The 72089-nt window shown below is 48.0% G+C and overlaps 1 protein-coding gene across 1 annotated transcript; it reads right to left on the bottom strand.

The window, feature by feature from the left end:
• Positions 1-20682: 20682 nt before the first annotated feature.
• Positions 20683-44514, bottom strand: INCENP (inner centromere protein; the record flags this gene model as incomplete). The annotated part of the gene is made up of 18 exons (XM_079707483.1): positions 20683-21212; positions 22680-22830; positions 24079-24186; positions 24370-24448; positions 26077-26207; positions 27477-27599; positions 27981-28101; positions 28172-28281; positions 34552-34563; positions 35039-35173; positions 35243-35360; positions 35811-35862; positions 36932-37049; positions 37127-37184; positions 38031-38082; positions 42242-43029; positions 43848-43961; positions 44375-44514. 18 exons carry the CDS (start codon positions 44512-44514, stop codon positions 20998-21000), a joined length of 2625 nt encoding a protein of 874 aa, XP_079563609.1. The 3' UTR covers positions 20683-20997.
• Positions 44515-72089: the final 27575 nt, after the last annotated feature.

Consider the following 72089-nt stretch of genomic DNA (forward strand, 5'->3'; position numbering starts at 1 on the left):
CCCCTCTATTACCTCCACCCTCAATAGTCAACTTTTAGACTCTACTCCGTTGTGTCTCATAATTTCATGAGCCTTTGTCGCCCTCAGTTTCTCATCTTCTGCTCCGTGGGTGTGAAATCTGAAAAGATAGTCATTAAATACACCTGGCACGGTCATGCAGCATCCTCTTTCTTCAAGAAGAGAAGAGCTGGTCAGTTATTTTGAACACGTACAAATCCCAGTGAAACTTTCATTTCCTTTTAGTCACTTCGACCATTGCATCCAGGAGTGGAACTTAAAGGCGCCTCCTAGTGACGTGTGGTAGAACTGCAAGTGTTCCGGGAGATCCCAGATTCTACGTGAAATAGTGCCACCTGGAGGTTGGAACCTTGCAGTTGCAGAACTAATGAGTCTGATTTGATTCTATTAATTTACCATTGAGCACATAAACTATGTTTGCACAAGGCAACAGAGAAAGGGAGAAAAATATCAAGCTTGCTGTTCTCAAGATGTGCAGCTTGAAAGGAGTTAAAGCAAACAGAACGAGGTGACATTGTTAACATTGGATACGTTTTAGTAAAATAAATGAGGTTTAAACCAACACTAAGCCATTTGTTTGGTCGGGGATGACAGGGTCTTTAATAAAATGATCTCCCTCTCGGCCAGGCAAATGCATTTGGAATGGAAGAGAATGTTCCATCAGTGGTTTGCTGAGGTTCAAATATGTTGGTAAGTAGAAGTGGTTTCTTTATTCCCCTGAAATCAGCCAAGTCCCAGCCTTGGGCTTGAGGCCAAATCTCGAGACTCTCAGGGCACATCTTGGGGAGATGGCAGGTTGCCTTAGAGCAGAGCTTCTCAAAATACGGTTGCCCATACCACCAACATCAGCATCACTTGGGAACTTGTTTGAAATGCAACTTCTTGGACCTCACCTCAGATCTACTGATGAGAACCCCAGGGGTGAGCCCAACAATCTGTTTCATCAAGACCTCTAGGTGATTCTGATGCAAATTACATTCGAGAACCACAGCCTTGGAGCATTTCACATATGTTGGCCAACAGAACTGAATTCATTGTTTCCTGGAATATTGGTCCCTAGAATAATTTTAGACAACACACACTTATGTAAAAACTAAAGAGAGCTCCATGACCAGACCATGGAGCGTTCTTCGACTTGGAATGCACATCGCCCAGATGTCTCATGCTCTCTCCCTCACCTCCTTCATTTGGGCTGAAATGTTACCTCTTCAGTGAGATTTTTCCTGTACATCCTATTTTTTTATTGAAGTATAGCTGAATTACAATATTATATTAGTTTCAGGTGCTGTCCATCCTAATTAAAACCACACCACCACCCTACCTCCTGTCTTATTTTTCTCTATGGTATTTACCTCCTCCTAATATACTTTAAATTTTTACTCTGTATTTGGCTTATTATTTTGCTCCCCTCAATAAAATATAAGCTTCTTAAAGGCAGGGATTTTGGTCTGTTTTCTTCAGTGATGTATCTCCAGTGGCTGGCATGAAACGCGTATTTGACAAGAGGTCTATGTGTGAATGGCCGTGACTGCAGGGAGGACCCAGCCTAAAGACAACTGATGAAGGAAACGGGCTCTTGGGCAAGGCCAGGTCAGAGATGATGAAGAAGTGGCAACGGAACTGAAGAGAAGATGGATTCCAGAGTCCAGGCTCAAGAAAAGAATCATCAGCAAAGAAAAGGGAGCTCCAGTGTGATTTGATTTGCATTACACTTTATGGTTACCCTCCTGGATACTAGATTTACTGTGAAATGTGACGGGAAAACCCAGAAGCACCGGGGGCTGGAAGCATATAAATGATTCCCTTCAGTGAGGGAGGAAAGCTTTCCCTATGAGGGGACCCAACATCCCCACTGACCCTGAGGCTCACAGAAATATCACTCCCAGGGACTTCCCTGGCAGTTCAGTGGTTAAGACTCCTTGCTCCCAATGCAGGGGGCCCCAGTTCGATCCCTGGTCAGGGCACTAGATCCCACATGTCGCGACTAAGAGTTCGAATGCCGCATGCCGCAAGTAAGAGTTCGTGTGCTGCAATGAAGATCCTGCATGCCACAACTAAGACCAGGCATAGCCAAATAAATAAATAAATATTAAAAAAAAAAAAGAAATATCACTCCCAGAAGGACTTGTGTTGCACTGGGGATCGAGATTTCTACACGGCTTATGATAAAGGAAGGAGACTGTAATTATGGCATTTCACTTAACAGCCAACATGAGTGGAGAAGAGATGGATCTGGTGGAGGAGGATGTCAAGGGGATGAAACAGGTCCTTCTGTTCAGGAGTCCTGTATACGAGTTTGCACATAAATGACTACACTCAAGGGAGCAGACAGACAAGCGTTTAGGGATATGGGCACAGAGAGGTAAGGAGGACTGGAAAGGCTGCTCAGCTTCTGTGGAACAGGTAGGGGCTGCAGGAGAGGACCAGACGGTGTCCGCGTCCCTTCCAGCAGTCACAGAGAGGCTCCACGTCGTTCACGAGGCTCAGTCCAGTGGGGTTAGCTGCTTTGGGCAGGATGCTCAGGCTTAGGAACAGAGCAGAGTGTCCCAGACTGAGCTCACATAATGTATCAGCTGAATCTGAATTGGGGAGAGAGAAACGTGTAAGTCACGATGATGAGGAGAGAAGATGGTGCTCTGTCCTGGATCCCAGGCCTGATGTGATCCAGCCCCAGGGAATTTTCCAACATTACATAATTAATATTCAGTGCTTCCCACATGTATTAGTTTCCTATTGCTCTTGTAATAGAGTGCCACAAACTAAGCAGCTTAACAACATGAAATTATTATCTTACAGTTCTGGAGGTCAGAAGTCTGAAATCAGTTTCACTGGGTTAAAATCAAGGGTCAGCAGGCATCTCTTCCTGCCAGAGGCTCTAGGGGAGAATTTATTTCCTTGCCTTTTCCAGGTTCTAGAAGTCACTTACGTTCCTGGGCTCTTGGTCCCTTTCTCCAGCTTCATAGCCAGCGACATAATCCCTTCCCTCCTCTCTGACCTCTGCTTCTGTCCTTGCATCTCTCTCTGACCATGATGCTCCTGTCTCCCTCTTATAAGGTCCCTTGTGATCCATTGGGTACCTGGATAATCCAGGAAAATCTCCCATCCCAAGACCCTTAACCTAATCACATCTACGCAGTCCCTTTCCTGTGTAAGGTAACATAGTCGCAGGTTCCAGGGATTAGACTGGGACATCTTCGGGGGACCATTATTCGGCCTATTATGTCACATGACAAACTCCATTTGAATGTGAGGACTTAAACTGCAATTCCTTGACCCACTGAACAAGTTCAGTTACCGTGTTCTACACCTCTTGTTCACATAGTAGGTAGAAACAGATGAATTAGTGATGATTAGACAACAGATCTCTATTGAGAGCCTGGTACAACCTCAGAGGAAAAATCTGTGACTTTTCTGAGACACACAGGGGAGTCTCAGAAGTTATGAGTTAGGATGTTATAACAGTAGGCCAGCTACCAACTGGCTCAGACACACACACACACACACACACACACACACACACGTTGAATCGGGTTGGATAACATTGACTGAGTTCTCACCTGAATCCTCACCTAAGACCCCAGTTTCCCTGTCCCTCAACCCCACGCCTAGACTGACTCCCTAAAATATGAGGGGAAACAGCTCCATCTGATTCCCCGTCCCTCCCAACCTTCTCTATTTAAAGGGCAAGAAAACAGAACGTACCAGGTGGCCCCTAAATCTCTCATTTTCCGAGAACAGTTCAGCCAGAGCAGGTCACCCCTCATGGTCTCGTCAGGCAAGAAAGGACTGAACATTTCAACATCATGTTGGATGAGACCAGAGCCAATAAGCTGGCGAAGAGCAGAGACAGCCAGGTCTTGTCCTCTGTGAGCCCTTGGGCTTGGCCACCACGGTGGAAGCTTGATCAAGAACTTAATTCTTGGGACTTCCCTGGTGGTGCAGTGGTTAAGAGTCTGCCTGCCAATGCAGGGGACAGGAGTTCGATCCCTGGTCCAGGAAGATCACACATGCCGCAGAACAACTAAGCCCCTGTGCCACAACTACAGAGACTGTGCTCTAGGGCCCACGTGCGGCAACTACTGAGCCCACGTGCGGCAACCACTGAAGCCCGTGCTCTGCAACTATTGAAGCCCACACGCCTAGAACCCATGCTGCACAACAAGAGAAGCCACCACAATGAGAAACCTGCGCACCGCAACAAAGAGTATCTCCCGCTCACTGCAACTAGACAATGTCTGCACACAGCAACGAAGACCCAACACAGCCAAAAAAAAAAGAACCTAATTCTTAGGTTTCCACGGGATGTGCCGCATCACACAGAAATCAGCCCTGCAGGGCAGCCGCTGGCCCAGGGGTCCGTCAGCAGAGGTGCCCTGGCTGACCCCTGCCACCTCCCAAGGATCCACAGGGCTCTGAAATCAGGCCCAGGAAGGCGAGTTCTCACTTGCATTTATTTCCCACCGTTTTCTGTTTTCTGGGGCAGTGGTAGGTATAATTGCTGGTGCCTTAGATTCCAGGTTGCAACTAACTTTTAAGAAACTACTACTTGTAGCAAAAGTAAACAAATGGGACCTAATTAAACTTAAAAGCTTTTGCACAGCAAAGGAAACCATTGACAAAACAAAAAGACAACCTACTGAATGGGAGAAAATATTTGCAAATGATATGACCAATAAGGGGTTAATATCCAACATATATAAACAGCTCATACAACTCAATATCAAAAAAACGAACGACCTGATTTAGAAGTGGGGAGAGGGATACATTAGGAGTTTGGGATTAACAAGTACACACTACTATGTATAAAATAGATAACCAACAAGGACCTACTGTATAGCACAGGGCCCTCTACTCAATATTCTGTAATAAACTGTATGGGAAAAGAAGCTGAAAAAGAATGGATATATGTATATGTATAACTGAATCACTTTGCTGTACACCTGAAACTAACACAACATTGCAAATCAACTATAATAAAAAATAAAAAGATTTTTTAAATGGGCAGAAGAACTGAATAGACATTTTTCCAAAGAGGAAATGCAGATGGCCAACAGGCACATGAAAAGATGCTCAACATCGTTAATTATCAGGGAAATGTAAATCAAAACCATAATGAGATATCACCTCACACCTGTCAGAATGGCTATCATCAAAAAGAACACAAATAACAAGTGCTGGAGAGGATGTGGAGAAGAGGGAACCCTTGTACACTACTGGTGGGAATGTAAATTGGTGCAGTAACTGTAGAGAACAGTATGGAGGTTTCTCAAAAAACTAAAAATAGAACTACCATATGATCCAGCAATTCCACTCCTGGGTATATATCCTAAAAAAACAAAAACACTAATTTGAAAAGATACATGCACCTCAATGTTCATAACAACATTATTTATAATTGCCATGATGTGGAGGCAACTTAAGTGTCTAACAACAGATAAATGGATAAAGAAGATATGGAATATATATACAATGGAATATTACTCAGCCATAAAAAAGAATGAAATCTTGCCATTTGAAGCAACATACATGGACTTGGAGGGCATTATGCTAAGCGAAATAAGACAAAGACAAATACTATATGATATCACGTATATGTGGAATCTAAAAAATACAAAAAACTAGTGAATACAACAAACACTAAATCACTTTGCTGTACATCTGAAACTAACACAACATTGCAAATCAACTATACTTCTAATATAAAATAAAAAATTTTTAAATGGGCAGAAGAACTGAATAGACATTTTTCCAAAGAGGAAATGCAGATGGCCAACAGGCACATGAAAAGATGCTCACAGATATAGAGAACAAACTAGTGTTTACTAGTGGAGAGAGGAAAGGGAGGAGGGGCAATATAGGACTAAGGGATGAAGAGATACAAGCTATTATGTATAAAATGTGCTACAAGAATATATTGTACAACACAGAGGATATAGGCAATATTTTCTAATAAGTATAAGAGGAGTATAACCTTTAAAAATTGTGAATCATTATATTGTACACCTGTAACTTATATAACATTGTACATCAACTATACTTCAATAAAAAAATAACTACTACTTGTCACATATGGGTGAAGTATCAAAGAAGAATATCTACAATTACCTGGCAATGCTATTATAATACTCCTCCCCGTTCTAGCTAAATATCTATGTGAGTACAGATGTTCTCCATATACTGCGATCCAAACAACATACTGTAACAGACTGACTGTAGAAGCAGCGACCAGCCTCCAGCTGTCTGTAATCAAGTCAGAAATTTAAAATATTTGCAAAAATATAAAGCCGCGCCACACTTCTCACTATTTATTGTTTGGGAAGATATATTATTTTTCATGAAAATGTTTTTATGTTAACATGTAATGGATTGACTTTTGCTTTTTTAATGAATTAATAAGTAAATATTTTAATTTCTAATGTAAAGATTGATAACTATAACCCACACAAAACTCTTTGGGGCTCGCAATAATTTTTAAGAATATAAAGAGTGTCCTGAGACCTAAAGTGTGAAAGCTACTGAGTTAGAATCTGACACCTCACCCTAAGGTCCTCGATTTGCCAATGGACAAAGGGAAGCCCAGAGTGACATGAGGCCACACGTGCTGCCCATAATCTTGAGAATCCTGACACCAGTCCTGGGATCTTCACATCAGGGTTGCACAAGATGGTTCAGAGCTATGTGACTCACCAGTGCTGTTGGCCCAGACCCAAGACCCTCTCCAGAAAGATCCACTTCCTGATACATTGGCTCCTGCCCATCCATCTTCATTTTCCCTGCCTCTGCCACCCCAGTTCCCCACATCCAAAAGAGCTGATAGCAACCCCTTCCCAATTGTAAGCTCAATCCATCTCATGTCCTGGGCTCAGCTCCCTCAAGGCAGGAATTTGACCTGAAGCTCCCATCCTCATCATCAGTTCAGACTTATCTGGTGCTGTCATGGATGTTGATCACCTGGTGCCTCCTGGTCCCCATCCCTCAATGACTAGAGCTCTGTGCATGTTGGGCACAGGTTGGTCAGTGTTCCCAGCATCCTCAGGAGGTCTTTTTGCCTTAAGGACCTCTGGTTGATTCACAACACACAGCCCCATGTCAGGGGCTCACCTGTGCTCCTCGAATTCTGTGCCCTCCACAGGTTGGCAGCATTTCAAAGAAGGGGCTGCAGCCTGATGTCATCCCTCCCTTCCCAAGCCTCATCTGTCCCCAAGCCTCATCTGTCCTCAAGTCTGTGTTCCCACTGTGGGCAGGCTGAGGCATCCCCCATCTACATCAGGCTTCTGAGTGTCTCTCTGCTGAGAGTGACATGAGGGGCTGTTTGGATTCAGTTTCCTCCAGGTTGAAGGAAGAAGAATGAGAGTTTCTGGAAAGTGGATGGGGGTTGTTACCTTCAGCAGGTCGACAGGCCTGAGATGCTGGCACAGCCAGTATCCTCAGCAGTGCAGAAGATTGTACCACCGTCAGCTTCAGACTTTAACGAAAATAAAACCTCCATTCTGAAAGGTTTCCTACTGCTCCGAGTACAAGAGCTTGGTGTTTACTTTCTGAAATAACCTTAATATCTCTCAAGGGGACTGTGTGATATTTAAGGGCCTTTCTTCATACCTGATCTACCAGTCAGGATACCTGATTATACACAAGAGAAGTCATCTCTAGCTAATGTAGACAAAAAGATGAACTGGGGAATTCCCTGGCGGTCCAGCGGTTAGGACCCTGTGCTTTCACTGCTGAGGGCGTGGGTTCAGTCCCTGGTTGGGGAACTAAGATCCCACAAGCCATATGGCACGGCCAAAAAAATAATTAATTAATTAAAGAAAAGATGAATTGGAAGGATAGACAAGTGTTTAAGACATTATGATGATACAAATAATTGCTAAGTGAAAATATTCTCAACATCATTAGTCATCAGGGAAATGCAAATCAAAACCACAACAAGATACAACTTCACAAACACCAGGATAAGAATAATCAAAAAGATGGAAAATATCAGGTGTTCGTGAGGATATGGAGAAATGGACCTTCATACATTGCTGGTGGGAATGTAAAATGATGCTGTCAATTCTTCAAAAGGTTAAACATAGAGTTACCATATGACTCAGCAATTCCACTTCTAGGTGTTTATCCAAGAGAATTAAAAACGTATGTCCACACTAAAACCTGTACAGGAATGTCCATAGCAGCGTTACTCATAATAGCCCCAAACTGGAAACAACCCAATTGTCCACCAACTGATGAATAGATTAAAAATATGGTATGTCCATACAATGGAATATTGATACAGGCTATCACATGGATGAATCTTGAAAACATTACATAGGTGAAAGAAGTTGGACACAAGAGGCCACATATTGTGTGATTGCACCCATGTCCAGAATAGGCAAATTCATAGAGACAGAAAGCAAATTAGTGGTTGCCAGAGCTTGAGGGGAGAGGGAAATGGAGAGTGACTGCTTAATGGGTATGAGGTTTCTTTTTGGGGTAATGAAAATGTTTTGAAACTAGAGAGTGGCGATGGTTGCACAACATTGTTAATAAATGTACTAAAAGCTGCTGAATTGCACAATTTTAATGGGTTAATTGTGGAGTGTGTGATTTGTATCTTCCCCCAAATAAGCTGTTTAAAAAGAAAGAAAACGGGAACTCATGAAGAGGAGGGAGGACGAGGTTTAACATGCCAGAACAAGCGAGGCCAGGCAGAACTGGGGTCTAGCACAGGAACCATCTTCTTAAGATGTGCCTCTGGGGCTGGCACCATCCGATGCTGGTGGCCGCACCAGTGCAGTCTGTGGGCACTGGATTTCCATGTTCACCCCGGCTGCCATGATTAATCATGATTGCTCTGGAACATTCTTGTCTTTCCCTCAAAATTGAAAGTCTTGGATATGAACACGTCTTTGGTCAACCTGGGCCGCCTGCTGCACGTCCAAGCTCTCTGTGCCGGAGAGCTGGAAATGTGACCCTGTCCCCTCTCAGCCTCTACAGTGTGAGGTGGGGTCCTGCTTCCCACCTGCCTTCAGATTCCCATCAAATAGGAAGGGTCCAGGGCTTCCCTGGTGGCGCAGTGGTTGAGAGTCTGCCTGCCGATGCAGGGGACACGGGTTCGTGCCCCGGTCCGGGAAGATCCCACATGCCACGGAGCGGCTGGGCCCGTGAGCCATGGCCGCTGAGCCTGCGCATCCGGAACCTGTGCTCCGCAGCGGGAGAGGCCACAGCAGTGAGAGGCCCGGGTACCACACACACACACAAAAAATAGGAAGGGTCCAGATGCTGAGCAGTCAAAAAGGGACAATGGTCCATGACACATGGACAGCTCTTCTGAGAACCTGGAGATGCTCCAGTCCCAGCAAGCCCAAGCCCTGGCTCCTCAGATTGAGACAGGCTGGGACCTGGGATCCTTTGCTGCAGCGTTTGCACCTGGATAAACGTCTCCTCAAGCAACAAAATACAAAGAAACTATAAGGGACTAAAACTGCATGCAGTTGGGGCAAATTATGGACAACAAGATACAAAAAGGCCAAAAACCCAAATGCCACTTCTGAAGAACCCGGGAGCAAAAGCAGGGGGTTGGGAGAAAAGCAGGGTACTGCTCATGTCCCCTGCACACAACGCCACCAAAGGGGTGGGCAGGCCACCTAAGCCACCCCTCCGGCCCGACCCCTGGACACACCCCTACCCTCACCCCATAGAAGGAACCAGCTCGCCCCCCTTGGGAAGCAAGCGGGCAAACAAGGGAACCTGTTACTTGTTCCCGTTCCCCCCCTGCTGCAGCAAGAGCCCCAGTAAAGCCTTGCCTGAATTTCTTGTCTGGCCTCTTATCAATTTCTATTGATTAAGGAGGCCAAGAACACCGGTCGGTAACAAGATCATCACAGTTACAGATCCATGAGCATTTAACCAGCAAAAGCCTCCATGCTGAGCTCTGTACAAAGCGGGTGACTTGGGATTTCAATGAATTCTCCTGGTGGGGCCTCTATTCTTATCCCCATTCTACAGATAAATCCCGCAGAGGTTGCCTGGGGGGCGAAGAATTATTCCTTACCCTTCACCTAAAGAAGTTTAGCAGCTGTCCCTCCGATTCGCTGCAGGGGTTGGAGCCCCTGTGTATACACGTGCTGCTTCCACCCCCACCTCCCTGATGAACTCCTGTGCATCCTTCAAGCTGCACTCAAGTAGCCTCCCAAAGCCTGCTTTGACCTACTTAAGCAGGTTGAGGTGGAGGTAGGACACAGAGGGTAGGGCTGTCCAGCCCCAACTTTGTACCTCACTGAAGCCTGCACAGGAAGGAGTGCCCTCCAAACTCCCCTTCCCCTGGCACCCTGGACTGGCCTCCATGTCCTCCCATCCCCGACGCGTGCCCACGCCACCAGCAGGAGCCCCGGGATTGCTGTGGCAGGTGGGAGCAGGTGCCGGGATATAAGCAGTGGACGCCACAGACTCTCCGTTCTGGCCTTTAAACACTGTCCACTGCCGGCCCAGCCACGGAGGTGACCTTGGTTTTTCTGATCCTCACACTGGGACTCTTCACCCTGCTGAGTGTCCTCCAGGTCAGATGTCTCCTGCCACTAAAACATGGGTCACATTGACCTTCTAGGCTCCATTTGACCTCTGGAACAAATTCTGGGGCATCACCAAGGGACCTTCCTTTATTACACAAAAGAAATCCCCATATGGATTTGGAAAGAGATGGGAGACCAAATAGTAACCATGTGCCTGGGCTATGGGGACAGAGACATGAACTGGGATGTGACTACATTGTCTACTCCCTGTGTGATTTTTGTCCCTAAGCCTGTTTGCTACTCTGTAAAATGGGCATGACTGCCCTGCAGGGCTTTGAGAGAGTGTGGATAATGCAAGTAAAGTGCTCATCATAATTCCAGGCACATACTAAGCTTTTAGTACATGGAGTCCCTAAGGACAACGTTCTGGATGATTTTTGTCATGCTTTATAATTAAAATATGTTTGCCTCTATGTACATCGGTGGTTCCCTAACTAGAATCCCCTCGGGAACTTTTAAAGCTCCTATGCTCCAGCGGTACTCCATACTAATGACATCAGAATGCCTGGGGTGCCACTGGGCAGCAGAGTTTGGGAACCTCTAGCACACAGCATCTGGCACGGTGCTCCCATAAGGTTGGCAGGACAGTGTGCTCACAGCAACATAGCAGATGAAGAACCCGGGGTCAAAGAGGGAAATGTCATCTTGCAGGTTGACGACCAGGCTGAGGCAGGACGGGCCCTCTGACCACTGGAATCTCCACACGCAGTAGACACATGTCTGCGTGGATGAGCTCTGCTCTGAGCCTCGGATCTGCATTAGGCTTCCCCACCTGACCACGCTCTCCCAGCGCAGCCCCTTTCCTCCCAGCCAGACTCCCACACAGGAGGGAGGAGTGACCACCAGCTTCCGGATGTCACAGGCCCAGGGGCCAATGGCCATCAGGAAAATATCTGTGACTTCTGTCTAGAAGGCTTGGAAACCACACAAAATCCTCAGCTGCCTCAGTACAGGGATATGGTCCTAGGGAAGTAGACTTGCCTCACAAAGCACTGTCTCGTTAATGATTTTTTATTATAAAGGTTTTTTGCTGTAACAGCTTTTTGCTACATTGCCACTTTTTGAAAAACTATTTTTTAAATAAATTATTTGTTTATTTTTGGCTGTGTTGAGTCTTCATTGCTGCCCGCAGGCTTTCTCTAGTTGTGGCGAGCAGGGGCTACTCTTCCTTGCAGTGTGCAGACTTCTCATTGCAGTGGCACGGTCTCTAGGCGCGGGGGCTTCAGTAATTGTGGCATGGGGGCTCAATCCCATGAGGCACGTGGGATCTTCCTGGACCAGGGCTCGAACCCGTGTCCCCTGCACTGGCAGGCGGATTCTTAACCACTGCACCACCAGGGAAGCCCCACAGCACTATTTACAATAGCCAGGACATGGAAGCAACCTAAATGTCCATGAGCAGAGGAACGGATAAAGAAGATGTGGTACATATATACAATAGAATATCACTCAGCCATAAAAAGGAACGAAATTGGGTCATTTGTAGAGACATGGATGGACCTAGAGACTGTCATACAGAGTGAAGTAAGTCAGAAAGAGAAAAACAAGTATTGTATATTAACGCATATATGTGGAATCTGAAAAAATTGGCAGAGACGATCTTATTTACAAAGCAGAAATAGAGACACAGAGAACAAATGTATGGATACCAAAGGGGAAAGGGAGGTGCGTGGGATGAACTGGGAGATTGGGATTGACATATATACACTATTGATACTATGTATAAAATAGATAACTAATAAGAACCTACTGTATAGCACAGGGAACTCTACTCAGTGTTCTGTGGTGACCTAAATGAGAAGGAAATCCGAAAAAGAGGGGATATATATATACATATAGCTGATTCACTTTGCTGTACAGTAGAAACTAACACAATATTGTAAAGCAACTATACTCCAGTGGGTGGACATGTACACACTGCTATATTTAAAATGGATAACCAACGAGGACCTACTGTATAGCACAGGGAACTCAACTCAATGTTATGTGGCAGCCTGGATGGGAGGGGAGTTTGGGGGGAGAATGGATACATGCATATGTATGGCTGAGACCCTTTGCTGTGCACCTGAAACTACCACAACGTTGCTAATCAGCCATACTCCAATATAAAATAAAAAGTAAAAACAAAAAAAAATCCACCCCGGGAAGTCTTCATTTCCCCACACTCCCAGGCTATGTCATCTGCCAGCCCTGTGGGTGATACCAGATACCATGCCCTGCTGCCAGCGGGCGTCAGGAAGTCTGGGTGAGCCACAGCAGCCTGGGGCCAGGGCCCAATACTGCTGGGCGAGGACTGGGCGGTCGGCAGCGGCATCAGAAAAGTCTGGGTGCCAACTAGAGGCAATGCGGGGGCCTCCCCTTACCTTCCTTCCTCATGTCTGGACAGCGGTGCAGCAGAGCTGACCTAGAGCAACACTTTCTGAGTCAGAAATTCCGACCTAACTGCACACCCTACGTGACCTTGGGTAATGACTTTGAGTCTCACTTTCCATAAGCTTAAAATGAAGATGAAAATAACACCATCACCACCCCCTCCCCTGGCACAGAGAGCTGGTGTGATTGAGAAGCACAGCAAAGGCGCCTCGCACACAGTAGGCGATTTGTAATTGACAGTTATTATCCCTATTTCCAACTAGTTCCCCGGGGAGCAGTTATCTGGGGCTGGATACAAACCCCACATCCTTGACCCTGACACAGTAAGAGTTTACTGCCATGTTGTGTTATCTGCCTGAGTCAGTCTTCTTGATCTGTTTCAGCAAAACACAAGACACAACTGCCAAAGAGCCAGCGGCACCTGGTCCTGAGGACGGCAGCGCAAGAGACGATGCTCTTCCCATTGCAGCCCCTTGGGCTGGGCCAGAGAGGGGACACGTTCCTGCTCCCAGGAGTGTAACCATCTGCATCTGGACCCTCCCCACTCCTGGTGCTGCCACCTCGTCTTGGCCCCTCTCAGTAAAATCACCGTAACTGCCTTCATGGTGAGGGTCCTCCCTGCTGGGGTCTCCTGCAGAGGTGGATGCTGCAGAGGCAGACCCAGCAAGGGCTGGGTGCTGGGGGTGGAAGAGGGTGGCATGGCAGCCAGGGGTAAGGGGCACCGGGGTAAGAGGGACAGGTTTGGGGGCCACAAAAGATGTCCATCCAGGAAGCGTGATGGTCACCTAGATCAAACCAGGGCTTCTCAAGTGGGTATTGTCAGGTCCTTTTCAGCCCTGAAGGGATCTCTGATGCAACGCTGACCACACAGAACTACCGGCTCTGCCCTGAGCTTATATTTGCCCTGCATCGTCTCAAATCTCTGTCTCTCTCTCTCTTCCATTGTGTCTGCTCTCAAACAATTTAGTCCAGTGGGATCACAAACATTCTAATAACATGATGACCAAGATACCTGGGGCAGGAATCTTCTAGGCTGGTGTCTTTCCCGCCATTCCTGCAGTGCTGACTGCACCCTCCCAAGCCCTTCCTGCTGCTCCCAGCACCCCCATGAGGTTTCTGAGTACAAGCAATCCCTTACAGGAGGTGATCCTGTACTTGTTTTGTTACAGAATCCAGGGGCCCCTACTTCTGTTATTCTCAAATCACAATTCAAAGACACAAATATACCCCTAAAATTCTTCTGCTCTGATTCTGTGGGATGGATCCCCATCCCCACCAATCCCTCCAGGCCAGAGGCAGGGCTGGAAGGGACAACAGAGACCCAAAGAAATGTTACAGCTCTCATGGGTTATTTTTTATTTTTTTTGCGGTATGCGGGCCTCTCACTGTTGTGGCCTCTCCTGTTGCGGAGCACAGGCTCCGGACGCACAGGCTCAGCGGCCATGGCTCACAGGCCCAGCCGCTCCGTGGCATGTGGGATCTTCCCGAACTGGGGCACAAACCCACGTCCCCTGCATCAGCAGGCGGACCCTCAACCACTGTGCCACCAGGGAAGCCCTCTCATGGGTTATTATCTCCTCTCCCTTGACATGTAACCCTAGACTCGTTATCTTGAAATTAATCTGATATGATCAGCTTTCCTATATCTTAATAGCAGAGGAATGGGGAATATTTAAAGAGGAAAGTAATGTAGGCAGTTGTGTGTGTGTGTGTGTGTGTGTGTGTGTGTGTGTGTGTCTGTGGGCAAATAAGATTAAAGGCTCGTGGATTTAGGCAATTAAATCTGAATGAAAGTGTTGGACCTTCATGTCCCCTTTTCTAGGCTTAATAAATTGCAATCAAGGCAAGTACCAAACGAAGGTGTGACTGTTTTCAAAGCTCCATTATAAGAAAATGAGTTCACTTCCTCTTTGCAGCATGCAGGACAGATCGCTTTGGTCGAGAAAGTTCAAAGTTATTGGCAGGAGTGGAGCTTTGGTTGGGGTGAGACATGGAACTTATTTTCTGCTTTGCTGGTTGGGGACAACCAAGGTTGCATTCCTCAGTAAGGATACAAAGCAGGTGCCTCAGGCCTTGAGTAACTCACATTCTCTAGTTCTGGCTGCTGCTGCCTCCTCTATACGTATCCACGAGAACCTCAGAATTGAGCTCCAAATGGACAGACAGGACAGTAACCTGAGATCAAGTTTGCAAACCTTTGGAATGCAGGCTATGGCCAGGCCTTCTGATGCCTGCTCTTCCTTCTTTCCTGAAGCTTCTGCAGGAGTGTTTGCATCAGGGAAGCCCAGAGGGAGCAGAGGCTGCTGTGGCTGTTCCCAAGCAGAGCTTACCCAGCGTTCACTGCTGCTCGGCAGACTGAGCTGCAGGGGCACCCGTGGCATCACCATCCTGGATGGAGCCAGAAAGCAGCTGTGCCTTAGTCTACCTGAGGGAGATGGGGAAAGTCTCACAGGGCAGGGAACCACATGGGGCCTGACCAGAGGAAGAGTTTGAGGTAAGATGGAGGGCTACAATGAGGGGTGGGATTGGCATACATGGATGGGTCCTACGGAAGCAAGAGAGAGCCTACATAAACCTGTTCTGTTCGTCTTTACTCTGACTAGGTGTTGAAGACCTTTCCCAGCTCTGTTCCTGGGAATATGGTAGGATAGGCTACTTGTGCCACCCTACTCATGGGGGCAGGGGAATGGTTAGCAGCAGTGACTTCTAAAGGACAAAAAGTTTGAAATTTTGACTTTTTTTTTTTTTTTTTTTTTGCGGTACGCGGGCCTCTCACTGTTGTGGCCTCTCCCCTTGCGGAGCACGGGCTCCGGATGCGCAGGCTCAGCAGCCATGGCTCACGGGCCCAGCCGCTCCGCGGCATGTGGGATCTTCCCGGACCGGGGCACGAACCCGCATCCCCTGCATCGTCAGGCGGACTCTCAACCACTGCGCCACCAGGGAAGCCCTGACTGTTTTTATAGTTCATACTTTTTGTGTCGTGTAAGAAATCTGTGCCAAATACAAAGATAGTGGGATTTTGTCCCATTTTTTTTCTAGTTTTATATTTTTAGCTTTTACATTTAGGCCTATGATCCATCATGAATTAACCTGATAGATGGTATGAGAAGGGTGGGAGATTTTTAAATATATCCAATTGTTCCAAGACAATTTTTTGAAAAACATTATCCTTCCCACACTGAACTGCCTTTCCACCTTTGTCAAAAACCAAGTGATTATACATATGTAGTTCTATTTCTGGACTCTATACAGTCCCATGGATCTATTCCATGGGTCTATTTATCTATCTTTACACTAATACAATACTATCCTGATTACTGCAGCTTTGTGATAGTCTCGAAGTTATGCAGTGTAGCCCCCTCAAATTTGTTCTTATTGACATCTTAAGAACACTGAGTTTCCAATTCATGAACATTGTATTATACATACCCCTTTTAGGTCTTCAATAGTTTCTCTCAGCAATTGTTTTTTTTTTACTATACAGGTCTTTCACATCTTTTGTTAAATTTACTAAGATTTTGATAATTTTGGACATTGTCAATTGCATTGTTTTTTAATTTCAACTTCTGATTGTGCAAGGTAGATGTATAGAAATACAATCGGTTTTCATATATTAATCTTGTACCCTGCATCCATGCTAAACTCACTTATTAATCCTTTTGTAGACACTGTCAGATTTTCTACAAGTCATCTCTGAATATAATTTTAATTCTTTCTTTCTTGTACTTTTTTTTTTTACTGCCCTCTTGCACTGGCTAGAACCTCCAGTAAAATGTTCAGAAGTAGTGACAGTGGACATCCTTGCATTGGACCGGTTAGTAGGAGGAATGCATCCAGACATTCACCATGCTTGCTGAAGATTTTTTGGTAGAAGGGCTTTTTCAAACTGGGGAAATTCCCTTCAAATTCTTATTTGCTTAAAGCTTTTATCATGAATCAGTGTTAAACTGTCCAACTCACTTTCTGTATCTATTAATTTAATCACATGATTTTCCCCCTGTATTAATATGGTGAATTACATTAATTGACTTTCAAATGTTAAACCTACTTTGCAGTGCTGGGATAAACCCTATTTGGTTAAGATATATTACGCTCTTTATATGAGTCATTTGTTGGATTTCATTTGCTAAAACTCAAAGAACCTTGATGTTCATGGCAGGTAATCTTCTAGCTTTCCTTTCTTGCAATGTCTTTTGTCTGGTTTGGGGATCAGAGCAATGTTGGCCACATAGATGTAACAGGAAAATATTTTTTCCTCTTTGATTTCTTGGGAGAGGTTGTGTAGAATTGGTGTTATTTCTTCCTTGAACATTTACCGCTAAAGTGATCTAAGCCTAAAGGGTTCTTTGTGAGATTTTATTTATTTTTAAAATTTATTTTTGTCTGCATTGGGTCTTTGTTGCTGTGCGCGGTCTTTCTCTAGTTGCGGCGAGCAGGGTCTACTCTTCGTTGCAGTGTGAGTGCTCCTCATTGCGGTGGCATCTCTTGTTGCAGAGCACAGGCTCCAGGCACACGGGCTTCAATAGTTGTGGTGCGTGGGCTCAGTAGCTGCGGCACACGGGCTTAGTTGCTCTGCAGCATGTGGGATCTTCCTGGACCTGGGATCGAACCCATGTCCCCTGAGTTGGCAGGTGGATTCTTAACCACTGTACCACCAGGGAAGACCCTTTTTGTGAGATTTTAAACTACAAATTAAACTTCTGTCATAGACAGGGCTGTTTAGATTTTATATTTTTCCTTGAGTGAACTGAGATAATTTTGATCTTCCAAGAAATTTGTGTCCGTGTCATCTAAATTGTCAAATTACCATAAGGTGTTCATAATATTCTCTTTTAGTTGTAGTATCTGTAGAATCTGTAGTGGTGTTTCCTCTCATTCCTGATATAGGTCATTTGTTTACTCTTTTTCTCCTTATCAGTCTCAACAAAGGTTTACATTTTTTTTTGAGCTTCTTAAAGAACCAGCTTTTGGTTTAATAAAATTTTCTCTATCATTTTTCTCTTTCCAATGTCACTGACTTCTGCTCTACCTTTGTTATTTCCCTTCTTCTGCTTATATTTTTGTTTGCTCTTCTTTTTCTAGTTTCTTAAAGTGGAAGCTAGGGTCATTGATTTGACACTGTTTTTCCAACATAGGCATTTTAGTGCTACAAATTTCCCTCTAAGTACTGCTTTAGTTGCATCACAAGATACAAGGTCAATACATCAAAGTATAGAAACTGCATTTCTATATACTAGCAATGAACAAGTAGAAACCAAAATTAGAAGGACAATACCATTTATAACAGCTCCAAGAAAATAAATACTTAGCTTTAAATCTAACAAAACTTATACAGGATCTGCATGATGAAACTACAAAATGCTGATAAAAGAAACCAAAGATGTAAATAAATGAAGAGATATATCATGTTCATGGATTAGTGACTCACTAGCATAAACATGTGAATTCTCCCCAAACTTATATAGATTTAATGTAATTTCAATCAAAATCCCAGCAGTGTTTTTGTATAGATAAGTTGATTCTAAAATTTATACAGAGGGGCAAAATTGATAGAAAAGCCAAAATAATTCTGCAAAGAATAAAGATGGAGAAATCACACTACCAGATTTTTAAGACTTATACAAGCTACAGTAATCTTGACCGTGTGGTATTGGTAAAAGGACAGACCCATAGATCAACAAAAGAGAATACAAAGTCTGGAAATAGACCCATACAAATATGGCTGATTGACTCTTGACAAAGATACAAAAGAAATTCAGTGAAAAAGAATAGTCTTTTAAACAAATGGTTCTAGAACAACTGGACATCCATCTATATGCTCCCCAAAACAAAAAACATAAACCTCACATAAAAAAAAATTAACTCAAAACAGATCATAAGCCTAAATGTAATATAAAAATCTATAAACTATTTAGAAGAAAATATAGGAGAAAATCTTTGAGAACTGGGGCTAGACAAAGATTTCTTAGACATGAAGCCAAAAAAGCACAACCCATAAAAAGGAAAAAAAGTTGATAAATTGAATTTCATCAAAATTAAAATTTTTGCTCTATGAAAAATACTGTTAAGTGAATGAAAAGACAAGTTGCAGACTAGGAGAAAATACTGGAAAGCACGTATCTGACATCAGATTTGTACCCATAATACGTAGAGATTCTAAACACAACAGTAAGAAAATTAACAACTCAATTTAAAAATGAACAAATGAGGGACTTCCCTGGTTGCCCAGTGGTTAAGACTCCGTGCTTCCACTGCAGGGGGCACGGGTTTGATACCTGGTCCCCTGGTTGGGGAACTAAAATCTCACATGCCATGTGGCATGGCAAAAAAATAAACCCACATGCACATGAAGAAAGAAATCATGGCCCAGTAAAAAAGGAACCAAAAACAAAAACAAATGAGTTGAACAAACACTTTGCCAAAGAAGATACACAGATGGCAAGTAAGCACATGAGCAGACGTTCACCATCACCAGCTATTTCGGAAATGCAAATTAAAACCACGATGAGAATTCATTACACGTCTATTAGAATGGCTAAAATAAGAAGCACTGACAATATCAAGTACTAGTGAAGATGCAGTGCACCCTGTAACTACCTTTTTGCTGAATAACAATGTTTTTCTCAAACACACTACATAAATATGGTTTTATAAGAGGTAATATTTTGGCATTGTGGTTTCAGGCAAAGACAGACTCACCAGTTGACTCAACACAACAGTTTCTCATCAGAGAACATATGGAACAAATTTAAATTCGCACCATATTTGAATGAACTGTAAAATGTTTTTCTTTGCATGGTGGAATCTTCTAGATTTCAGCCTGTTGTGTGCATTCACTCTTTACTCATTTTAAAAAGCTCTCTTATATTCAGCCTTTATTTTGTCCTAAAGCAGGGTCAGCAAACATTTTCTGTAAAGGTTCATAGTAAATATTCTCAGCTTTGCAAACCATAAGGCCTCTGTTGTAACTACTTAACTCTGCCCTCAGCAGAGTAGCCAGAGACAACAGGAATTCATTTCTACCAGGCGGGTCCCAATGAAACTTTACAAAAATGGACTGCGACTTGATTTGGCCCATAGGCCCAAATTCACCAACCCTCGTTCCAGGGGCTGGAGTAGGAGATGATGAAGCTGTGGCACATTTAGAACACGGTTGGCAGCGATGAGGCAGGGCCAGCTTCCATGGACACTAAGCATTTAATTAGCAGCTGCCTGAATTTGTTGGAGAAACATCTCAACTACTTGCACGTACTGGTCCCGAGGTAGTTTCAAGAGACGGCCCCTTCCTAACCCAGACCTCCTGCTTCAGCAGCACGTCCACGTTCTTAAGTCCTTTCACCATCCGTGCAGCAAGGGTGGGTGGAGCCTGAGGTGTGGAGGGGCTGAGGGCCTCTCTTAAGCGGCAGAGCTGTGTCAAGAGCCCAATTCCCGACCTCAACTCCAGGTCTTACCCACTGAATGAGCCCCCCTTTACAGGCAGGGCGCTCCCCAGAAAAACAGGAAGTATCATCACCTGCCCCAACATGAAAGTAACTGAAGTGTTTCTCAGGGCTGTCCAGGGCTGGCATCAGAATCACCCACTTCATCGGCATCTCTGGGGGTGGGACCCAGGTGGCCTTGACGCACACCCCAGGAGAAAAAGCAGTTCCTACTCCTCTAGCCCATCCAGCAGCCCGAGACAGGGCCAGGGTCCAGGGCTTTCTGCAGAGAAGCCCAGTCTTCATGATACTCACAGCAGGCATGAAGGAATAGACTTTATTAATCTAGCTCTCAAACACTAGAGGCTAAAATTCAGCTGTACTCTAACAACCTATTTACAGAGTGCTGTCAGCAGACCAGGCAAGGCTGGCCCTGGGTCTTCCCCGAACACCCATCAAGCTCAGCCTCCCAACAGGCCAGAGCTGCTTTCCCCCTGCAGCCCACAGAGGAAGTTTATATACACTTGACCGAACCCTCAGCGACAGGATACCAGGCAGGATGGCACCAGACCAACAGAGACACAGACATATAGACACAGATGAAGGCTGAGACTGCTGAGCAGGCCCGAGGGCCTGGCTCAGTGCTTCTTCAGGCTGTAAGCCAGGCTGCCAGGGACCCTGGTGCCCTGCAGGGGTGGCGAGTTCCAAACGGCAGAGCTGGTGCGCTTATGGTAGCGGGGCTTGCTCTTCTTGAAGATGTCCTCCAAGTCCAGTGGCAGAATGGTTCCGAAGAGCTCCAGAAGGTTCGGGGGGTGGTAGTACTGGTGGATGATGGCCTGGCTAAGCTGGGTGCCTGCAGGAGGACACCAAGGACTGGGTCACTGCCCTGGGGCTCCCCCTGCCCCCCCACAAAGAGCCCTCGGCGCCCTCTCCACCTCAGCATTCCTTCACCTCCTGTCAGATCAGCTCCTCTCAGGGACCCCCTCCCCCCGCCACCAAACACTGATAGCCTCTCGCTGCGCGCTCCTACGGCTGCTCTCCAGCGACTCACGTGAGCCAGGTGCTCGGCTGAGGTCACTGCATGACCCCCTCATCCCCACAGCCACCTCGGAGGCCGGCCCTCTACCCGCCCCGGTTCACAAGGGTGAGATCTGCCCAGAGGCACACAGCTGGAGACTGGCAGAGCCGGAACTTGAAGACATGTCCAGTTCCAGAACCAAGGCATCTGATGCCATGCTCGACTGCCTTGGTTGGCTACTCATCTCATCATCACCACAGCCCCACGATGCCTGGTGCAGGCTGACACTGCCGGTGGCTCAGAGCCCGGCCAGCGAGGCTGAGGAGGACCCCGGGGGGTCGGGAAGCAGAATGTGTGCCCGGCACTTGCCCTGCACCAGGCCTTCCTACGCTAACTCACTTCATCCTCGATAGCCCTTCTCAGTTGGGTGCTCTAAGCACCCCCATTCCACAGATGGGGAAACTGAGTGAGAGTTTAAGTAGGCTGGTAAAGGTCAAGGGCTCCCCGGCCACGCTGACCCCTGCCCGCTGCCACCTCTGGAATGACTGGATGTTAAGGAGACAAAGTCAGATTCCAGTCACTGTGGGGTTCAGATGAGGTGAAACTCACAAAGCAAGCTCTCTTCTGTACAGCGCTGATCCCCTCCAGGGTTCTGGGCCCTTCCTCCAGGGAGTGAGACTGCAGCCCGCCCCAACCCCAGCTCGGCCAACTCTGTCAGGCAGCTGCTGCATGCAGTGGCCCTGCACCCAGGCCTGAGGTGGCACCTTCACACTTACCCACACTCCTGTTTAGAGGCCTGTAAACTCAGCATCCCATCCTGCTGAGCCTCAAGTACCCCCATCCCCATCTCCAACTCCTCCCCCAGCTGGCTGAAACCCCTTGCTCCAGCTCTGTGTGCTGCCGAAACCCTGCTACTCTTAGCTCTATTCCCACCCCCAGGCAGCATATTTGGGTCCCTGTGGCCTGCTGGGTGGGACTCCAAAGGGGCAGCCAGATAGAGTCTGAGGTGGAACACCCAGCACCACGCCTGCCAGCAGCTAGCTGAAATCTAATGTATCTGTTGAGAATGGAAGCGCCCAATGTCGTAGGTCTGGTCCTCAGATGAGCCCGCTGGCCACAGGGCGCCCACCCTTCTCCAGGCACATCCGAAGGCCCAATGCAGACTTGTCGACCAACGACTCAAGCTGCCAGCCTGTGGGTACAACGGGCTCCTGACCCCCGCAGCCACAGGGCCACCCCCTCCAGGGCTTGAAGTCACAAGTGGGGACCCGGCTCTCCTGGGGAGCTCCGGGCCCCGCTCACCTCTGGCCCAGTTGGGGATGGGTTTCCGGGGATGGGCCTCGTCATCCGTGGAGTCATCGCTGTTCAGATCCATCCCGTAGTTATCCGGGTTGATCTTGGGGGGCGCCCTGTGTCCTTGTGGAGTCATTTGATACGAGGTACAAGCTGGGGACTGGAAAAGATGAACAAGGCCTTCAGCTGCCTGCCCTGCAGGCGGGCACCTGCCGCTACTGAGGAGCATGCGGCCCTGGCCACCTCCTCTCACTTCACGTGAAAAAAGAAAAACGTTCAGGGGTCGCTTTTTAATTAAAAAAAAAAAAAATCACACCACATACATGACTCCATGTTTCCCTTTTTCATGTGAAAGTATGTTGTAAACATCCTTCTAGGTTAGTGTGTCAGTGTGTGTCCTGTGACCTGCAGCAGGGCTCTTCACTGGGAACCCCATGATGTGTAATTTAACCATGCGGTTCAGCTAACTTCCAAGTTTTCAACATCTTAAACCGTGTTGCAATGAAAACCTTATATTACATTTTGTTTGTCACAGCATTAATAGCCTAAATGCTTGTCATTAGGGACTGGTTAAAGACCTTCTGGTACCACTAACTGGAACACAGCAGTCAAAAGTAAGAGATTTACAAGCGGTGAAACAGACAGACGTCTAGGATACATTAAATGAAAGGAAAAAAATGAGAAAAAAATCAAACTGCCAAATGGTATGTGTTGTGGACTAAATGTCTGTATTTCCCCCCAAATTCCCATGTTGAATCCTAACCCATGATGTGATGATGTTTGGAGGTGGGGCCTTCGGGAGGTACTCAGGTCATGAGGGCAGAGGCCTCGTGAATGGGATTAGTTCCCTTAGAAAAGAGAGCTCCCTCTCCCCTTTGGCCATGTGAGGACACAGCGAGAAGACGGCCGTCTGTGAACCAGATGAGGGCTCTCATCAGACACTGGATCTGCCAGCGCCTGGACCCTGGACTTCCCAGCAGGTCTGTCGTTTAAGCCACCCAGTCTAGGGTAATTTGTTGTAGCAGCATGAACAGACTAAGACACTATGGATAGTCTGTGCCCATTTAAAACTCTGTATATGTGTCTGTGAGAGCAAGTGTGTGTATAAAATGTATTTATACGTAAAATATAGAGATATACACCTGACTTAGACTTTCCCTCTGGCGGTACCTTTCTTTTGCTTTTGCTTTATATTCTTTTATAAAGTTTAGTTTCTTTTCTTTTACAACAAATTCTACTTTCAGAATAAGGAAGAAGACATATTTCAAAAATAGTAAAAAAACCAACTGGGCCAACTGTATCCTTCCACCTTCTTATGGTCCTAATACACACAACCTGTGCCCCCGGCTACCGGGAAGAGAGTAACGAGAGCCAGGGGGCCCTCTCCACCCTGACGCCCGGGCCGCACCTGCACGTCCACGGTCACGTTCAGGCCTTTGCTGGCCGCCGCGGCCTCCCTGGCTTTCTTCTCCTGCTCCTCCTGCAGCCGCTGCTCAGCCAGGCGCTGCTGTTCTTCCTGGGACCCGGCGGACGGAGGGATGTCACAGACCACGTGTGCGTTCTCCACCCGCCCCCCCCCACCAACGCCACGCAGCGAGGCAGGCAGGGCGGCTCCTGCACCAGGGCCCCTGGACCAGGCCTCCCCAGCCCAAAGCTCAGCACAGACCCCGTGGGAGCCACAGGCCTGGCTCCCTTTTACCTTTTTCTTCTTCTCCTCCAGCTCCCTCTGCAGCCGCTCCTTCTGTAGCCGCAGGGCCTTCTCCCTCTCCTGCAGCTCCCTGAGGACCGAGCAAGAGCCTGTCAGGGCAGGAAGCTGAGGCCCGGCCCCGTTCCATCCTTGCCAGGGAAGCCAGGCCCCTGGCACACGCCGTAGAAGAGGGAATGGCAGGATGGGCACGCCAGCTAAGAGCCAGCAGCTGTGCTCACGCCCAAGGGGCTAGGAGTGCACAGCCGAGGGTGGGGGAGCACTCAGCCTCGAGGCCCACCAAACTGGGCCCCCGCGCCTCCACACCACTTAGATCTCTGTGCCTCAGTCTTCCCTGCTGTACAATGGGGAGCATAACACCTTTCCTCCAGAGCTGCCACGAGAACAAAATGAGGTCATCTGAGCTACCGCCACTCGTCCTGACCCACAGGCCAACACCCGGCCCCAAGCCTAACACGAAGCAGGGAGGGGCCGTTCACGGGCTCAGCGCCACCTCCACTTACTCGCTCATGACCCTGAACAAGTCATGGAACCTCTCTGGACCTGTGTCCCCCTCCAGGAAGTGAAGCAGCTGGTACCCACGCTGCAGGTGTCTTCAGGTGAGGATTAAACAAGGAAACGTGTGGAAAGCGTGTGGCTCGGTACCCGCCCAAGCTGCCAAACGTTACGACCATCGCCACCCCCTGAAGCCCCTGGCGCTACCCGACACACATCCAATTCTAAAGCCACATCGGCTGCCGCCCTCTGTCCCCCTCCCAGACTCCTGTCACTGACTCTGCCCACAGGACCAGGGACCCCTTTGGGCCAAACAACACGATGGCCCAGATGCAGTCAGCCCTTTGGCTGTGACCCACCTCCTTCTCCACTGGGCCTGTAGCCACCCACAAAGACGGACACGGAAGAAAGTGCTGCCTGGTGTTTCCCAGGGGGTGGAAGCAGGAGAGAGGCCAGGCCCGGGCCTGGGTCCACCCAAGGGTCCACACGCACACAGGCATAGGATCCCACGTATCTCCTGGCCAGTGGTGACGGAGGCTTATCCTCCTCGGCATCCCCAGGACCCAGCACAACCTGGCACAGGGACTGGCCTTGGATAAAGCGCTTGTGGAACTAAACGTGGAATTCTTGCCTGTCACAGAGACCACTGCCTCTGCGAGGGCTCATCTGCCACGGTCCCCAGTTGCGGGGAGGTGGGACAGTCGGGAAATGTTGGTGGGGGGCAGCCCGAGTCATCACCAGCCCCAGAGGAGCACGCGCGGTGGGCACGAGCCAGGGATGCCGAAGGCCCTGCAATGAATCACAGCACGTGGTGGCCTGATTCTCCCCCTCAAAGGCCCTCAGTGGCTGCTGAGAAATGCTGGCTCGTCCTGCGGCGCCCCCGCCCCCTTATGTCAGCTGAGAAAAGAACGAACCAAAGGGCTCAGCTCATCCGGTTGGAAGCAGAACAGAGACACAATCCTGAGAGACCCTGCCCGTTACTCCTTGAATCTCCAGCAGCCAACACACCACGTTCGGGTGGTTCGCCTTGTCTGGGGCCAGGAAGAAAGCCTGTCCTTCTTTTCCAAACTCCCGAGTGAAGGCGGGAGCTGCCTCTAGGTGACGGCTACATCTGTCTCTCAGCCACACACGCACACAGGAGGACGGCTGACGTGACGGCAAAGTGCTGCAAGATCACCTGGGGGCCGAGCCTCTGGGACGCCTCACCTCTCGGCCTGGAGCCGCTCCTGCTCGCGCTGCTCCGCCAGCCTCTTAGCCTCGGCCGCCTTCCGCAGCCGCTCCTGCTCCTCCTCCCTCCTCCTCTGCAGCAGCTCCTGGTGGCGCCTCTCCTCCTCCTCCTGTGACCAGAGAGCAAGGTCAGGGTCCGCAGGCCAGCCTGGGCTGGAGAGGCGAGAGCGGGTCTGGGAGGGAGGAATGGGGGGTGGGGGGAGGAGCGGCTGGCCGGAGGGCCTCTCCTTCCCAGCAGCTCCTCTCGCGTCAAGAGCAGCGGGGGATGACTTCCCTCGTGGCACAGTGGTTGAGAGTCCACCTGCCAATGCAGGGGACACGGGTTCGAGCCCTGGTCCAGGAAGATCCCACATGCCGCAGAGCAACTAAAGCCCGTGCGCCACAGCTACTGGGCCTGCGCTCTAGAGCCCGCGAGCCACAACTACTGAGCCCACGCACCACAACTACTGAAGCCTGCACACCTAGACCCCGTGCTCCGCAACAAGAGAAGCCACCGCAATGAGAAGTCCGCGCACCACAATGAAGAATAGCCCCCGCTCGCTGCAACTAGAGAAAGCCCGCACAGCAAGACCCAACGCAGCCAAAAATTAAAAAAAAAAAAAAGAACAGCAGGGGCTGAGCCCAGGGACACCCCGTACGAGGCTCCATCCACAAGGACCACTGCAACCGGCTTGAGGAGCGTCTTGCAACAACTTCTTTTGCTGCAGCAGCAGATTTAGTAGTTAAGGGTACAGACTGGATGGAGCCAAACTCATGAGCTGGGTGACACGAGGCGAGTCACAGAAGCCTTCTGGCCTTGGTTTTACCCTCATTGATAAAATGGGGACAACAGTCACGCCCATGCCTCCTAAGACTGCTGAGTTTATACACATGACGCACTTAGAACAGTGCCTGGCACAATGCAAATACTCCATAAGTTTTAGCCATTAGTCTTATAACCCCCTAATGCCAGATTTGTGTTCCCTAGAGTCATAAGACCGACAGTTCCCAGGAAGAGGTGGGCCCGTAATCTTAGAGGCAGAACGTTTAATCCTCACAACAACCCTATCGAGTAGATACCACTGCTACCTGAAGGAACCAAAGCACAGAGAGGTCAAATAACCCACTCAGGGTCACACAGCTAATAGATGGCAGAACTGAGATTGGAAGTCTGCCTCCAGAGTCCCTGCACTTAACCCTCAAGCTGCTGCCTCTACAGAAAACACACGGCAGGTCACCGTCCCCGTCCCCACCTCCATGGCCTTTGTTAAAAACCTCCTTGTGAGCTCAAGGCAGCAAAACCCACCAAGATCAACCCGACAGAGGTGGGTGTGCCCAGCGGTCCAGGGGCACGGAGGCAGTGCCGTCCTACTCCTGCCGCGCGAGCCCGGCGCGCGTACCTGCTGTAGCCACCTGAGCCTCCGCGCCTCGTCCTCCTGCCTCCTGCGCGCCTCCACCTCCTCCATCTTCTTGGCCGCCGCCTTCTTCTTGGCCTTCTCCTCGGCCAGCCGTTCCTCCTTGGCCTGTGGAGCCCACCCACAGACGCCCATTGGAGCAGCCCCCCGCCACTCAGCCGTACAGGATGGGGCCCAGTACGCTGCGGGGCAGACACTCCATGTCCCTGGGGCCCCGGCTTGCTCCCCACAGCCCAGGGGAGGGGGCACCCGGGAGCCAGTCCTGCCAGGAGCGCAGGGCTGTGCTCGGTCCCGGGCAGCCCTTCCACCCTCCACATGGCTCAGAACAGACCCCACGGCCCATGGGCGGCCAGGAGAGGGACACAGGGCATCAAACCCGTAACTTGCCGACGGGTCCGGTCCTAACCCTCGGGCCACCCAGTGTGACGGGCCTGGGTCCCGCCAGGGCACAGTGCACGGACGCTGCTGCCCACAGCCCGAGGCCTGCACCTTCTCCGTCTTCTCGTCGATCTGCGCAAACTTCTGCTCGATCTGCTTCTTCTTCTCCTCCTTCATCTGCTCCACCCGTTCCCGGGCCTGCAGCACCTTACGGAGGCGCTCCTCACGCTTCCTGCGGGCACAGCGTGGTCACAGGGGCCCAGCAAGGCCGGGGGAGACGGGGGGGCGGGGCGGGCACTTACAGCTTCACCTCCTCCAGCCGCCGCCGCTTGTCCTCCTCCACCTTCTGCCTGCGGAGCTGCTCGGCCTCCTCCTTCCGCCGCAGGTTCTCAAGGCGCTGCCGCTCCTTCGCCTGCGGGGGGTGGCGGTGGGGGAGTGAGGGCAGCCCCGCGCTGGGCCAGGATGACCCCAAAGGCCTCCCAAGGGCCTGAGTCACGAGTGCCCTCACCTGAGCCCTGCCAAGGTGTGGGCGACACAAAAGTCAGGCTCAAGCCTGGATGATTCAGGTTGATCTGCTGAACCAACTAGTACTTTTAAAAAGTTGTTTTTGAGATTATTATGTAGCCACATCACAAGAAGTTTGGAAAATAAAGGAAAAAAATGCCATCCCTAATCTACCTCACCAGCCTATAGTAACCTCTGTTAGCAGAGGTTATAACTATATAAAAAGTTATATTTGAAAAAAGAGTTAAGAACGAGGGACTTCCCTGGTGGTGCAGTGGCTGAGACTCCATCTGTCAATGCAGGGGACACGGGTTCAAGCCCTGGTCCGGGAAGATCCCACACGCCGTGGAGCAACTAAGTCCGTGCGCCACAACTACCGAGCCTGCGTTCTAGAGCCCACGAGCCACAACTACTGACCCCGCATGCCTAAAGCCTGCGCTCGGCAACAAGAGGAGCCGTTGCAATGAGAAGCCCACACACCGCAAGGAAGAGTAGCCCCCGCTCGCCACAACTAGAAAAAGCCCGCGTGCAACAACAAAGACCCAACGCAGCCAAAAGTAATAATAACAACAACAAAAAAAAGAACCAGATGGGAAGGGACAGAAAGGCAGCTTTGAAAGTTATGGTTAATGTTCGATTTAAGGCGGTGGATGGGTACACGTCTTAACTTTTTATTATTATGCTTTATAACTGTTATGAGTGTATACACACACACACACACACACACACACACACACACACACACAGTGTATCGACTCTTTCCTAACAGTTGGAAAAAAAAGAAAATACTGTCAAATGCTAACAGAGGTTACTATACAGGCTGGTGACATAGATTAGGGATGGCATTTTTTCCCCTTCATTTTCCAAACTTCTTGTGATACGGCTACATACCAATTTCAAAAACAACTTTTTAAAAGTCTTAGTTGCTTAAGCAGATCGACGCTGGTACCTTCCTCCTCCACAGGCCCAGAAAGCCCCGGGGGCATGGCCATAGCAGTAGGCAACCAGCAGGACAGGCGGGGCCTCCAAGCCCTCCCTGGCCAAGGACGAGACTGGTGCTTTACCAGTAACGGTCAGGGGATAAGGGTAGAGGCTGCAACTTGGACCAGAGGCCCACCCCTCACCCCAACCTGGCTCCCATTAGACACCACCTCTGGGCTAAGCCACCCATCGGCCTCCCTCTCTCTGTACTAGTTCCTGTCCATTTCTCCTTGGCCACTGACCTTGACTGCAGATTTCCCGCCTAGAAATCTGGCCCCGAGGTAATACCATCCTAAAGATGGAGAGAAGGGCTCCGGTTATGGGTGAGATGGAGTAGACACTCCCATCTGTCTCTCCCACTACATGTGGCTGTATAACCTAACAGAATGCACGGAGCAGTTATTTGAGGCCTCTGCAAGGTAAACAGCCGCAGGCAGACTGGGGAAGGAGACCAACCTTTGAAGCATCACCGAACCAGCAATGAGCTGAATGCTTTTGTTCCCCTCCAGCACTAACTCAGTGAAGCCTGAGACCCCAAAGAGATCACCGAGGTGATGACAGAGCTCCAGGAAGAGCCCTCTGGTTCTGATTCAAAACACTGTGGTTTTTTCCCTCTTTTCTCCCTTCTCTCATGCTCTGGCCCACAAGCAAGCCTGTGGCAACGGGGACAGCAGCAGTTACTGGAACCTGCAGAGTCAAAACTCAAGGAGGAGAACCTTCCATGCCACACTATGGAGCTGTGATCCCAAAACGCTGGGAAACACTGTTGCCTTTCTTTCTGTCTCCCAGCCAGAGGCCCTCCACGTGGTTAGGGGAGCGAGCACACAGCAGAGCAGAGTAACTAAGGCCCCAGCTTCCTGGCTGGGGGACAGAAAGGGGGAGCCCCAGAGAAGAGGAAAGTACTGGATAGATTGAGAAAGTAATACCATAAGGTTTTTATGAACTCCCGGGCGCAGCACCAAACTGGAGATGTTTGGATTTGACCCGAACTATCACACCTGAAACTTTGAGAACTAAACCCACAGGCCACCTGCCAGATCCCAGACGGACCGCTGACTGGCACACCCATGACAGAACCAAAGAGCACTGTAAAGGCTTTGAAATCTGAACGGACATTGGAACCACAGGCCACAGAAAGCAGGTTGGAACCACAGCCAGAACCAGTGGGTTACTGCTAAAGCAAACTATCAACAGTCTCCATAAGATTTAAACAAGACCCAGAGTCTCCTAACATCATATTCAAAATGTGCAGGCTGCAATCCAGAATTACTAAGCATACAAGGACCAGGAAAATCTCAACTCCCACGGGAAAAGGTAATCAAGAGACACCAATGCCAAGATGTCCGGTTGGAATTCTCTGACAAAAATGCTCCAACAAATAATTACAGCGCTCTTAAGACAACTGGAAAAACAGAAAATCTCAGCAAGTAGAAGATCTAAAGAAGAAGCAAATGGCGATTTTGGAACTAAAAATACAGTAACTGAAAAAAAAAAATTCAGTGGACGGATCCAAGAGCAGAATGGAGAAAACATGAAGATAAATCAATAAAATTTATCCAATCTAAACACAGAGAGAAAATATACTGAAGAAAAATTAACAGAGCCTGAGGGAACTGTGAGATGACAACAAAAGTTCTATGAGGATTTATTTCCCTGGTGGCCTAGTGGTTAGGATTCTGGGCTTTCACTGCAGTGGCCTGGGTTTAATCCCTGGTTGGGGAAGATCCCGCAAACCGTGTGGTGTGGCAAAAAAAAAAAAAAAAAAAAAAAGTCTATGAAATGCTGAGAAAAAAAACCAAAACCTTGAAGAAATAATGGCTGAAGATGTCCAGATTTGCTGAAAGATATAAATCTACAGATTCAAGAAGGTCATCAAAACCCAAACAGGATAAACCCAAGGAAACTCATGTCCAGCCACAAAAGAATCAAACTGCTAAAAACTTAATATTAAAACAATGGGAAAAAAATTCTGAAAAGCAGGCACCAGAAGAAGAAAGACACATTATCCATCAGGGAGCAATGATTTGAATGACTGGGGATTTCTCATCAGAAAGTACGGAGGCCAGACGGAAGGAGCACATTTTAAGATTGCTAAAAGGAACAACTGTTAATCCAGAACTCTACCTATATTCAGTGAAAATATCCTTCAGAAATGAAGGGAAATAAACTTTCTCAAATAAAGGAAAACTAAAGAATTTGTTGCCAGCAGACTTCTCAAAGAATTGCTAAAGGAAGTTTTTCAGACAGAAGAGAAATGATACCAGAAGGAAAGGTGAAGCATCAAGAATGAAGAACAACAGAAATGACAAATATCTGGGTAAATATCAACAGACTTCTTTTCCTCTTGAGTTTCTTTAAAATGTTTGACAGTTGAAAGCAAAAATTATTCTGCTGGAGTCATCCATGTATGGAGATAGAATACGTAAGACAAGGATCACACACAGTGGGAAGTCAAGGCATCTATAGGTGGTAAGGTTTCTACATTCCAATTCAACTGATAAGATACCGATGCTAAAGTGACTGTGAAAGTTAAGTATGTAATGCCTCAGAACAACCATTAAAAACCCTCAAAATGATATAGTCCAAATCGCAAGAGACAAATTAAAATGGAATACTAAAAAAGTCAAGGGACCCCAAAAAAGGCAAGAAAGGGGAAACAGAAGAAAAAAACAAAGGTAACAGCCAGCAATAATAAAACAGTAGACATAAATTGAAACATACCACTAAGTATATCAAATAAGACAGTTAGATTTTAAAAAGAAACAAAACCACCCTGACTCAACTATATGCTGTCTACAAAAAACTGACTTCAAATGTAATGACTGAGTTCAGAAGCATTATGCTGAGAGAAGCCAATCTCAACAGGTCACCTGTTGTATGATTACACTCATGTGCCATTCTCAAAAAGACAAAACTATAGTGATGAAGAACACGCAGTAGTGGTGGGGGAGGGAGTTTTGTGGGGTGATGGAACTGCTCTGCACCCCAACTGTGGTAGTGGTTACATAAACCTATGCTTTCACAAAGTATAGATTTCACCGTATGATAATTTTTAACATAAATTTTACTGTAAAATGTTTTATTTATTTATTTATTTTTTGTGGTACGTGGGCCTCTCACTATTGTGGCCTCTCCCGTTGCGGAGCACAGGCTCCCAACGCGCAGGCTCAGCGGCCATGGCTCACGGGCCCAGCCGCTCCGCAGCATGTGGGATCCTCCCGGACCCGGGCACGAGCCCGCGTCCCCTGCATCAGCAGGCGGACTCTCAACCACTGCGCCACCAGGGAAGCCCTAAAATGGTTTTTAATATAAAAATTTTTTTTTAAAGATGGAAAGAGAAATGGAAAGAGAGATGATCATGAGTCATAGAAGCCAAGCTGGGGTAGGAAGCCAGGCTGGAGGAGGATGCTGGCCTTTGGAAGGACCCCTCAAGGAGGGAGCAGGTGGCCTTTTGCTCTCCAACCACACGGACCCAGGGAAACCCAGCAAGAGGCCACACCACCCGCTGGCCTATGAGGAAAGCACCTGGGAAACAAAGGCCACGTGGCACCCAGAGCGCTCACCACCCTCTCTTCCTGCCCCCAGACTCCTGCTCTCAGCAGGGCTCAGCAAAACAGGCTTTTGTCCTGAAGCTTGACTATTAGGATTTCCCAGCCCAGGTCAGAGAATTTATCCTGTTGCACTGTGAATTTTATAGAAGAAAAGAGTTTCTTAGGTCATAGAATCTGTGCTTCCTCTCTGCCCCAACCTTGGAAGGTGGGCTGCTCCCCAGGGGCCACCATCAAGCCCAAAGCAGAGGGTGGGAGGGATCCAAAAGCTTGTGCAGCCCCTTCTACCTCCAGGGGTCTCAAATGAGCAGCCTCTCTGCCATCCATCAAACAACCACTTCATGCCGATCCACGTGCTGGGTGCTTGACACTCGCTACTACTCCCTGGTTTATCCAATCTTCCTGAATGAACCTCTGTCTCCACACTTTGTAGCCAAGGAAATTTAGGCCCAAAGGTTAGGAAACCAGTCCAATGCCACAGCGACCTACCTAGGTAGGTCCCCTGTCCTCCTGAGGACTGTCCCACCCGCACAGATGTCACAAGCAGGAACCTGGGCTCCCCAAAGCAGGAAAGGGCAGCTTCCTGAACCTCTTGGTCATTCCTGCAAGGCCCCAATCAGTCTGGGTGGGGCACAGGTAGTTCCTTGTAGGAGGAAAAAGTCCAAGGCTGGTTCACTGCTGTGGGCCCAGGTGCCTCGTAGGGCCCTGGCACAAAGACAGGTACATAAGGACCACACAGCCTGCTTGCTGGCATGTTGGATGACACGCCATGGCCCTGTCCACCCAGATGGGACCAGTCTTCTTGCAGGAGAGGCCAGTTCAGGACCTGCCTGTCCAGCTGCTGGGCAGCCTCTTGATTTGCCAAGCTCCATGGCAGTGCTGCCGAGGCCCTAAGACCCCTGGCTGGAGGCAGAAGCCCTCCAGGTAGGTGGCCCTTCAAAGCGCCAGTGGACACTAAAGGACTCAGGGGGATGCAACCTTGCAGCTGCTCGGGAGACCCTGGGAGCTGGGACTGTGGGCCGAGCAGGTCCCAGGCCCCCGTGGCTCCTTGCAGGCAGCCGGCGGTCCAGCTCAGCTCTGGGGTATCTGAGAAGAGAACAGCTTCTGTGGCCTTCTTTCTGGAGGATGGCACTGACAGTTCCACCGTTACCCATCAGACCCAGATCTCCTTTCCCCACTGCCCTAACCCTCAAGGCAGCAGCTTAGGTCTGCGATCCTATAAATCTCGGTGGCCTGGGATCAGAGATGCCTTGTCTATTCTCTTTGCAGCCCCAGACCCTGAGGGCAAGCCCGGCACCGGGGAGGTGGGAGGGACGTGGCTGGGGGGGACACTGCAAGATGTGGCCCTGGTGACCCATCACAGGTCACACCCCCTCTGCTTCCTCCTGCCTGGGGACCAGTCGCAGGTCACACCCCCTCTCATCCTCCTGGGCAGGCTCTGCAGAGGGAGGACACCGGCTCCAGAAATGCTGGGCCGGCGGGCCAGCCAGCCAGCAACTCTAGCTCACCCCCCACCTCCCGGCCCCCTTAACGCTCTCACGGGTGATGTTAGTGCCTCTACAAGTGGTGTCAGTTTTGCAGGGACAGGGCTACAGCGGGTAAGTGCTGGGTGGAGCTAGGTTACAAGCACAGGGAAAAGCTTTACTTACAACAAAGCTGCACTGTGGAGGAGAGGAGACAAGGAAAAAGCCAAGAGTTAATGCCAGGTGGAGGGCATCCTGAAGGCACCAGTGAGTCTGCTTGGGGTCTGCGCCCTCTCCCAGAGCCACCACCTCCTCTCACGTCACCCAGCCCTCATCCCCAACAAGTCAGTGTCCACGTGAGTCCCTCACCTTAACTACTCAGGCCGCCGGGAGGGAACGGGGGCGGTGCCTGGGGATGGATGGCCATGGCGGTGGCCAGCCAGGCCAATTCTGCCACTTCCCAGCCCCGGATCCCAGACCCGGGAGGTCACCCTGAGCCGGCCGAGCCTCTAGGCTGCAGTGCAGAGCCCAAGGAGTCAGGACAGTCCCCAGATGTCGAGGTAGCCCAGGGCCACAGAGGCTCAAGCTGGTCCTTGACCAGTGCCAGGTCACACCCGCCTTGGCTCCCAGCAGCCTGGGGACACGCTGCAGCCTTCAGCCAGGCCGCCCTCACCTTGGGGTCCACGCGCAGGGGAGTGTTGCGCTTCATGAAGGATTTCACGCTGCTGCTGTGAGGGGTCGAGGTCGGGGTCATGAGCGTCTGGTTCCTCTGCACGGTGTGCAGGAAGGTCCGGAGGGGCCGCACCACCTGCAGAGGGACCAGGGTCAGAGCTCGGGGGCAGGACAGGGGGCGGAGGGAGGGCAGATGCACACTCACCTTGCTGGCGGGACAGGGCGGGGAAGGGGTCTTGCTCCTGGGGGGCTGCAGCTCCTCATCCTCCAGCTGCTGCTCTTCGTCCAGCTCACTCACAGCCTGCTTGTAGCTGCGCTTCCTCCTGCCGGCGTGCGGGTGCAGCAGCGTCACAGGGCCTGCCCTCGCGCCCCCCCGCAGCGCCCCCCACTATGCCCCAGAAAAGGTCCCCCTTGCGAATGGAACTGGGCCCAGCCCCCGGGACTCCAGACTGAAAGGCACTGCACAGGTGGGGTCTCCCTGACCGACCCCCTGCCGTCCAGTCAGAGGAAGGGGAGTGACCAGTCCAAGGTCACATGGCCAGGAGGACACAGGAGGATGGGGGTCTGGGATCCCGTGGCCCACCCCCAGGCCAGGCTCCTCCCACAGCCTGAAGCCACCTCTGTTAGTAAGTGAGAACGCCAGTCCCCACCCCTGCTGAGAGGACACGGAGGCCCCTGACCACACGCCCACCCTTCCCAAGGGAGGACTCAAGGTTCGTGCCCCTCTGGGCCCCTCAAAACGGTCGCCTGCACACGCCTTCCCGCACGCAAACCTGACACTCTGAGGCGGCTCCTTGGGGCCATCTGCTTGGTCAGTCTTGGCCTCTGTGGAGAGAGCAGTTTCAGGGGGGCGATCGGGAGAGCACGGAGGGGTCAGGGGAAAGCGCCCCCCGGCAGCGGCCGTGGCAGGGGCGAGGCTCACTTCCCGGCAGACCCCAGGGTAGCCAGGAGCAGAAGCATCAGGCTTAGCACCGCCTGGCTGTGACCCCTCTGTGGACACGCAGAGCTGGCATGCTGCCTGCAGCCCGCAGACCCCTCGCCGCCAGGCCTGGCCTCTGGGGTGAGAACAGCAGGACAGTCCCATCGAGGTGGCCCTAACCACATCCCACCCACCTCTAACACTGAGAGCGAGGGACAGAAACCTATGGAAGCTGCAAGCTCTAACAGGCCCCTTGAGTGGCTTCGAAATCCCACTCCTCCCGGCCCTTTCAGCTGGGGCTGGCACGGGGGAGGGGGCCTCCTGAGCAGGGTCAACATGTGGGGTGCGGGTCTGTACGTCTCATTTCGCCGCCAGGAGGAAGCGCCGACCTCTCCCCCGGCTCTCCGACACTCTTTACTCCAAAGAGTCCCGGCAGCCCCCTGGGGCCTACGGGGCTGGCATGGCCATTGCCCTAACCCCGTCCAGCAGCTGGGGGAGCCGTGTTCAAGATCTCACGGCTATGGTGCTCCTCCCACCAGGGAGATGCAGGCCAGGCCCCAGAGCCCACAGCTCCCACGCCGTTTAGCCAGGAGACCCACAGAGGTGAGAAGTGAGCCAGTGACAGAGACAGAACACGAGGCCAGGTGTTCACACCCCAGGACACAGTTCCTCCTGCCCCTGCTGGAGTGAGGCTCCAGGCCTTGACCTGGCACGTTCACAGTTAACGTCCCAATTCAGGTCCCACCCCCAGCTTCCTGCACCAACCAGCCGTGGCCACCCAGTGGCACTCGGCAGCAGCTCCAGCCAAAAGGTGGGAGATGAAACATGCAGACTCGAAGATCGCTGCACCCTGGGTCTCATTTTCCCTCGGCCTATCAGCCCAGAAAACCAGGCTTGCCTCTCCTCCAAGAGAAAGTCAGGCCGAGGCTACCACGGCCTGCATGGCCCTGAGGGTCTGTAGGTCAGGAGACTCACCCCGCCGCCCTTCAGAGGGCGTTCCCTGGCCACCGGCTGCAGGCTGCGAGCCGGGCGTGCTAATGGCGATCTTGGTGGCACTGCAGAGCCGCAAGGCGCTGCCACTGTTCTTGGGGACCTAAGGGAAGAGCCACGGCTTTAGGGGTCTGCACATGGGACTCGCAGGCCCGCCCCTCCCTGGCCTGCCCGTCTCACCTCCGGCTCAGCTGCCTCCTCTGGCTCAGCTTCCTTGCTGGGCTCCTCCGCTGTGGGGCTGGAAGCAGAGCAGGGGGCACTGTGGGACCCGCCCAGCCCAAGCCTCCCCGCAGGAGCCCCTCCCCTACGCCCTGGGGTAGCGACCTAGGAGGGACGGGAGGATGGGAAAACAAGAGCCAGGGGCTCCGTGGTTTAAGTCTGCGGGCTGGGCAGACGAGGGGTGACAACTTCTGAATTTGGCTTCACTTATATTCCATCAGGGCCTTGATTCGGGAGGTCGGCCCTTTCCCAGCTCTGTCTTGACCCTTTTGGCCTGAATGAGCCACGTCTCTTTTGAGGCCCGTTCTCCATTCACCGTGGGGCCGGCAAAGTCAGCGGTCTCCCCACCCCAAGCACTGCCCCTCTGCTCCAGAGCAGGGAGTCGTGGTGGTGGTGGAATAGTTTTAGTGATGGCAGGACGTGGCCTCCAGGAAAAGGAGCGCTGTTTCAAGGCAGTGCTGGGGTGTAAGCCTGGAGCAGGAAGCACCCCACCAACCCCCATGCCACCCACCCCAGTCTGAACTGGCTCCTCATGGCTGCACTGGCTCCTCCACAGGCCTCTGGATTTGATAAAGCAATGGAGCCCAGGCCCCAGGGTAAGGCTTGGAGGGGTCAAGGCCAGGCCAGGACTGACAAGCGATGTTGACAAGCAATTCGGGAAGACCAGACACCCGGGTGGCACTGCCTGGTTAAGACTGGGGCAGGGGCAGGGGGCACTGGTGGGCAGCCCAGGGGCAGTCCCTGTGATGAGGGAAGGCTCGAGCACAGGAAACGCCTCCACCTGTGGGGCTCACCTAGAAAGGCCACCCCCCCGTGTGCCCTGCCCAGCCCTGGGAAGGCCCCCAAGCCCTGGAACTGAACTCACCTCACTTTCTGGGGCACCTCGACATTCAGGAGCCTCTCCAGGTAACTGTGGCCTGACGGGAAAACAAAGGAACAAGAGATGCCCTCAGAATCAGCCAGATGCCCCTCCAAGAGGTCCAGGGAACCAGGCTCTGATGGGGGCTCCACCACTTCTCATCTGCAGCCAGACCCTCTCCACCTGCAGACCCCTCCCTTCACTAGACACAGACCCTCTCGACCCCGTAGACTTCTCCGTCTTCCCTGGGTGCACAACCCTGCCGTCAGCACTCCCTCGACTCCTAACACACTCAACAGATCTGCTGGCTTGACGTCTCCTGCTACCCCCCCAGAGGGTAACATGCCCATCTGAGGGCACGTCTTGGCTCCTTCACTGGGTTGGGAGTATCCTGGGAAGAGGGACGATGTCCAGCTCCGAGCCTCCAACTCCCAGCACAGGCCAACACAAAGCAGCTTATTCATTCAACAAACATACGTCGAGGGTCTATTCCATGCACAGGCCCTGGGGACCCAACGAAGAGCAAACCAGACTGGGCCACGACCTGGTCTAGATAATCATCAGATAATCCTGTAACCGACATGTGACATGTGCCATGACAGAAACGAGCAGAGGACTTGAAAAGCCTATGATGGGAAGCCGAGCTGGTCTGGAGGCTGGGACGTAAAGGATAAGAAGGTAAGAAGGTCGCAGAGGAGGAAGGGGAGGGAGGAGGATGTCCTGGACAGCGGTTCTCAAAGTGTGCTCTGGGGTTCCGGAAGTCGAGTGCCCAAGAGGACCCTTTCAGGGGACCCACGAGGTCCTAACTATTTCCACCATAACACCAAAATGGCATCTTCCCTTTTCATGGTGTTGAGATTTGCCTTGAGAGAGTGAAAGCAATGGAGGTAAAGTACGAAGCCTGGGTACCAAACTGCACCCCACACTCGGGACGGAAACGTCTGGTTTCACTTAAGAATGTCCTTGGTGAAGGAATGAAAACTATTAATTTTATTAAATCTAAACTTAAGTACATGTCTTTCTAATACACTATGTGATAAAGTAGGAAGTATGCAAAAATGCCCTTGGGCTGCATAACCAAGTCTCTGAAAAGCACGGGGCTCTGAGGTCTCAGCTGAACTGGCCCCTTTTTTAACGGAATGCTGTTTTTTTGGGTTTTTTTGCGGTATGCGGGCCTCTCACTGTTGTGGCCTCTCCCGTTGTGGAGCACAGGCTCCGGATGCGCAGGCTCAGCGGCCATGGCTCACGGACCCAGCCGCTCCGCGGCATGTGGGATCTTCCCGGACCGGGGCACGAACCCGTGTCCCCTGCATCGGCAGGCGGACTCTCAACCACTGCGCCACCAGGGAAGCCCACGGAACGCTGTTTTGAAGTCAAAGAACAACTGACAAACTAGGGCTAAGGACATTTTCTTAAAAATGAACAAAGGGAGGCTGTCCATTCAAATAAAACAAACAGTATTTGTGGCCAAGAATAAAAAACTGAGCCCCCCAAAAAAAGCCAAAAATAGAATTTTGGAACTTGTATCCACCACCATGAACTTCATAGCTTCCCAATACCTAAAGATGTTTCTGATGAGACCAGAAAGCAAATGTTCTCCTTTAAAAAAATACATAATGAAGTGTGTCGACATCTGGAAGATGTGCATAACTCCACATATTTGTGAGCATGCACAAATTATCTGGGAAAAAAAAAAAAGAATATGCACCATTATCTGAAAAGGCTTTTAAAGTACTCTTCCCTTTTCCAACTACGTATCTATATAAGGCCAGATTTTCTTCATATACTTGAACCCAAACAACACAATGCAACAGAGTGAATGCAGAGCCCAGCTGTCTTCTTTTAAGCCACACGAATGGGCTCTGCAAAATGCAGAATAACGCCAGTCTCCTCATCACATTTTTGTTTGGAAAACAGTTATTTTTTCTTAAAAAAAAAAAAAAACCAACAAAAATAAACTCAAGTAACCTTAACAGGTAATTGGCTTGTTACTTTTATATTAAAGTATTAAATAATACTTTTAATATCAAAACAGTAAGTAATATTAATATAAAAATAAAATATTAAGAATTTTTTAATCTCTCAAGTTAATTTCTAATACAGTAACTGTCAATAGATAGCACCCTCATAATCAAAAGCTCTTTGGGGTCCTCAATAATTCTGAAGTCTGGAAGCAGGGGCTGAGGCCAAAAGTTGAGAGGTGCCAGTCTAGGCAGAAGGAACAGCATCTGCAAAGGCCATGAGGCAGGAAAGAGCAGGCTTTGCTGGGCACAGAAGAAGCCTGGCTCGGCTGGAGCATCTGGGCCACAGGTGCGTGGCCAGAGGTTAAGGCTGAGGGAGCCGAGGCCGGAAGCAGGGACCTTCCTGGGGTGAGGCAGGCAGGCCTGGAGGTGTGGGAGGGAGCAGAACAGGGCCAGCTCCCACCTGAGGGGTCTGTAGCCAGGAGACAGCTCATATCCCCTGCCTCCCATCCCAGCTCGGGGTTCGCTGATGAGGGGGCAGGAGGGTGAGAAGACGCCCACGTGACCGCACAGCTATTCCACCAGCGCAAAGACTGCTCTGGAATGGTAAGTGCCACCTGCATGTATTTCAGGCTTCAGAACAGATCTGGGGGCAGGGAGAAGGCCTAGAGGGGGGTCGAGGGGCACCACACTGGCTCCAGAGGCTCCCCCGAGGCCCCAGGCCTGTTATGGGCGTTACTGGCAGTCCTCTCTCCCCGGCTCACCTCCCCGCTCCTCTGCTGCAGGTGCTTCCTTCCCCTCCCACGGTAACAAGTTACACTCAAATCCTGATATCAAGGGCTGCTTCTGGGGTAACCCAAACTAAAATCCAACCTCTGAGTTGCCCGCCCAGCCAAGCCCCAGGGCCTCGGCATCAGGAAGGCCTCCAGGAAGCCCCCTCTCCCCTCCCTGCTCCACACCCCTGAGCGCCCCGGAGGGTCACCCAGGCCACACCTCCACTGAGCTTCAGGGACCCAGGCCGTCTGCAGTTTTATCATCCAGTTTTGTTTTGATTTAGATGGACTGAGCTGTACCATATCCAAGCACTAAGATGGGTCCTCTACCCACATTCAAGGCAGGTGTTCTTACCGTTTAACACATGGGGAAACTGAGGTTCGGAGAAGGGTGTGCCCCAGGCCCCCCAGGCTCTGTGTGACTCCAAGGCTTAACCACTGTGTTTGACTGTCTTCCTTCCACAGGACTGGGTCAAAGGCAAATCAAATCAGAAGCCCACCCGTGTGCAGGGCGGGGGGCCGAGCAAATGGACTGGCTTAAGAGCTTCTGGATGTCTGATCCAGAAGCATGGGGAGGGCCTCTAGGGTCTCTCCCCAAACCTCCCTCTAGCGTTCCAGGCTTGCCCGCCCCCTTGGGCCCCTGCCCAGGATCAGATTCACACCTGAGGAAATCTCCAAGGCAGGTCAGAATCACTTGGGCCCTTCTGAGAATCCAAAAATGGACAGTGTGCCAGATCGCATGTCTGCACAGGCCCCCGATTGTGTGTCCCTTAGCCCCAGGCCCTGGAGCAAACCCTTCCCCAGGCGGGGAAGAAACCGGGCCCAGGGAGGTGCCCTCACCTGCCTGACAAGCCCGCCCTGTGGCTTTCCACCTGGCCTCCTCAGCAAGCGGCCACCATCCCAGAAGGGACGAAACATGTGGGGCTCTTCCCAATTTAGACTTGGTAGCCTCCTAAGCCTCAGTTTAAATGTACAGCTGGGCCCAGACCCAACAGTTACGTTAACAGGAGGTGGCCCACAAACATGGTGAATCTAAGTGAGCCTCCGCAGGAAGGGAAACATGCGGGCCCTGGGGAAGAGGCGCAGGTACAAGCTCAGCATGGCATTAACCACAGGGACACTGCAGCCGACGGCCCCGGACCTCAGTTTCCTCATTTGTAAAACAAGAGCGTTGGACCAGATCTGCCCTGTCCAACATGGTAGCCACTAGGTATGTGTGGCAACTTAAATCTGAACTAAGTAAAATGTAATAAAACTAAAAATTCAGTTCCTCGATCAAACGAGCCACATCTTGAGGGCTCAATAGCCATTCGTGGCTAGCTAGTGGCTACAGTATGGGACGGCACAGATCTGGAACATTTACACCACTGCAGAAAGTTCTGTGGACAACTCCTTGCTAAATGGTCCCCAGAGCCCCTTTGGCTGAGCCAGGCATGAAGGATCACCCTCCGCAGCCTTGCCCAGTGCTGAGCCCCAGACTCACAGATGATGCGGGCGGAGGCAGCCGGCTCTTTGCTGGCCTTCCTGGCAATCCTTCTGCTTGATCTTCGGACGGTGCTCTCTTTGGAAACCAGGGAGTAATTCTGGGCCAGCGAGACCTGGGGGCCCGGGGAGGACGGGGCGATCAGGCTGCGCCGCACCGACCTGCGGTCCACACGGGAGCCCGTGGGCGTGGAGAAGTTATCCGGCAGGATGGGAGCCAGCACCCGCTCCCGCCACGGGGAGGCCGGAGAGCTGGGCGAGTCCTGCGGGCCTGGGGAGGTCGCGGCAATTCTGAGCTTGGAGGCGGACCTTCCTGCTCCAACCCCGCGGCCCTTGGGGTCCTGGGGTGTAGTTATCAGGGAGCTCACGGTGACAGACTCCAGTCTCCCGGCCTCTGGCTTCTGGGGTGTAGAGTCCTCCGAGGTCAAGGTCATCTGGGAGGCCGAAGCTGTGGCCGGAGCCGGGGTGGGGGGTGGAGCCTCGGCAGACTGGAGCTGGCTGATGTGCTGCTCAGCGCTCTGGCGCTCGCTGATGCAAATCTCCACCACGGGTACCAGCTGGCACTGGGCCAGGCTCTCCTTGGGCTTCTCGGTCAGCACCGTGGGAGACTCAGGGGTGGGCGAAGGCGTGGCTGCCACAGAGGTCACTGCAGCTGCGGCTGCAGCACGGGTCACCCGCCGCAGGACGGAGCCGTTCTCCCCCACCACTGTGGCCAGCCTCTCCACCTTGTCCTTGCTGCGGAGGTGCCGGGAGCTCTGATGGCCGCTCCGCGTCTTTCTGCGGGACAACCTGCTGGAGGAGGTGGAGCAGAAGCTGAGATGACCCAGCAGGGCAGGGAGGCTCCCCGAAATTCCAGCTGCAGGCACCGGCCTCCCCAGGAGCTGCCAGCTCGAGTGGAGTCTGAAGCGGAGGGCTAGGAGGCAGAAGACTGGGGTTCTGGTCCAGGGTCTGCTGCCTCTAGCCGTGACACCCCAGCTGCCCCTCTCTGGGCCTCAGTCTCCCTACCTGTAAACTGGGATAACGCCCGTCCTCTCAGAACCACTGGGAAGATGAAATTCCCCTAAACCTCCCACTGACCGGGGTCACAATGGGCCAAACACCTTACTGGAGGCATCACTCATGCTGTCGCCTAAACCACACCAGACAACCCTGAGAGGCAGGGACCAGTATCCTCACTTTAGATTCCAGAAACTTGAGGCTTAGAGACGTGGAAAATTAACCCAAGGACATACAGTTGCTAAGGGGCAGAGCTGGGGTGTGCACCCAAGACCACCTGACCCCCAAGACCCAGCCTCTTTCCCCTGGTGCTTTGCAGCCCATGGTCGTTACCAGGGCAGTTATAACCAGCACAGCAACAGGGTGTTAGGGAACAGCGCCCGGTCTACACCTCTGGTCACTCTCCCCCAAGCAGAAGGTCAGGTTCTCTGGCTTCTCCTACCTCTGGAAGGAGAAGCCCAGATCAAACACCATTCCCACCTCCAACACACACAAGCTCTGGACTCCAAGGCCTTGGGTTACTCTTTATTTCCCCTCAGCGGCTCCTTATCTCAGTTAACACTTGCGAATCAAGCTCTCCACGTGGGCCCCAAGCCTCCGGCCCCTCCTACCTTCTCCGGACGGGGTCTCTGTTTTCATCCTGAACATAAGAAATCCGTCTCTTTTTCCGTCGGTTCTTCTGAGAAGGTGTTTTGGGCATCAGCTCGGGCTCTTTGCTGAATTCTCTGTTTGGTACAAAGAGGGTGATGTTCGAGGCTGCCTGGAAACCATGGGTCCCCCTTCCCCACCCAGCCCAACCCCTGCCCCCTTCCTGGCAGTGCCTGGTCAAGCTGGGGTGACCAGCACCAAGCAACCTCTCCAAGGCTGCAAGTGAGTCACCGCAGGCACTCAGGGCTCCGCCCACCACCACCCCCCACCCGCCGAGACATGGCAGGGGAGCAAGGTTGCCAGGCAGCCCCACCCTGAGGTGCAGCCCAACACCTCCCCCCCGCTTCCCATCACCCTAGCCCTGAGCATCCTGCGCACTCAGGAGGGACCGCTGGCAGCCTGTCTGTCCTGCCTGTCAGGTGGGAAAGAGGCCCCCGCTGGGGCCTCAGGCAGCCCCTGGCGCGTCCCTCCGGCACGGCCCTGCCCGCACCTGGTGAACATGCGCTCGGCCTCCTCCTCGATCTCCTCCAGCCACACCAGGTCCTTGTTGTCCACGTTGCAGACAAACTCCATGAGCTTCTGGTCACAGAGCTCCAGCAGGTGAATGGGCCCTGGGGCTGTCGTCCCCATGATGGCTCTGTCTGGAGAAAGCAGAGACATGAAGCATGAGGGCTCAGGGCTGGAATCTTCACACTCTTCAATGCCTCCTCCCCATCCCCACCCCACACAGCACGTTGTCCCCAGAAGCCCACAATGACCAGCCAATTCTGGTGTCAATGGACCTCCTTACAAATGGCCTTCTCTGGGGCTTAAAATGACAGGGCACGGCCAACTGCCTTCCTGGATCAGAAGAAACTGTGGTCCCACCAGGTAGGACCCCCTGACCTGCCCAAAGGCCTGCTCTTACCCTCCTAAGGGCTCCTCTCCTACTGCTGGAGGGTGAGTTACCCACGAGCTGACCCCAGGCATCAGGCCAAAGAACATCAAATCCAACTGCCTCTTCAGGAGGCCAGTGGACGGAAGGGGTTCTGCGTCCCAAAGTAGTGGGTAAGAAAGCAGGGGTCTACAGACAGGCTCTTCTCTAAGAGGCCCCTACAACCCTCTCCCTTGAGCTGAAATGCCCTTGAAACGCATGAGGGAGCACGAGGGGAGCGGATAAGCAATGTCTTGTTTTTTTGTTTTTTTGTTTTTGTTTTTGTTTTTTTGTTTTGTTTTTGCGGTACACGGGCCTCTCACTGTTGTGGCCTCTCCCGTTGCGGAGCACAGGCTCCGGACGCGCAGGCTCAGCGGCCGTGGCTCACGGGCCCAGCCACTCCGCGGCATGTGGGATCTTCCCGGACCGGGGCACGAACCCGTGTCCCCTGCATCGGCAGGCGGACTCTCAACCACTGCGCCACCAGGGAAGCCCCTAATGTCTTGTTTTTAAGAAAACTTGTCTAGAAATATCAGGCAGTGGAAAACACAAAATTAGTTTTCTCTTAATTTCCTTTAAAAAATTTTTTTAAATTGAAGTATCGTTGATTTACCATGTTGTGTTAGTTTCAGGTGTATGGCAAAGTGATTCAGTTATACATATATATATATATATTTATTGTTTTTAAGATTCTTTTTTATTATAGGTTATTACAAGATATTGAGTACAATTCCCTGTGCTATACAGTAGGTTATCTATCTTATACATAGCAGTGTGTATACCTTAATCCCAAACTCCTAATTTATCCCTTCCCCCTCTTCCCCCTTGGTAACTGTATTTGTTCTATGTCTTCACTTAATTTCTTAAAAAACTAGGAACTCAAAAAAGCAAACAAATAAACAAAAACAAAAAAACAACTGGCAACTCAGATATTCTCCTCAAAACTCAGTTATAAAATCATCACCAAAGCCCCAGGCAAGGAAGAAGTGTTCTCTTCTGGTCATAGCAGGGGCTCAATAAATATCCCAACTGGTGGAATGAATGAAAGAACAAATGAATGGATGACAGTCGTTAGCCACAGTAACAGACTGCATGTCTCATGCCATGGCAGTAACCCACCACCCTGATCTACAACTTCAAAGCCAAGAACCAGGCAGAGCTCAGCCTCCCACCTAAGATGGGAACTCCTGGAAGGAGGGGCTAGGTCACTGACCCCTTACAGAGCTTAATGCCAGGTCCTGGTGCAGCCTCATAGGACTTCCTGGGGGCTGATTTCCAGGGCACACGAGGCTTTGTTCCTTGAGCAAGCTCTGCCTTCTGTCTGGAACCTTCTGTTTCCTATTTTGTGCAGCTCATTCCTCAGGACTTGGCTCTCAGCAACTCAGGGAGGACCTGACCACCAGCTACCATCCTATCCATCAATTTCAATTCTCCGCATGGCACTTGGGGGACTGTATCTGTTTGCTTGCTGCCTGTCTCTGACCGCTAAGCATTTGTTCCCTGAGGACAAGCCCTTGTCTGTCTTGCTCGCAGCTTTGAAAGCCCAGAGTATGGCACAGTGCCTGGCACAAAAGGGATACTTGTTAAATGAATTCATCCATCTATCAACTCTATACCTAGAAATAAACATTCTACAGGTACTCCCACCCCAACACATACACATGTACAGGGACACCAAATGAACTCATTCTACACAGGTTAGGGCATGCCTTACTCATCCAAAGGCCTACTCCTAGATGCCAAAGGGAGCACTCATGGGGGCAGGTCCAATCGGGCAGGATCGCAGAGGCTTTGGGCAGAGACAGCTCTGCAGCCAGCCAGTCACCGACACAGCCTCTTGGCTGCCATCCATCTGGATCCCCCCAGTCCCTCTGTCCCAGAGCTCAGCCCTGGCTAAGGGCAGGAACCCAGTTTGAGGCTAGGAAAGAGAAAAATGTTAAAGGAAGACAAAACACTTTGTTGTTATGGAAAGCAACAACTTTCTTTTTTTTAAAGTATTTGTTCAAAATGGCAAAATGGGCGAAAGCTCCTTTCACAAAGTGCAGAAAGGTGTTTGGGCTTCTTCCATGAGGAAGTTTGTTTTCAGCAGCCTCAGCCTGGGTATTTTAAAAAGGTCATTGTCATTAGATCAGAGGTGACCCTGTGCAAGGAGGGATCAGTGTTAAGAATGAGGGTCCTGGGAAAAGCAGCAAAAATCTCTCCAGCCCCTGCAAGAACCTGGGCACAAACCCAGAGCACCCTACATCCCACCAAGGGTGAAGGGAGCTTGCTCATTTTCCTCTCCCAATACTTCTCTCACATCATACACCAGACTAGAGCCCCACAGCCCTCCTTCACAATGCCTGTTCTTTTGAGGGTGCAGGAAGTCGGGCACCTAACTCTGACCTCGCCTGAGCAAAGAAGGGTCGCAAGAATTGCTTTCTTTAAAGAGTCCTACTCCGTGCTTGGATGGAGCATCATCTCATTTAATTCTAGCCACAACCTCAAGGAGACCCTTGTGCAGGTGAGCAAACTGAGGCAAAGAGAAGTTAAGTCAAGGGCAAGGCCTGGATGTAAGCTTAACCACAAGCTTTGCCGCCTACTCCATTTCAACCTCGGGAAGGCAGGCGCCAAGTTCTGGCTCTGGGCGCCCCAGAGAAGGCCACTGTCAGTGAACGTGCGTGGGGAATGACAAGATCAGGGGTAGCAGTGGATTCCAGAAATGGTCAGTTTAAAATGTTGCTCAGCCGACGAGGGAGGTGTTGAGCGAGACTTAACTGTACAGAAATGCCATCTGGCATAATTCCGTCACACAACCCGGTCGGTGTGCGCTTCCTGCGTGTCCAGATAGATCAACAAAGGGCCTCCTGGGCACAAAAGAAGGTGCTAGGCACCGGGAGGGGGAAGGGACGGGGTTATTCTCTAGGATGGAGGGTGGGGGTCATCTCTGGCCCCAGGACCAAGGCAGGTCACCTCGTCACTTGGAAGAGGTGACCCATCCACTGCCAGGCCGCAACGGGGGTAGAGGGTCACGCCCCCGGTCCGGGGCTGGAGGAAGGGGTAACAAATCGCTAACTACCCCCCACCCCCGCCGGCCGCCCGCGCGCACTCACTCGACTGCACCGCGTCTCCTAAGTGCTGCTCCGATCCAAGTCCGGCGACCTTCCCAGCACAAATCTCAGCCCGCCCAAGTCCCACCGCTCCCGGCCTCCAAAGCTCGCGGCTGCAAGGAAGCAACGGGGCGGTGCAGCGCGGGCCTAACCTACGATTTTCAAAACTGAAGGCTCGACCAATCCCCGGCAAGTTTGTCTGTGCGGCTGCAAAAACCTAAGCCAATCAAGTAAAAGAAAGCACCAGTTCGGCCATCTATTGGCTACTTGGATTGGCAGTCTGCGGGACTAAGAGGCGGGGAGAGGAAGCTTTGAAACTTTAACCCGCACAGCTTCCGGGAACGGCGGCGCGCGGCCTAGAGAGGAAGTCGCCCGCGGTGGGGGTTGCGCGCGCAGGACCTCGCACGCCGGAACTACAAGTCCCAGCGTGCACTGCGAATGCCCTAGGGGACGTGGGAAGTTCGTGGGGCCTTAAGTCGTGGACCTGGAGGTCGTGCTCTTTCTGGGAGTCTTATGCTTTGCCATTGCCATTACTTCACCCAATTTGTCCTCTATATGAGATGACAACCTTCTGACCTCTGCCACTTTTGAGAAATAATACTTGCTATAGACTTGATAATGTTTCTTAATGATTTCAACTTAAAATTACAAACTGAAATAGCACTTACATGCAAAATTTATGATACAGTGAAATCATTTTGATGACAATTAACAGTGTTTGAGTCACAAGTAAAGCCAAGTTGCTTATATGCTTCCCATGCTGTCAAATGTTAAAACAAGAATCCAGGGCTTGCCTGGTGACGCAGTGGTTGAGAATCTGCCTGCCAATGCAGGGAACACGGGTTCGAACCCTGGTCTGGAAAGATACCACATGCCGCGGAGCAACTAGGTCCGTGAGCCACAACTACTGAGCCTGCGCGTCTGGAGCCTGTGCTCCGCAAAAAGAGAGGCCGCGACAGTGAGAGGCCCGCGCACCGCGATGAAGAGTGGCCCCCGCTTGCCGCAACTAGAGAAAGCCCATGCACAGAAACGAAGACCCAACACAGCCAAAAATAAATAAATTTAATTAAAAAAAAAACAAGAATCCAGATCTCTGTTCCCACACAAATTTGCAGCAGGTATATTTTCCAAGCTCAAACTGCAGTTCCAGCATAGTTTTTCAGACTTTGATGCAAATGCAAAGGAAATTTCCATTATTTCAAAATCCATTTAACTCTGTGATCCAGGAGTTTCCACCTAATCTCCAGTTGGGAGTGATTAATCTGCAATGTGATGACCTGCTAAAAAGCAAATATCAAGAGAAGAATCAAACAGATTCTACAAATGTCTTCCTGCTGATGAATATGATTGATTGAAATCATCTGCTCAGGGGCGGATATCAGCATCAGGCAGTACATATCTGTGTGAAAAGACATTTCAAAAAGGAAGTGGGTAAAAATCTCACTGTAGATCTGCATTAACAGATGAACATTGCAATCGAGTTTTAATGATAGGGAACACTAATTGAGCCACAATTAAGAAAATATTATCCTCCACGCCTCACCCTTATCCCCCAAATAGAATTCTATTGTTATTAGTAGGCATATACCTTTAAAAATTATATTCAATTATTATTACTATATTTTGAATTACATCAATTTTTAAAACTGTAGATATTTGTTTCCTCTCTTGTTAGGTAAGTACCTACGTAATATCCGAGATTTTGCCTCCTGGCCCACAAAGCCGAAAGTATTTACTGTCTAGACTTTATAGAAGCTTGCTTATCCCTACGCAAGAACAAGATTTCTGGAACTAACCACGGGTACCCCCTTAGGAACGTGCAACTCAGTCCAGAGGACACGCGACCGCAGCTCCTAGCCACGTAATGATACTTTGCCCACCGGGCAGCTGCCAACGACTCCCTCCCTCCAGGTGCTGCGGGGCTGGAGTTAAAGCCCAGCGGGGCAGACAGCGCATGCGCAGCCGAGTCTCCCGCAGGCATGTCAGCGCAGGCGCAGGTGGTGAGAAGCCACTGGTTGGGAGCCTGACTGCTGAGCTGCCGAGAGCACGTTCCAGGCAGTTTAGTTTCCAGTCTGTTTGTGCCGAAGGATCTGGCGACCAGCAAAGGACGGGCTACCCTTGATGGAGCTTCATGCTGCGGGTGGTGGATGGACCTGGGGGCAGGTGCTGGCTTCTTGGACACCTCAGATTATTCTGAATGAGGGTTTCTTTTTCTTTTCTCTCCCTCCCAACCTCCCTCTCCCTCCTTTCCTTCTTTCCAACATTTTAATTGTGAAATATAGCACACATCTAGAAAAAGGCACAAAACAGAGATATACAGCTTATTAGTTTGTCAAAATCATTCCTTAAAAACCACCTCCCGGGCTTCCCTGGTGGCGCAGTGGTTGAGAGTCCGCCTGCCGATGCAGGGGACACGGGTTCATGCCCCGGTCTGGGAAGATCCCACATGCCGCGGAGCGGCTGGGCCCGTGAGCCATGGCCATTGAGCCTGCGCGTCCGGAGCCTGTGCTCCGCAACGGGAGAGGCCACAACAGTGAGAGGCCCATGTAACGCAAAAAAAAACAAAACAAAACAAAAAACAAAAAAAAAAAACCACCTCCCACGTCAAGAAATAGAGCTTGGCCAGCTTCCCAGAAACCCCCCTGCTCCCTCCCCCAAAGTAAAACCTTTTAAAAAGTATGGTAATCATTGTATTGTATTGCTTGTACAGTAGTCTCCCCTTATCCATGGTTTCACTTTCCGTGTTTCAATTACTAGGGTCAAATGCAGTCTAAAAATATTACATGGAAAATTCCAGAAGTAAATAATTCATAAGTTTTAAATTGTGCTGTGTTCAGAGTGGGGTGTTGAAATCTCACACCACCTGCTCTATCCAGCTGGTGACAAGCATCAACCCTTGTCCTGTGTATCCCACCCATTAGTCACTTACTGTCTTGGTTAGCGGATCAACTGTCGAGGTATCTCAGTGCTTGTGTTCAAGTGACCCTTATTTTACTTAATAATGGCCCCAAAGCACCAGAGTAGTGATGCGAGCAATTCGGATATGACAAAGAGAAGCCATAAAGTGCTTCCTTTAAATGAAAGGTGAAAGTTCTCAATAAGGAAAAAAAATCGTATACTAAGATTACTAAGATCCATGGTAAGAATGAATTTTCTATCTGTGAAGTTGTGCAGAAGGAAAAAGAAACTCGTACTAGTTTTGCACCTCAAAGGGCAAATGTTACAGCCACAGTGCCCAATAACTGCTTAGTTAGGTTGGAAAAAGCATTAAATTTGTACAATAAGATATTTTGAGAGACCACATTCACATAGCTTTTATTATAGTATATTGTTATAATTGTTCTATTTTATTATTGTCAGTCTCTTACGGTGCCTAACTTATAAATTAAACTTTATCATAGGTATGTATGTATAGGAAAAAACTTGGTATATATAGAATTTGGTACTATCTGAGGTTTTAGGCATCCATGGGGGATCTTGGAAGGTATCCCCCATGGATAAGGGGGACTACCGTATAGTTTTACCACCCAAAAACATGCATCTCTCTCAACATTATAGTTTTGTTTGTGTTTTTTTAAAAAAAGTAAAGTGTGATACAGTTTGCTCCTGTGTCTGGCATCTTTTGCTCAATATTACGTGAGACTCATCCACGCTGTTGTTCGTGGCTCTAGTTCCTTCACTTTTTTTTTTTTTTCTCCTTACGCGGGCCTCTCACTGTTGTGGCCTCTCCCGTTGCAGAGCACAGGCTCCGGACGCGCAGGCTCAGCCGCACCGCGGCATGTGGGATCTTCCCGGACCAGGGCACGAACCCGTGTCCCCTGCATTGGCAGGCGGACTCTCAACCACTGCGCCACCAGGGAAGCCCAAATGTTTTTTGGTTTTTTTTTTTTTTTTTTTTTTTTTTTGCGGTACGCGGGCCTCTCACCGCTGTGACCTCTCCCGCTGCGGAGCACAGGCTCCGGATGCGCAGGCCCAGCGGCCATGGCTCACGGGCCCAGCCGCTCCGCGGCATGTAGGATCTTCCCGGACCGGGGCACGAACCCGCGTCCCCTGCATCGGCAGGCGGACTCTCAACCACTGCGCCACCAGGGAAGCCCCCGTTTTTTTTTTTTTTTTTTTTTTTTTTTTTTTTTTTTTGCGGTACGCGGACCTCTCACTGCTGTGGCCTCTCCCGTTGTGGAGCACAGGCTCCGGACGCGCAGGCTCAGCGGCCATGGCTCACGGGCCCAGCCGGTCCGCAGCATGTGGGATCTTCCCGAACCGGGGCACGAACCTGTGTCCCCTGCATCGGCAGGCAGACTCTCAACCACTGCACCACCAGGGAATCCCCTAGTTCCTTCATTCTTATTGCTGCTGTGTAAAAGTACAATTTATGAGTATTTTGCAATTTTAATTCATTCTACTGATGATGGATATTTGGGATACGGATTTTTTTCCCCACAAATTTCTGCTATTATGAATAGTGCTGCTGTAAATCTTTTAACACTCTCAACAGCTCTTGGGGAAAAAATAGCATTATCCCTTTTTAGGGTTGAGGAAAACCATCTCAGAAAGGTTAAGTCATTTCCTCAAGACTATGACACTAGTGAGTGGAGGAGTCAGATTCTAACTGCAGACTCTGCCTCCTGAGAAGTTTCCAGAATCTTTCTCTGTAGAAGTTACTAGAGGAGTGTGGAAGTTAGCAGCACCTCTCTGACCTCTGATCAGCTACCAATGCCAGGGGCTAGCCCTCCTTGTTCTTTTGTTTTAACCAACTTTATTGAGGTATAATTATATATGACTATATTTTATTATTTATTGAGGTATAGTTGATTTACAATGTTGTGTTAGTTTCTGGTGTACAGCAAAGTGATTCAGTTATACATATACATTCTTTTTTGTACTCTTTTCCGTTATTGTTTATTACAGGATACTGAATATAGTTCCCTGTGCTATACAGTAGGACCTTGTTTATATGACTGTGTTTTAAATGTCCAGTTCAGTGAGTTTGGGCAAATGTATGCACCTGTGATCAAAATAAGCACACTTCCAGCCCCTCAGAAATGTCCCCCCTGCCGCTTTGTACTGCAAAATGTGCTTTGTGTCTCACTCCTTCCATTCAGCTTTATATTTTTGGGAATCACCCATATTGTGGGTCTCAGTATTTGGTTTCCTTTTTATTGCTGAATAGTATTAAGTTGTGTAAATATACCACAACGTGTCTATTCATTCATCATTTTGGTTGTTTCCAGCGTGGGGCTATTATGAAGAAAGCTGCTATGAACATTCACAGAGAACTCTTTGTGGATTTATGTTTACGTTTCTCTTGTGTAAATATGTAGGAGTCGAATTGCTGAGGCATATAGCTAACGTATGTGTAACTTTATAAGATACAGTTTTCCAAAGTTGTTGCGCCATTTCACACTTCCACAAGCAGTTGATGCATGTTCCACTTGCTCCCCATCTTCCCTACTTCATAGAAGACCCCACAGTTTTCTGACCCTGCTCTGAAATTCCAATTACTCCAGCTGCCCCTAGGTCTGATACCTGCCTGCTCAGCTCAGCGGGGCTCCAGCTGGCTGCACCCCAAGGAGACAGAGGCTGAGTGGTCCTGGGGCTCAACCCCAGGTGTAACCCCTTCTCTCCAGAACTACAGTCTGCCTTCTCCTGTGGTCTAACACCTAAAAAGAGTTGCTCAGGGCTTCCCTGGTGGCGCAGTGGTTGAGAGTCTGCCTGCCAATGCAGGGGACACGGGTTCGTGCCCTGGGTCCGGGAAGGTCCCACACGCTGAGCCTGGGCATCCAGAGCCTGTGCTCCGCAACGGGAGAGGTCACAACAGTGAGAGGCCCGCGTACCGCAAAAAAAAAAAAAAAAAAAAAAGTTGCTTATATTTTTGACTCCAGCTTTACTGCTGTTTACCATAGGAGGGCTTATTCTGTACTAGTTCCTCCGTCATAGCTGGACGCCAAAGTCCTCCATGCTGTGTTTTTTTTTGGGGGGGGGCTATATATTGAAGTCTCAAAGAATCAGTCTTTTTTGTTGTTGCTCTCTGATCCTGATGGCTGAGAAACTCATTTATATGAAATAAGAAATGTGCAGACCAAAACTTATTGAAAGAGTGCCTCTCAATCAACGTGCAGTGAAGAATAAATATCACCAAACGAAATCCTTGTGTAAGTGTTATCTGTGCAGTCTCCCTCCTAGCAGGGCACTGAATGAAATCACGATCAGAAGCTCTTTTATTGAGGATTTAGTATGAGGAATCGCGGTCTTGGGTAGCCAGTTTTAGTCTGGAGGTAATCGAGTGCGTTCTCTCCCTAAGGTACAGCAGAAGCCACGTTGTAACCTGAAGGTTGTCCTGTTAATGCAATCAGCACGGGAAATTAGACAAATGGTTCATGGCAGCCAGCTATGGCAGCCTGAGGCATCCAGCTTGTTACAGGGAGAGCCTTGCTGGCGGTTCAGAAATGCAGAAGGTCCGCCATACTCCCTGAATACATACCTCAATTAAATAGAGTTGGGAGACCAGCAGGGGGAGCTCTCACACCCTGCAGCAACAGCAGAGCCCAACAGAAAGAAGGAAAGACTCCCCTTTCCTGGCAAGGACTCAGCCAATAAAAAGCCACGGACCCTTTGTTTACACTAGCCCTCCCAACTTCCTTTTCTTCCCTATAAAAATGATCTCTTTTCCCTTGCTGTGTGGGGACTTGGACAGAGCTCACCATCGTGGCCAACCCTAAATTGCAATTCTCTGCTCTCCTGAATAAACCCATCCTAGCTGGAAAAATATCTGGCAGTCTGTTTGTTTCAGGTCAACAGAGAGAACCTTTCCTTTGGAACAGGAAATGCTTAAAGTTGGTGACTAAAATTCATCCTTCCTTGGATAGGAAGTGTACAGCCCTTGAATAGGAAGCATTTGCCACTTATGTTCCTTTTGCTTTGCTTGGGGGACTTTGCTTGTCTCCGCTCTGATCCCTTATGAGTGGTCTTAGAGTTGAGCTCACAGATGGCAGCCCCATTTTCCTCATTTAAGGTTTGTAAGGCCCTCCTCTCTGTAACTTCAAGTATGGAAGGTAGTCGAGCACACTAATCCTTTGCTGTGTTCTAAGGTGACACCTCTATTCTATTACAGAATATCTCATCTGGGCTGTCCTGCCTTGTTTGTGCCCTAGGGCAGGGGCCCCCAACCCCTGGGCCATGGACTGGTACTGGTCCTTGGCCTGTTGGGAGCCAGGCTGCACAGCAGGAGGTGAGCGGCGGGCGAACTGAGTGAAGCTTCATCTGTATTTACAGCCGCTCCCCATCGCTTGCATTACCGTCTGAGCTCCGCCTCCTGTCAGCATTATGGTGAGTTGTATAATTATTTCATTATATATTACAATGTAATAATAATAGAAATAAAGTACACAATAAATATAATGTGCTTGAATTATCCTGAAACAATCCCCCCCCACCCCTGTCTGTGGAAAAATTGTCTTCCACGAAACCGGTCCCTGGTGCCAAAAAGGTTGGGGACCACTCCCCTAGGGGTATAGCACTCTTTTCTGTCCCTGGCTGAAGGAGATACTGTATAAGGAATTCCTATTCAGAATGAGTGGTTGAACTGTGTTGCTTCCAGTGAATGATTCTGAAATTCTAAATACATGCGCCCTTTTCACGTTTTGAAATTTCACAGTCCAATCTACTTTGGAGAAAAGGCAACTTTGTTTGGTTCTGCAAAATTCAAAGTCTATTTGACAACTGGAAGGTGTTTGACAGAGAAAGCTTGCAAAATCTGTTATGCTAGTGCTGCCATAACAAAGTACCACAAACTGAGTGGCTTAAATGACAGAAATTTATTGTCTCACCATTCTGGAGGCCAGAAGTTCAAGATGGTGTCCGCAAGGTTGGTTCCTTCTGAGGGCTTTGAGGGAGAATCTGTTCCCTGCTGCTCTCCTAGTGTCGGCTGGTTTGCTGGGCATCCTGGCACACCCCATCTCTGCCTTCATGTTCCACGACCTTCTCCCTCTGTGCTAGCCTTATTAGGTCACGTGGCTGTGCCTGAGGCATCCTCCTGCTGCCAGTGGGAGGCCGACTGACATGGGGTGGTATCTTTCTTTTCCTGCCACAGGTAATGAATAGTAGTTCCCCTGCTCTCAGGACGTCGACAGAAATAGGTGGAGTCCGTGCAGCCTAATGAAGCTGCTGTGTGATGTAGGGGCATGGGCCCTGGACTTGGGACAAAAAGCCCTGGGCCCCACTGTGTGACTTCAAGTGTCAACATCCCCATCTGCAAAGTAAAGGAAGTAAAACAGGCAGCTTTTTAAGGTCCCTCCAGTATTAATGATTCTTGCAGCTGCTGGGGAATCAAGTGGTAGTCTCTGAATCTAGAGACAAGCCCCATGCTGTGTGTCTGCTAGGAGGCCAGGGGACTGTCTGCATTGGATCCACTGCCCTTTGAGCAGGATGCCTCATTTACTAGAAGTCAGTTAATGAAAAAAAAAAAAAGAAAGAAAGAAAGAAAGAGGGCGTCCCTGGTGGCACAGTGGTTGAGAATCTGCTTGCCAAAGCAGGGGACACGGGTTCGAGCCCTGGTCTGGGAGGATCCCACATGCCACGGAGCAACTGGGCCCGAGCCACAACTAGTGAGCCTGCGCATCTGGAGCCTGTGCCCCTCAACAAGAGAGGCCGCGACAGTGAGAGGCCCGCGCACCACGATGAAGAGTGGCCCCCACTTGCCGCAACTAGAGAAAGCCTTCGCACAGAAATGAAGACCCAACACAGCCATAAATTAATTAATTAATTAATTTAAAAAAAAAAAAAGAGGGGATGGAGTAGGAATCTCTTCTTAGTTTCCCCCTCAATATCAAACCACTCTAGAATAACAACTTATAAGTCATGGCCATTTAAGGTAATAAGAAAAACTGAGTGTTTCTCAGTTTTTTGTTTCACTGAGTGTTTTCCTGCTTTCTGCAATCAGTCTGAATTTCCCCAGACTTGACCCTTTACCCACGAGGAACCCTCTGTTTTTCTTAATATGTTGAACTTGGAGATCACAAACTTGTTAAGTCACAGAATTTCAGACCCAGAAGGGGCTCTTTCCAGTTGAGGAAACTGACCAGAGTGATAAGTGGCTAGTTTTAACTAGTCATATCACAATTTAGTGGTAGGGCCAGGACTAGAAACCACCAAAATCAATTTTCTCAGCTATATGAGAGGTGATCTCTGAAGTTCTAAACCTTTAGGCTTAAGAGACTGATGTTTTGGTCTTGATTATCTGGCCAGTGATCTTTGCTCCCCCATGATGGTTCTAACTAATCATTAATTTTGCTTGGTAGGTTGACTTTTTTTTTTTTTTTTTTTTTTTTTTGCGGTACGCGGGCCTCTCACTGTTGTGGCCTCTCCCGTTGTGGAGCACAGGCTCCAGACGTGCAGGCTCAACGGCCATGGCTCACGGGCCCAGCCGCTCCGCGGCATGTGGGATCTTCCCGGACCGGGGCACGAACCTGTGTTCCCTGCATCGGCAGGCGGACTCTCAACCACTGCGCCACCAGGGAAGCCCGGTTGACTTTTTTTTTAAATAAGACTTTATTTTTAAGTGCATTTTAAGGTTCACAGCAGAATTGAGTGGAAGATACAGAGATTTCCCATATACCTCCTGCCCCACACATGCATAGCCTTCCCAATTATCAACATCCCCTGCCAGATGGCACATTTGTTACAACTGATGAACCTACATTGACACATCATTATCACCCAAAGTCTGTACCTTACATTAGGGCTCATTCTTCTTGTTGTACATTCTATGGATTTAGATTAAATTATAATGATATGTATCTGCCATTATAGAATCAAACAGAGTACTAAGAATCCTCTGTCTTTCTCTATTCATTCCTCTCTGCCTGCAACTGGTATTTTTTACCATCTTCAAAGTTTTGCCTTTACCAGAATGTCATATAGTTGGAATCCCAGAATACGTAGCCTTTTCAGATTGGCTTCTTACACTTAGTAATATGCATTTAAGTTTCCCCCATGTCTTTTCATGCCCTGATAGCTCATTTCTTTTTACTGCTGAATAATATTCCATTGTCTGCTGGACCACAGTTTATTTATCTATTCACCTACTGAAGGACACCTTGGTTTCTTTCAAGTTGGTTGACTTTTTGAATGTCCAGAGATAGATTATTCAAAACTTTCCTCATCAGAATGAAATTCAATTAAGTCTCATTAAGTCCATTATCTCAAGTTAAATCTCTGATTAAATCTATTAAAGTGATGGTTCTCTGGACTTTTGGATTTCACAAAGGCGTAAATTAACAAAAATGTTTGCGCGTCTACATTGTGTTAATTTTACTGAGTAAATATGCATGTTTTTATCTAAGACCTACAATTTATTATTATCCTACTACTATAAAAGACATTTTAACTCAAAAAATAAAAGAGTACACAATTTCAGAATGCATCACAGCCAGATAAATAAGTTCCTCTTTGAAAAACTCTTGCATTGTTCTTATTTTTCTCATTTTGCACAAATCAGTAGAATCCTTGTCACCCACCAAACCCAGCCTACACATCAGCCTTGGAAACCACTGCTTTAAGTAACTAGCCAATGTGACCAAAATTCCTCTACAAAAGAGTTCTTCTGCCTCTGAATGGCTTCCTTCAAGAGATCTTGGAGGCTGAAGACATTTCCAAGCTGCAAGAGAAAACAGTGAGGGTGGGAAAGTAGGTCTTCTAAAGCTGAACTTGCAAGGAACTTCCTGGGAGAAGATTTGTAACTTTGATTTCTATATGATGAAACATTCCTGAGACTTAAACTGCACTAGAAGTTGAATGGGGGTGGGGGGTGGGAAAAAGAGAAAATGTTTCCTTCGGTGAATGTAAACTTGCTGGACCAGTTAGAGGTAGGTTAAATCCTAGTCCGATGGTATAGACAGCTGCTGTGTGGGCCCTCACACTCAGAGTCAGCAGATGCAGAGAAGGTGGTTAAGGGACAGGTCCCTGGTCAGGGAACTGGGATCCCTCTTGCAGCACAGCACGGCCAAAAAAAAAAAAAGACATCATACAATTATTAGCAATATTCGCTCAGATAATGCTGGCTCTTCTTTTTTTTTTAAATATTTATTTATTTAGGCTGCACCGGGTCTTAGTTGCGGCACACGGGATCTTTTAGTTGTGGCATGCATGTGGGATCTAGTTCCCTGATCAGGGATCGAACCCGGACCCCCTGTATTGGGAGCGTGGAGTCTTAGCCACTGGACTACCTGGGAAGTCCTGGCTCTTCTTTTTAAACAATGTTCCATGGTTAACAAACCACGTTCTTCACAGCAATTGGTGCCCTTCACTATATCTGTCTCTTAAATTCTATTGTCTGAGAAGAGATATACTTTAAAAAACAAAACAAAACAACAACAACAAAAAAAACCTTCATCCTTTTGTGGGATTTCCTGGGTATATACAAGTCAGAGTATAATTCCCAACATTCCTTTAGGTCATGAGACTGTACCTGTGTTCTGCTTTACCAATAACGCCCCAGTTTGCTCTCTCTCATATACTCTGCCTCTCTTTTGCAAAGAGCCAGGTAAAAATCAATCTAAGATTCTTCCCAGATAGTAGGGGCATTCAGGACGCTCCCTAGGCACTGTGTGCTCCTGGAAAAAGTAGGAGCCCAGGGGATTTCTCCCCACAGGAAAATAGGAAACCATAACCACTGGAATGGAGAGGGGTTCGTGCCATGACATCTCTCCAGAACTTGAAGTTGTGCCTGAAGATCTCATTTCCTCAGAAAACCTGAGCAAGGGGGAGAAGGTGAAATAAGAAGACAAATTGTTGAGGATTATAAAGTCTCTGCTACACTGTGAAGCTCTGGTGGGTCAGTGCATCTTCCCCCAAAGGTAAGTACAGATTACTAGTAAAGACTTTTTCACCAGGTAGGCTCTGAGGCTCTTAGGAATGTTCTAGAATCCTTCAGGAGAATGGTATGGATAGTTCTACTGTCCTCGCAACCTGGCCTTTTGTCACCTTGAGAGCTGTGATGTTTTGTTTGCTTGTTTTTTTTTTTTAACTGGATATGAACCGGGGACCGAGAGCTGTGATGTTTCACCACTAGATTCTGTTTGACCACTAGATTTTTAAATAATTAAAATAAATTTTAAGATAAACTATAAAGTAAATGAAAATATTTAAAAATAATATATCCTCATTATAAGAACTTTGAGACAAACAGAAATAGAAAGTGATCACTGTAATCTCCCCATCTGATCACACCATGGCTGTATTTCTTCCTATGACTCCTGGGTATTTTTTAGGCACAGCTGTAATGGCATCCTAACAACCTCGTATTTTTTTGTTACTTGGTGTGTGTGTGTGTGTGTGTGTGTGTGTTTTACCATGTCACCACTTCATGAGTCTCACTTCTACTGGCTATGAAATTCCTTCTTGTGGGTGGCATATTTTAGTTAAATATCTCCTTGTTGAGCTTGTGGACAGTATGGCTTTTGTTTTTGTTGTTACTCACCAGAAATCTATGAAAGTGTTCATTCTGCCAGGCCCTTGCCTATGTTAGCCATTGTTTTGTTCAAAATCTTTATTAATTGAATAAAAATAGCAGCTCATGTTTAATACATATTTCTTTTATTACTGGTGAAGTTGAACACTTTCCCATATTCTTTTGTTTGCACCTTGTGTTTTTTAAAATTAATTAATTAATTTATTTATTTATTTTTGGCTGCATTGGGTCTTCGTTGCTGTGCACAGGCTTTCTCTGGTTGCGGTGAGCAGGGGCTACTCTTCCTTGAGGTGCACGGGCTTCTCATTGCGGTGGCTTTTCTTGTGGCGGAGCACGGGCTCTAGGCGCGTGGGCTTCAATAGTTGTGGCACGCAAGCTCAGTAGTTGTGGCTCATGGGCTTAGTTGCTCCATGGCATGTGGGATCTTCCCAGAGCAGGGCTCGAACCTGTATCCCCTGCATTGGCAAGCGGATTCTTAACCACTGTGCCACCAGGGAAGCCCACACCTTGTGTTTTGGTGACATCCTGGTTAAATCCTTCAGGCAGAACCAATTAGAAGGATGTTTCCCATTGATAATCTTTTAGATATTCACAGTAAACGTTCAAAGGGGGAGCATTCCATAGAGAGTGGGAGTGAGAGGGCTAAAATACATGATAGTAATTATCAAATATTCTACTTTAAATACAATTATAAATAGATGAAATGTTATTTTGAAATGAAAGACTAGTAAGTCAGAGAAAGACAAATATCATAGGATATCACTTATATGTGGAATATAAAAAAATGATACAAATGAACTTATTTACAAAACAGAAACAGACTCACAGACTTAGAAAGCAAACTTATGGTTACCAAAGGGGAAAGGTGGGAGTAGGGATAAATTAGGAGTTTGGGATTAACATATACACACTACTATATATAAAATAGATAATCAACAAGGACCTACTGTATAGCATATGGAACTCTACTCAATATTCTGTAATAACCTAAATGGGAAAAGAATCTGAAAAAGAATAGATATATGTATATGTATAGCTGAATCACTTTGCAGTACACCTGAAACTAACACAACATTGTAAATCAACTATACTCATATAAAATAAAAATTAAGGACTTTCCTGGTGGCGCAGTGGTTAAAACTCTGTGCTCCCAATGCAGGGGGCCTGGGTTCGATCCCTGGTCAGGGAACTAGATCCCACATGCATGCTGCAGCTAAGAGTTCTCATGCCGCATCTAAGAGTTCACATGCCACAACTAAGGAGCCCACATGCCGCAACAAAGGAGCCCGCCTGCCGCAACTAAGACCCGATGCAACCAAATAAATAAATAAATTAAATTAAATTAAATTAAAATTAAATTAAAAAATAAAATGAAATACTGAAACACCTCCCCCTCTTTGTTCTCAGAGTAGTTTTTATTTGGTTCAGCGCATATACTTGACGTTCAATGCATCTCCATGTGCACTGAACTAGTTAGTTTCTTGTCTACTTCCTCCCATGGTAAGTGAAGACCAGAAAGCAGTTACGTACAATGCTATTAACTGAGGGGCCCTCTGAATAAAAGATTCACATACTCAAAGATTCCAAAAGGGGACTTCCCTGGTGGCACAGTGGTTAAGAATCCACCTGCCAATGCAGGGGACATGGATTCGATCCCTGGTCCGGGAAGATCCCACATATGCACCACATGTGCACCACAACTACTGAGCCCGCGCACCTAGAGCCCATGCTCTGCAACAAGAGAAGCCACTGCAATGAGAAGCCCGCGCACGGCAACGAAGAGTAGCCCCGGCTCGCAGCAATTAGAGAAAGCCCGCATGCAGCAATGAAGACCCAAAAAAGCCAAAAATAAATAAATAAATTTTTAAAAAAAGTTTTCAAAGGTATAATCCTAGGTCCTTTTCTGCTGCTGTTGAATGTCCTTCGCCTGGTTTGAAGGCTGTCTGACTGGCTTTACCCTCAGATTTCTGACATCACTCTTCTGCCACATTGTCACCTTTGTTTGCACCTTTTCAGTTTATCAGCACCATAAATTCTTTCTCAGATAATGGATATTTGTTTTATATTACTAACTGACATCTGCTGGTACTGCCTGTGTCAGGCATGGGGCTGAGTACTTTTCAGGCATTACTCATTTAATCTTTACAACACCCTATATGGTAGTTACTAGTATTATTCCCAGTTTACAAATGTGGGCAGAGTCTCAAAGAGATGAGCCAACTTGCTCTGGACCCAAAGGAGATGCCTGGGGAGTGGCTGGGATTTGAACTCAGGTCCTGATTCTAGAGCTACTAAAACATGTCACCTCAAACCTGCAGTTTAACCCCAAAGGTCCTGAAAAAGTACTGTACTCTGAAATCTCATGCCATATGGCCGAACACTTGTACATAGTAGATGCTCATTAAAATCTTTGCTGAGGGGCTTCTCTGGTGGTGCAGTGGTTAAGAATCCACCTGCCAATGCAGGGGACACGGGTTTGAGCCCTGGTCCAGGAAGATCACACATGCTGTGGAGCAACTAAGCCCGTGCGCCACAACTACTGAGCCTGCGCTCTAGAGCCCGTGAACCACAACTACTGAAGCCCACGTGCCTAGAGCCCCTGCAACAAGAGAAGCCACCGCAGTGAGAAGCCACCGCAGTGAGAAGCCCGCGCACCGCAACGAAGAGTAGTCCCTGCTCTCAGCAACTAGAGAAAACCCATGTGCAGCAGCGAAGACCCAATACAGCCAAAAATTAAATAAATGAATAAATAAATAAATTTATTTTAAAAAATCCTTGCTGAGTAAAAAGAGGATCTACCTGTTTAAAAGATTTTATGTCTCCAAATGAGGTAGTTTCTCTGCCTCTCTACAAACTATAAACTCATCATTGAGAATTCATAGGAACATTCCTTGGGGCTGCAGTGGACTAGAGCATCTGAGTCTTTGGAATGACCTGAATGAGAATAGAACAGAATTTTTGACCTGAGATATTCTTTACTACAGAAAAACCAATACGTTGTGGATAAACTGTGTAGTGGAAATATAACAAAAGGTAGGATACTTAACATCCCTCAACTTTCAAAGACAAAATTTTGTCCTGTTTTCTGGTGAAATGATGTTCATGTTGCAGACTCTGAATTGCTTCCCTGTTTGGACGTGACACATCTGGGTCTGTCTGTGGGTAATGTGGCCTCTGAGGACATTTTTATACACTTGGCAAAGGGACCACCTTTTCAAGCTTGGACCTTAAAATCCCAGTGAGACCTTCCTCACAAATGGGCTCCAAGGTAAGGACATACCCCTTTTCCCTAAGAAAGTCCAGATTGCAGTGTTGGTAACCTCCTGCCAAACTCAAATAGGACCTCAGCATCCTGGGATCCCCTGGAACCACTTCATTTATCTCTGGGCAAACTAAACATGCTCAGTTTAAAATGCAGTGAAGCTCACCACTGTCCTTTGTTTTGGAGAGTCTTCTTTTTGCATAAGTAGTCCATCCTATACAGGCTGCTAACTACTCTGTATTCCCCTTGTCCCTATGACTGCTGGTGTAAATAAACTGCATCTCCCCATTGGGAAGCAATGATAATAAACACAATTTTAAAAAATGAAAAACAAAAGCTAAACATGCTCAGTTTAAAGTCTTTGTCACATTATTTTATTAGACTAATTTCATCCGAAATAAACTCATATTCTAATTACTGATTTTGTTGACTGCCTTAGTATTACATCTTTTCAGTGTTTTATAATATTGGCTTATGGACCATGTTCAGAGTTTGTATGTTTCTCTTTGTCTCCCTCCTTCTGTGCTCACCCCTCCCAGTTTTATGCTTTTGCATTTGTCTCCCTCCCATCCTCAAGGCTCTAGTCCAGAACTGGCTCTTATTATGACAGTTGAGCTGCCCCACTGAGTGATTAAGGATGACACAGATCCAGGCACTGAGCCAGCAGGCAGCCTGGCTCACTCCCTGGACTGCAGGATGAATCCTGGTCGACCCACGTCTCTGGACTTGCAGCTTGTTACACACCTTAGCCCAGGCAGGTTTCAGCAACAATTTAGTTCAGCCCCTAGCCTAGCCTGGCCCAGCCCACAACTTTAAGCAGGGATCCAGCTCCATCCCCCATCTAATTTGAGACTTTTAGTTCCCATGACCCCCCCCCCAGGAATGAAACTTGGGGTTCCCACTGAATGTCTGGGCCTGGAGCTCTTCAGCCCACTTACTGCAGTGCATTTTCATCCTGCTTCTCATCCATGGTTCTGAGCTCCCCGTACGCAGAATAATGGCCCGTAGAGTTGTCCACATTCTAATTCCAGGAACCTGTGAGTATGTTACCTTACATGGCAAAGGGGAGTTTGCAGATGGGATTGAGTTCAGGATCTTGACATGGGGAGATTGTCTTGAATTCTGCCAGTGGGTTGATGTGATCACAGGGGTTCCTTATAACGAAAAGAGGGAGACAGGAGAGTCAGAGATGTGATGATGGAAACAGCAGAGGTCAGAGAAAGAGATTTGAAGATGCTACACTGCTGGCTTTGAAGATGAAGGAAGGGGCCTGAGGCAAGGGATGCAGGCAACCTCTAGAAGCTGCAAGGAAACAGATTTACCCCTTGAGTCTTCAGAATGAATGCAGGCCTGATGACACCTTGATTTTGAGCTCAGTGAGACCTAATTTGCACTTCTGACCTCCAGAACTGTAAGATAAATTTGTGTTGTTTACGCCACAAAGTTTTCAGTAATTTGTTACAGCAGTAATAGGAAACTATCTTTGTTTTTCTGATGTTGCTGCTCTGTTTTCTTTTTGATTATTTTAAACCTCCCCCTCCTTTTCTGTGTCTGGAGCTGAGAAAGACTGTCAACCATGAATTTGCCCACAAGTGGACCCTTTCTCTAGAAATAAATGGTGACCATTTATTAAAGTGGGAAAACAGATTGGTAGGGACAGGAGTGTGTAGAATGCTAGCTAGTGTACTTTCAGCATTTTTTTTTAAGTACTGAAACTTCAAAAAAAGTTTTTTCTAAATTACACATATACCATGTATGCACCTATAAACCTAACATTGTAAGGCCATAAATGAATTGCCAGACTGTTTCTGAAATAGCTATAACCTGATAGTGCAAGTACTGGACAAAAAATAATTGAAATCTGAGATATCTTTTTATCCCTGCCATCTAGTGCCTGTGAATTAAAGAAATAACTCACCCTCTCTAAGACTTCCCTTTTCACTATCTGCCTCTTTCAGAGTTTGTGGGAGTAAAAACAATATTTAAAGGCTTTTAAGCAATTAGAATTGTTTTCTTGTTATCAGATTGGTGATGCTTCTGTAAGAAAACCATTGTATAAGTTATCTATCGCTGCAAAACAAACTACCCCAAAGCTTAGTGACTTAAAACAAATATTCATTATCTCACATCATCTCACAGCATTTTTGTGGGTCAGGACTTCAAGAGCAGCTTGTCTGGGTAGATCTGGCCCCAAGTCTCTCATGAGGCTGTGGTCATGATGTCAGACATGGTGCAGTTGACCTGAAATTTGATTAAGGCCGAGGATCTACTCCCAAAGTGACTCGCTCACATGGGTGACAAGTTAGTGCTAACTATTGGCAGGAAGTCATGGCTTATCTCAAGGATCTCCCCATAGGGCTTCTGAGTGTGTTTACCACCTGGCAGCTGGCTTCCCACAGGGCAAGCAGTTCAAGAGAGAGCAAGGCAGAAACCACAGTGCCTTTTATGACCTAGCTCAGAAGTCACATGGTATCGTGTCCACACATCCAACTGGCTACACAGGTCAGCCCTGCTCAGCATGGAGTGGACTATAGAAGGGCATGAATAACAGGGGACAAGGATCGCTGGGGGCTATCTTAGAGGCTGTCTACCATGACCAAGGAGAAGGTTCTATCTAGTCTTCAGCCTTAAAGCCTTCCTTATCTCATAAATCCCTAGAGATGCAGAGTAGGAAGGAAATTCCAAGGTTAGTCCAAACAACTAGCTCACAGGAATCACATCTTTAAAATCATATCACCTAAAACTCTCTACTGATAATTTAAAACTGAGTTGCATAAGCCTTGTCTCATTTGCATTAGAGCCTCCGTATCTCCCAGGAGCAGAAACCCTGCCTTGTACTTCTGAAGCTCTTAGGACATCTCGCCTGCTCCTTGGCACAGAGTTAGGAATACATACATTTTTGTAAACGTGACAAATTGTCAACGGGCATTTGAAGAGTAACACATTGGTTAATATCCAGCCCCCCTACCCCCCCACCCCGCCCTCTTAATTTGATGTTTCTGTGTGTTTTGAAAGCCTGGGCTTATGGGAGTGGCTGACTCCAGAATTTTAGAAGTCAGTTGTAGGGTGAATCTTTCCACGCTGAGGTTGAATTTGGAGTCCAAATAGGAGCCAAATGGGGGTATATACAGAACCAAAACTATTGCCAGCGTCCTTGTCCAGGGATGCTAGTGAATGAAGCACATTGGACAGAAGCAATATGTGTAAACAGAGAGACAGGATGTCAAATGTGGTGGAGACACAGCTGCACCTGCTGTGTGATTTTTAGGCAAGTCCCCAAATCACCTAAACTTTCTGGGTGTGGCTTCCTTATGATTTAATTGGGATAATAATGCCCATGTGTTTTCAAAGATGTGAAGCAACTGGACCTCTCTACTGGAAGGACCGTAAATAGTTATAATCACTTTACAGAGCGCTGGCAATATCCAGTATAGCTAATGATGTAATACCCACCCCATGATAGACACCCCAGCAATTCTATTCTTGGTTTGACCTTGGAGCAGAAGTTCTCAGCCCTGATTGCATGTTAGAACCACCTGGGGGAGTTGGGTTTTTTTTAAGTGCTAATGTCTCAGCTCTACCCTCAGGGATTAAGATTTCATCAGTTCTGGGATGAGGCCCAGAAACTGGTTTTTTACAAAGCTCCCAAGGCTATTCTAATGTGCACTCTGGCAGAGAGAAACTCACACAGACAAAGAGACATCCACCTGGTACCAAGTATACACATAAAACCAAGGGGGATTAAGCATCTAAATGTAAAAAGTCAATCTTTAAAATTCTTTTAAAAAGGTAAAAACTACCACATGACCTTGGGATATGGAAGGAACTCATGAGATTCGAAATGCATACACCATAAAAGATAAGATGGATACATTTGCCTTTGATGTGTAAAAATCTTGTGTTTGAAAAGATGCCATAAACAAAGAGAAAAGATAAGCCACAGGCTGAAAGAAGTAATTTGAGAATCAGATAACCAAACAAAGGATTAGTATTCAGAGTATAAAAGAATTCAAACATGTTAGTAAGAAAAAGGTGAATTACCTATAAATGCTCCAACCAAAAGACACAGGCTCGAGGAATGGATACAAAAACAAGACCCATATATGTACTGTCTACAAGAGACCCACTTCAGACCTAGGGACACATACAGACTGAAAGTGAGGGGATGGAAAAAGATATTCCCTGCAAATGGAAATCAAAATAAAGCTGGAGTAGCAATACTCATATCAGATAAAATAGACTTTAAAATAAAGAATGTTACAAGAGACAAGGAAGGACACTACATAATGATCAAGGGATCAATCCAAGAAGAAGATATAACAATCATAAATATATATGCACCCAACATAGGAGCACCTAAATACATAAGGCAACTGCTAACAGCTATAAAAGAGGAAATCGACAGTAACACAATAATAGTGGGGGACTTTAACACCTCACTTACACCAACGGACAGATCATCCAAAATGAAAATAAATAAGGAAACAAGAGCTTAAAATGACACAATAGACCAGATAGATTTAACTGACATTTATAGGACATTCCATCCAAAAACAGCAGATTACACTTTCTTCTCAAGTGCACACAGAACATTCTCCAGGACAGATCACATCTTGGGTTGCAAATCAAGCCTCAGTAAGTTTAAGAAAATTGAAATCATATTAAGCATCTTTTCTGACCACAACTCTATGAGATTAGAAATCAATTACAGGGAAAAAAATGTAAAAAACACAAACACATGGAGGATAAACAATACATTACTAAATAACCAAGAGGTCACTGAAGAAATCAAAGAGGAAGTCAAAAAATACCTAGAGAAAAATTACAATGAAAACACGACTATCCAAAACCTAGGGATGCAGCAAAAGCAGTTCTAAGAGGGAAGTTTATAGCAATACAAGCCTACCTCAAGAAACAAGAAAAATCTCAAACAATCTAACCTTACACCTAAAGGAACTAGAGAAAGAACAAACAAAACCCAAAGTTAATAGAAGGAAAGAAATCATAAAGATCAGAGCAGAAATAAATGAAATAGAAACAAAGAAAATAACAAAGATCAATAAAACTAAAAGCTGGTTCTTTGAGAAGATGAACAAAATTGATAAACCATTAGCCAGACTCATCAAGAAAAAGAGGGAGAGGGCTTCCTTGGTGGCACAGTGATTGAGAATCCACCTGCTGATGCAGGGGACACGGGTTCGTGCCCCGGTCCGGGAAGATCCCACATGCCGTGGAGCAGCTGGGCCCGTGAGCCATGGCTGCTGAGCCTGCACGTCTGGAGCCTGTGCTCCGCAATGGGAGAGGCCGCAACAGCGAGAGGCCCACATACCCACCCCCAAAAAAAAGAAAAAAAAAGAAAAGGAAAAGAGGGAGAGGACTCAAATCAATAAAATTAGAAATGAAAAAGGAGAAGCTACAACAGACACTGCAGAAATACAAAGCATCCTAAGAGACTACTACAAGCAACTCTATGCCAATAAAATGGACAACCTGGAAGAAATGGAAAAATTCTTAAAAAGGTATAACCTTCCAAGACTGAACCAGGAAGAAATAGAAAATATGAGCAGACCAGTCACAAGTAATTATATTGAAACTGTGATTAAAAATCTTCCAACAAACAAAAGTCCAGGACCAGATGGCTTCACAGGTGAATACCATCAAACATTTAGAGAAGAGCTAACACCCATCTTTCTCAAACTCTTACAAAAACTTGCAGAGGAAGGAACACTCCCAAACTCATTCTATGAGGCCACTATCACCCTGATACCAAAACCAGACAAAGATACTACAAAAAACAGAAAATTACAGACCAATATCACTGATGAATATAGATGCAAAAATCCTCTACAAAATACTGGCAAACAGAATCCAACAACACATTAAAAGGATCATACACCATGATCAAGTGGGATTTATCCCAGGGATGCAAGGATTCTTCAATATACACAAATCAATCAGTGTGATACACCATAGTAACAAATTGAAGAATAAAAACCATATGATCATCTCAATAGATGCAGGAAAAGCTTTTGACAAAATTCAACACCCATTTATGATAAAAACTCTCCAGAAAGGGGGCATAGAGGGAACCTACCTCAACATGATAAAGGCCATATATGACAAACCCACAGCAAACATCATTCTCAGTGGTGAAAAACTGAAAGCATTTCCTCTAAGATCAGGAACAAGACAAGGATGTCCACTCTCACCACTATTATTCAACATAGTTTTGGAAGTCCTATCCATGGCAATCAGAGAAGAAAAAGAAATAAAAGGAATACAAATTGGAAAATAAGAAGTAAAACTGTCACTGTTTGCAAATGACATGATACTATACATAGATAATCCTAAAGATGCCACCAGAAAACTACTAGAGCTAATCAATGAATTTGGTAAAGTTTCAGGATACAAAATTAATGCACAGAAATCTCTTGCATTCCTATACTAATGATGAAAAATCTGACAGAGAAATTAAGGAAACACTCCCATTTACCATTGCAACAAAAAGAATAAAATACCTAGGAATAAACCTACCTAGGGAGACAAAAGACCTGTATGCAGAAAACTACAAGACACTGATGAAAGAAATTAAAGATGATACAAACAGGTGGAGAGATATACCATGTTCTTGGATTGGAAGAATCAATATTGTGAAAATGCCTATACTACCCAAAGGAATCTACAGATTCAGTGCAATCCCTATCAAATTACCAATGGCATATTTTACAGAACTAGAACAAAAAGTCTTAAAATTTGTATGGAGACACAAAAGACCTCGAATAGCCAAAGCAGTCTTGAGGGAAAAAAAATGAACTTGGAGGAATCAGACTCCCTGACTTCGACTATACTACAAAGCTACAGTAATCAAGACAATATGGTACTGGCACAAAAACAGAAATATAGATCAGTGGAACAGGATAGAAAGCCCAGAGATAAACCCACACACCTACGGTCAACTAATCTATGACAAAAGAGGCAAGGATATACAATAGAGAAAAGGCAGTCTCTTCCATAAGTGGTGCTGGGAAAACTGGACAGCTACATGTAAAAGAATGAAATTAGAACACTCCCTAACACCATACACAAAAATAAACTCAAAATGGATTAGAGACCTAAATGTAAGACTGGACACTATAAAACTCTTAGAGGAAAACATAGGAAGAACACTCTTTGACATAAATCACAGCAAGATCTTTTTTTTTTTTTTTTTTTTTTGTGGTACGTGGGCCTCTCACTGTTGTGGCCTATCCCATTGCGGAGCACAGGCTCCAGATGTGCAGGCTCAGCGGCCATGGCTCATGGGCCCAGCCATTCCACGGCATGTGGGATCTTCCCGGACAGGGGCATGAACCCGTGTCCCCTGCATCAGCAGGCACACTCTCAACCACTGTGCCACCAGGGAAGCCTGCAAGATCTTTTTTGATCCACCTCCTAGAGTAATGGAAATAAAAACAAAAATAAACAAATGCGACCTAATGAAACTTAAAAGCTTTTGCAAAGCAAAGGAAACTACAAAGAAGACAAAAAGACCACCCTCAGAATGGGAGAAAATACTTGCAAATGAATCAACGGACAAAGGATTAATCTCCAAATTATATAAACATCTCATGCAGCTCACTATTAAAAAAACAAACAACCCAATCCAAAAATGGGCAGAAGACCTAAATAGACATTTCTCCAAAGAAGACATACAGATGGCCAAGAAGCCCATGAAAAGCTGCTCAACATCACTAATTATTAGAGAAATGCAAATCAAAAGTACAATGAGGTATCACCTCACACCAGTTAGAATGGGCATCATCAGAAAATCTACAAACAACAAATACTGGAGAGGGTGTGGAGAAAAGGGAACACTCTTGCACTGTTGGTGGGAATGTAAATTGATACAGCCACTATGGAGAACAGTATAGAGGTTCCTTAAAAAACTAAAAATAGAATTACCATATGACCCAGCAGTCCCACTACTGGGCATATACCCTGAGAAAAACACAATTCAAAAAGACACATGCACCCCAATGTTCATTGCAGCACTATTTACAATAGCTAGGTCATGGAAGCAACCTAAATGCCCATCGACAGACGAATGGATAAAGAAGATGTGGTACATATATACAATGGAATATTACTCAGCCATAAAAAGAAATGAAATTGGGTCATTTGTAGAGACGTGGATGGATCTAGAGACTGTCATACAGAGTGAAGTAAGTCAGAAAGAGAAAAACAAATATATTAACACATATATGTGGAACCTAGAAAAATGGTACAGGTGAACCGGTTTGCAGGGCAGAAATTGAGACACAGATGTAGAGAACAAACGTATGGACACCAAGGGGGGAAAGTGGTGGTGGGGTGATGAATTGGGAGATTGGGATTGACATGTATACAATGATGTGTATGGATAACTAATAAGAACATGCTGTATAAAAAAATAAATAAAATAAAATTCAAAAATTCAAAAAAAAAAGAAAAAGAAAA

This window comes from Hyperoodon ampullatus (genome assembly GCF_949752795.1).
Source record: "Hyperoodon ampullatus genome assembly, chromosome: 7".
In the NCBI taxonomy this organism is placed as follows: Eukaryota; Metazoa; Chordata; class Mammalia; order Artiodactyla; family Ziphiidae; genus Hyperoodon; species Hyperoodon ampullatus.